This window comes from Microcebus murinus, chromosome 8 (genome assembly GCF_040939455.1).
Source record: "Microcebus murinus isolate Inina chromosome 8, M.murinus_Inina_mat1.0, whole genome shotgun sequence".
Classification (NCBI taxonomy): Eukaryota; Metazoa; Chordata; class Mammalia; order Primates; family Cheirogaleidae; genus Microcebus; species Microcebus murinus.
In genome coordinates, this window is record NC_134111.1 from 98,948,595 (window position 1) to 99,001,874 (window position 53,280).

At 44.1% G+C, this 53,280-nt stretch overlaps 1 protein-coding gene and 1 pseudogene across 1 annotated transcript; one reads left to right on the forward strand and one right to left on the reverse strand.

Annotated features, from left to right (window-relative positions):
• The first annotated feature begins 3,659 nt into the window (after nt 1-3,659).
• Nucleotides 3,660-4,340, forward strand: LOC142872309 (small acidic protein pseudogene; annotated as a pseudogene).
• A 3,590-nt stretch (nt 4,341-7,930) lies between these two features.
• On the reverse strand, nt 7,931-33,839 carry LOC105862866 (nuclear autoantigen Sp-100-like). Its single transcript, XM_076006029.1, has 13 exons — nt 33,603-33,839; nt 27,251-27,409; nt 25,932-26,100; nt 24,760-24,843; nt 23,421-23,483; nt 22,862-23,011; nt 19,527-19,673; nt 16,873-16,956; nt 16,058-16,153; nt 15,456-15,545; nt 12,380-12,463; nt 9,188-9,304; nt 7,931-8,255 (listed from the first exon to the last, which is right to left on the reverse strand). Exons 2-13 carry the CDS (start codon nt 27,407-27,409, stop codon nt 8,188-8,190), a joined length of 1,311 nt encoding a protein of 436 aa, XP_075862144.1. The 5' UTR covers nt 33,603-33,839; the 3' UTR covers nt 7,931-8,187.
• Between the last annotated feature and the right edge of the window lie 19,441 nt (nt 33,840-53,280).

Here is a 53,280-nt window from a genome sequence, read left to right on the forward strand (position 1 = left end):
CTGCTTCTAGACTGTTAAATGAAAGACAAATGAATTATTTAGTTGAAAAGACAGTATTTGGGGATCTTTTCATTGCAAAGTCTTAGTCTTGTACTCTAAATAATCCATTAATTATGAAGCTACCATGGCCCATAGGAGATTTGGTGGCTACAGCAAGCATGGGGTCTGGCAGGAAGGTCTGGACCACAGCAAGCTCAAAGGAATGAACACTCACATATTTTCTTACCTCCTTGTAGGCTATTTACATTATATATATGTGTTTTCTTTTCCCCTTCAACAGAAAAGAAAGAACATAATCCTTTAGAACTATAAATGAAGATTTACAATCTTTATTTATCAGTAGTTGTCAAGTATTTTATTTTTAAGGCTTCTTCCCACTTTCGTAGGGTTAAATCCCCAGTTACCAACATCACATGGAAAACAATAACCACAAAACAATATTTACACAGTTCTAGCCATTTACACTATGGTTTCACATATCCACATGAGGTCCTATGATTCACAATACAGAAAATTCAAAAAGCGGCTGAAATCAGGCAGAAGCTGACAGCAGAAAAAGGATAGTGTCAAGAGGGGTGAGCAACAGTAGATCTCAGAAATCACCGGTAAAGTAAACCTTCTGGAATTCAGAGGCAGGCCTTGAAAAGCTAAAACTGTAACCCATGTTTAGGACAGCCAGAAGTTACAAAAGAATTAGAAGGGGAAAAAAAAAAAACTTCAGAGAAATAAAGACAAATTTAGGAGGAGAACAAAGGAAATCAGACATTTTGGAAATTAAAGCAAAGGGTATAGATTAAAGAAATATGAAAAGAAAATAAGGAATTTTAAGAACAATTAGGAAAAATTAGACAGAAAATAATCCATGGAAGACAATGAACAAATCATTGAAATTCCTGAAGAAAATCAAGGCAATAGAAGAAATATTTACAGATAAATTCAAGATAAAAGTTTGTGAAATTATAACATAAAATGGAACGTACATATGAACAGTTCATACATTTTCACCCTGAAGTAGAAAAATTGACTCTGAACTGTCAACACTGAGCTATATTCCAGTAAATTAACTGGACGTTAAAGATACAGAAAGAGGGCCGGGCGTGGCTCACGCCTATAATCCTAGAACTCTGAGAGGCCGAGGCAGGCGGATTGCTTGAGCTCAGGAGTTAGAAACCAGCCTGAGCAAGGGCAAGACCCCGTCTCTACTATAAATAGAAAAAAATTAATTGGCCAACTAATATATATAGAAAAAATTAGCTGGGCATGGTGGTGCATGCCTGTAGTCCCAGCTACTCGGGAGGCTGAGGCAGGAGGATTGCTTGAGCCCTAGAGTTTGAGGTTGCTGTGAGCTAGGCTGACACCATGGCACTCACTCTAGCCTGGGCAACAAAGTGAGACTCTGTCTCAAAAAATAAAAAAATAAAGATACAGAAAGAATTGAACGGGCAAAAAGATAAAGTCATTTTCAAAAGAGGAGATTTTATTGATGATAAAATTTTCTACACTTTTTAATTTTTTCTTTTTTAGAGAAAGTGTCTCATTCTGTCTCCCTGGCTAGAGTGCAGTGGTGTCATCATAGCTCACTGCAGCCTGGAACTCCTGGAATCAAATGATCCTTATGCCTCAGCCTCCTGATTGCTAGGACTACAGGCACACACCATTATGCCTCATTAATTTTTCTATTTATTGTAGAGACAGGCTTTTGCTATGTTGATCTTGAACTCCTGGGCTCAAGTGATCCTCCTGCCTTGACTTCCCAAAGTGCTAGCATTACAGGTGTGAGCCACCGCATCCAGTCTCAATTTTTCTTCTTTTAGCCCATGAGAGATCAGTGAACAAAATACAAAAGGATGGAAGACCCAAATGATGCATTTAACAAGGTTAATATGATTGATACATTTTGAACCCCAAAGCCAGAAAAGAGTATTTTCCCCACCCTCTCTTAACTCTCCCATAAGTTAGTTCCAATTTAATAGAGAATACATGTGGTGTTTCTTTTTCCATGCTTTAGATACTTCACTTATGATAATGGTCTCCAGTTCCATCCAAATTGTAGCAAAAGACATTAAATCATCCTTTTTCATGGCTGAGTAATATTCCATGGTACACATATTCCACATTTTGTTAATCCACTCATGAACTGATGGGTACCTGGGTGGATTCCACATCTTTGCAATTGTGGATTGTGCTGCAATAAACATTTGATCATGGGTGTCTATAATGAATTCCTTTTCCTTGGGTAAATACCCAGTAGTGGAATTGCTGAATTGAATGGTAGGTCTACTTTTAATTCTTTGAGGTATCGCCACACTCTTTTCCATAGAGGTTGTACTAATTTGCAGTCCCACCAACAGTGAATAGCATTCCTTTCTCTCTGCATTGATGCCAGTATCGGTTGTTATGGAGGTTTTTAATAAAAGTCATTCTAACAGGGATAAGGTAATAGCTGTTACAGTTTTAATTTGCATTTTCCTGATGATTAGCAATGTTGAGCATTTTTTCATATGTTTATTGACCATTTGTCAATCTTCTTTTAAGAAACTTCTGTGCATGTCCTTTGCCCACTTTTTGATGAGGGTTGATTTTTCTCGCTGATTTGCTTGACTTCTTTGCAGATTCTGGCTATTAGTCCTTTATAGGATGTATATAGCTTGTGAATATTTTCTCCCATTTGATTGTCTTGACACTCGATAATTTCTGAGCCTGGCTGTAATATTTTAAGAGACATTTGGATCCCTATACTATGTAAATACTGGAATAATTTTATATTAAATCATTGGCATCCTGATTCCCTTACATACAAATAGATAATAAAATGGCTACAGAATTTCCACTTAAATATTACTGAAAACTTTGAGAGTCTTGTCTCATCAAAATTTACTCCAGTTATTATGTAATGAAAAAAAACCAGATATTCATAGTGACACAAATAGCATATAAAACTTTAAAATTGTAAGAGTTGTACAAAGAGAATTCTTAGTGGAAGAACATTAAATAAGACATGAATAAAAGGGTAAAAGTCTCTGTTCTCCCTAAATTAATCTGGAAATTCAATGCATTTCTAATCAAACGTTCCAATGGACTTAGGAAAGAAGTAAGGGGAGATCTTCCTGAGTTCATCCTAAAATTTACCCCCAGTGAATCATCAGGATGATTCTGAGCTCTCCTTTCTCTTCTATAGCCGCTTTGGTTACAAAGCAAACACAGAATACAGACAGGTAAAGATACTGTGTGATCAAACTGGTGATTCAAATCATGATGCAACAGTGTAGAGAATATTTTTAAAATTCCCACCTCATATACACAAAGAGGCAAATCCCATGTGGATTGTACATCTAAACATTAAAAATAATCAGGTACTTCAAACATTCCAGAATCAAATATAGAACAATATTTTTTAAAACTTGAGGAAGAAATGGCTGTTGTAAATATGATATGAACTCCAGGCACCAGTGAGCAAAGGCCTGACAAATTTAACTGCCTAAAAATTTAGAACTTCTCTAGGACAAAAGATTCCTTTAACAAACCTAAAACAAAAACAACAGAAGGTCTGCGTTCTGGAGTAGAGCTGCTTAGGCCGGTGGCAGATTTCAGGCTGCTGGTGTCGCGGCTGAGAAGAACCGCGAGTGGGTTTAGTATTTCCCGTCGGGATGCCTACAATGATGAGCGCTGCCCCAGCGCGTCACCCCCATGGGGTGAAGCGACCAGCCTCCCCAGATGACGATCTTGGATCTAGCAATTGGGAGGCAGCAGACTTGGATAATGGAGAGAAAAAACAAAAATTCTTGAGACTGATGGGTGCAGGAAAGAAAGAATATACTGGGCGTCTTGTTATAGGAAATCACAAAACAGCATCGCACTTCTGAACAGGGGAAGAAGACAAGAAAATTCATGAAGAACTGCAGTCTCAATATCAGCAAAGTAGGGACAGTAAATTATCAGGAAGATATCGGCGACATCATGGACTTGGCTTCAGTGAGATAGACAATCATGATGAAGAAGGTGATGTGGCTGGAGATGTGATGATGATGATGATGATGATGTTGATGATGATGATTATGATGATGATTCACCTGATCCTGAAAGTCCAGATGACTCTGAGAGTGATTCAGAGTCAGAGAAAGAAGAATCTGCTAAAGAACTCCAAGCTATTGAGCACCCTGACCAGGTGGAGGATCCCCCCCAAAAAAGATGCAAAAAGTAACTATAAGATGACGTTTGTTAAATCCAGTGGTTCATTGTTGGAGACTAAGACCCTCCACATTCCAACGACTTGTCCTGACTTGTCCTACGCACGGAAAATAGCCTAAAATAAAAATAGCACCCAGCCCTCCAGCTATAGTTCCGAGAAGAATGCATTACAGCTTCCGGTGCCATTGAGATGCTGATTGGGGCTGATTAGCCCACACCCAAGCCTCATCATCCCCCCACTCTATTTTTCTGTTTCTACTTCCTTGTTTTCTGTATATAAAACCTACTAAAAATCCAAGTAAAGTAGACCTTGACAATCATTCGCTTGGTCTCGTTTCTTTCTCTCGCTCATCTCTTTCAGGCACGGTCCCCCTCGCCCCCCCTAGTAACAAAAAGTCCCGCGGGTCAAGACAGTTCATAACTCCCGAACAGTCTTTGCATTAAAGTAAGCCTTATCGTTATAATGCATGCTGGTGGACTGCTTATAGAGCACAGACCTTTTTATTATAATTTTTAAAAAGGCCCTTTTAAGGCCGGGCGCGGTGGCTCACGCCTGTAATCCTAGCTCTCTGGGAGGCCGAGGCGGGCGGATTGCTCGAGGTCAGGAGTTCGAAACCAGCCTGAGCAAGAGCGAGACCCCGTCTCTACTATAAAATAGAAGGAAATTAATTGGCCAACTAATATATATACAAAAAATTAGCCGGGCATGGTGGCGCATGCCTGTAGTCCCAGCTACTTGGGAGGCTGAGGCAGGAGGATTGCTTGAGCCAGGAGTTTGAGGTTGCTGTGAGCTAGGCTGACGCCACGGCACTCACTCTAGCCTGGGCAACAAAGCGAGACTCTGTCTCAAAAAAAAAAAAAAAAAAAAAAAAAAAAAAAAAAAAAAAAAAAAAAAAAAAAAGGCCCTTTTAAATAATTACAAAGAGGGTTTGCTTTCAAATGCCATTGGTTACACTTTTATGGGCATGACTATCACCTTTTTGTAAAGAGTAAGAGTTGCATAAAATAAGAAATAAATACGGTATTCAGTTTCCTTTCATATTAGGAATCATATTCTCTAATCTCACCTTTTTATCCCTTCAGATGCAGTTATGGAGGAGACCCTTCTTTTTGTTTGTGGTAGCTATTTTATCATTTGTGTTCCTTCATATTTTTCTTTTATAAAAATTTGATACTGTGTTATGTTCATGAGAAATATTCTTTAATTATCCTTTATTATAGTAGAACTATTCATCATGGATATTTCTGCTACCAATCACAATTAATGTTAGCAAAAGATTAGATAGTTTCCTCTTTATCAGCTCTTCTCTTTGGGCCAAAGCAACAAGAGAGCAAGTACTTTCACACCTATTAGGATGGAGTAACCACTGTCATACATTTGGAATGTTATGAACCCAACCAGTCTTTATACAATTTGAATTGCATTTTGTTAGGTTTCTGATAAAATTTAGCCAGTTTTTATAGAAAAAAGTTAATTCTGTAGTCATTTAGTCCTATCTATTTAAAAATATGTAAAACTGGTTTTGTTTTTTTTTTTAGATAATATGTGACCAAAGTTAATTTTGTCCCGAAAGTCTAAATAAACAGAAAGCAGATTCCCATGTTTGATTGTGATACCTTTATTCTCATCTAAAAATGAGGAACAAGTTTATTGAACAAGAAGCTGAAATAAGAAATTCTCTTTGCTTTATCCCAGGGCTGTCATATTGATTATCTAATTACTAAAAAGAAATATTACTTTCTAATTTTATTGCTGGTTCTGTTGGACTGAGATTAGAATCATCTGACTGCTGTTATGTGGTTGATTTGTACAGCCGGTTAACACAAATTGCATTATGGGTTAGTTAGTGGATCTTTGAATAACTGGGTCCAGAATCTTAATCTTTCTAAGTAATAAGTTCAAAGTCTTGAGTCAAGCCTGTGAGCTGAACTGTTATAGATCTAGATACTTAGGTATTTGCTGTGTTGGATTTTTAAAACATTATTCCTTAGAACTGAGAAGTACTGGTGAGAATAAAAGTTAATAATTTTAGTAAAAAAAAAAAAAAAAAAAAAAAAAAAAACATTATTCCTATATTTTGAAATTAAGAATGTATTAGGAGTGTAGCAACTAGAACAAGTGGTTTCTGGTTGATAGACTCCATCTTGCAATATTTTCACATCAAACCCTCAAGTTTCGTTTTTCTTTTGTTTGTTTGTTTTTTAGTTTCTCACATTGTTTTAAAATAGGTGCTACTCTCTGTAGTTAAATATTGAGTCAGTGGGTGGTTGACAATACGTGTGACGTTTAAGGAATAACTTGGTTTAAAGGAGTTTGGATTTACTCAACAATTTTAGTTTGCCCGCTGATTTTCAAATACCTAGTTTGTGGGGTTGCTCATTGCAATTTAAGTAGAAAGTAAAGACTGATTTGGTTTAAGAGTGGAAGAGGGAGAGAGAGAGAATAGTATTATGTTTTAAAAGTATTTTCATCAGTTCCTTGTTTAAATATGCTGGGTTGTTAAGTCTTGGTTCCAATAATATAAACAGAAACACCTTCTTCCAAAATAACTATACTAGAAGACTTTTTTCTTCATCTCTAAATAGAGAAATTCTGATTTCAATTGTTATAATTCATGTATTGGACAGTAACAAAGTTCAGGGTTGTAATAAATTTAGACCTGTTGATCCATGTGGCCTAGTGTCCCGGTACCACATTAAACATCACGGTGTCTTTTAAACACACAAAAGAAGAAAAACAACAAATGAGACAAAATATTGGCAACATATATGACCAAGATTTAATATATATAACAAATAAGTATTTCTTTTGCTTTTTCTTTTTTTAGAGACAGTATCTCATTCTGTTGCCCAGGCTGGAGTGCAGTGATCTTATCATAGCTCATTGCAACCTCAAATTCCTGGGTTCAAGCAATCCTCCTGCCTCATCCTCCCCAGTAGGTAGGACTAGAGGCCTGTGCCACCATGCCCAGGCAATTTTTAAAATTTTTTTTTATAGAGACAGAGTCTCACTATGTTGGCCAGGCTGGTCTTGAACTCCTGGCCTCAAGCAATCCTCCCATCTTGGCCTCTCAAAGTGCTGGGATTACAGGCATGAGCCACCATGCCCAGCCCATATAAATATTTCTACCGTCATTCAGCGGAGTAAGAAAAAGATAAACACCACAACAGAAAACACTGACTGCATTCTATAACAAAGAATTCTATGAAGAAGAAAAACAAATGACCAAGAACAAATAAAAAATTCCTGACCCCAATAAAAATAGAAACAGTGCACATTAAACCAGCACTGAAATAAGCCTTTTTATATTTCAATTAAAAATGTTAGCCGGGCACGGTGGCTCACGCCTGTAATCCTAGCTCTCTGGGAGGCTGAGGCAGGCGGATTGCTCAAGGTCAGGAGTTCAAAACCAGCCTGAGCAAGAGCGAGACCCCGTCTCTACTATAAATAGAAAGAAATTAATTGGCCAACTGATATGTATATAAAAAAATTAGCCAGGCATGGTGGCACATGCCTGTAGTCCCAGCTACTCGGGAGGCTGAGGCAGAAGGATCTCTCGAGCCCAGGAGTTTGAGGTTGCTGTGAGCTAGGCTGACGCCACGGCACTCACTCTAGCCTGGACAACAAAGCGAGACTTTGTCTCAAAAAAAAAAAAAAAAAAAAAAAAATGTTAAATGTTTTTACTAAGTATGGTATATTAGCTTTAAAGAGCAAGAAAATAAAAAGTATGTATAAAATAACTTCATTTAAATAAATGAAGTTGTATTCCAAAACACATTAATACATGCATAGAAAAATTCTGGAAAGATATACACCAATGTTTACAAGAATCATATCTTGAAATCAGAATACAAAGCAAAATGAAGATATTACCATTTTGAAAAAACTAGTTATTTTAAAAGGCATTTATTTTATCTCATTAAAGATATAGAAAATAATGATAATAAACCTTAGCATTTAAAATTAGTTCATTTGTCACATAAAAATCAAATAAATTCCTATTTGTTCTTACTTCTTTTTCCACTGTGTTTTTCCAAAGCAGAATTGTTTCCAGCATCCGTGGTATCTAGAAAGTGACAGATAGTGGTCAGAGAACTGTAATTTGTAAACAAAAGTTACAAATCTTATGACAATTCACACTGTGTGAAAGGCTTGAGTTTACAATGATGTTCTGAGTATCACTTCCTGCCTTCCTTCTAAAGGAAACAAACAGGTACTGAACTGATATATAAGGTCTTCCTTTAGTTCTCTAAGACTTTGAAAAAGTTCTTAATTACTTACATGAACCAATTTCCTCATTTACAAAACAGAGAGAGCAACAGTTATTCTGTTCAGATTTTCAATATTTCGTGAAGATTAAATAAGTTAATAGGAAATCACCATATAAATCAATAGCATGCTGGAGGACATCCTTCAAAACTATGCATTTTTAGTTTAAGAATAGTTATCTGAGGCCTTCTTCCTGACAGGTAACAGGCTTTTTAGGCCTTTTCAAGGTTATGACAAAGTGACACTATTATCTGTGAATGGAAGAACATGGCTTTCTATGTTCTGCAAACAACTGTAAAAGTCACTGTATCCAACACTTTACTATTGATATGCTAATATAGTAAATGAAATGCCATTTTTACCCTGTATTTCTACATCATCCCTACATAACCACGAGAGCCCATCCTGTTAAACATGGCTCTATATTGATCTCCTGCCTCCCTGCAGTTCCCAAAAGGGTCAGGCCAAGCAAAGGCAGAGACCAGGACTCTGGCCTGGACCAGGCCTGTTCCTTGTCACAGGGTGTTCACAGTCAATCGTGCAGGAATCAGGAGCTCTGATTTCAGACTTTTGAACTTCTGACACTTGGGGTCTGTGGGCCCACTTCCTGCTGGTGAGCCAGAGGCTGCTTCATCTTCTCCTTGAACTCTGATCACCTGTCACAGCCCTCCCTAGTGTCTGTGGTGTCCGCTCAGCCGTGTCCATCCCAAGACCCTTGGGCAGGCTTACCCATCATGTCAGGTGTTTGGCTACTTTCTGCTGTTGCTTCTTGAATTCTTGGCACTCCACTTGAAAAACACATGACACAGGAACACTTCTCCTTTTCAGGTCTTTGTAGCTCTGCTCCTGGATTGTGATTTGTAAATAGTTTCATTTGTGCCCTACCCCCTCCAGACATTAGTAACTACCCACTTCTATATTAAAGCATAGATCTACCTCTGAAATCTCTTTCAATTTCTTTGTTCCTCACTGTATTTGTCTCTTCCTAGCATGGATTACCCCAAGAATTTCAATTTGAAAGAAAGAATCAATTAATAGTGTGTTTCACTGATGGAGAACACTGGAGAAGCGAAGGCTGGCATTAGGGAAAAAGATGAAATGCTCAGTTATGCAAGAGTTGAGTTTAAAATTTGAACATCTTGAGAGACATTCAAGTGGAGAAGGCTATGGCCTTCAGGACCTTGGACAGAGGCTTTTGCCACTTGGATGAATGAGTTTAGAAGACAGGGCTGGCTGGAGACACATGTTTAGGAATCGTTAGGATGTGGGTGGTGACTGAAGTGATAGAAATGCATGAAATGCCTGGGTGAGGTCTTTTGTATACTGGGTGAGTTACAGGGGCCACTTTGATATCTGGGGGCAACCTACTCTGAAAACTCACTGCTACTGCAAACCAAGCCTTGTGCCACAGTTGCTTTTGTCTTGTGATCATCTCAGACCCCACAATTTATCTCTCTCCTCTCTCCATTTTATACTACATCTTGTCTTTTCCATTTTCCCTCATCTTTTAACTCATTCTCTACATAATTCTCATAATGCCTCGTCGTATACACCTCTCAATTCATTACTCCCTGCATGTACATCATTCCACCTAGCTTTCTGTTTCTATCTCTGAATCTAGCTTTATTATTAAGATGATCCTCTTTCTACCATCACTTCCCTTTCTGTTCTCTCCTCCAGCTCTGTTTCTGTCAATCTTATCTTGATCCTATGGCTTCTTTTATAATTTCCATCTTTGTCTTTATCTGTATTTTTTCTTTGTTGTTGTTCTTTTTTGTCTTTTTGTTTTGTTTTGTTTTGTTTTGTTTTGTTTTGAGATGGGGTCTAGCTCTGTTACCTGGGCTGGAATGCAGTGGCATGATCATAGCTCACTATAGCTTTGAACTCCTGGGCTCACCTGATCCTCCTGCCTCAGTCTCCCAAGTGGCCGTGACTATAGGTGTGGTAACCATGCCCTGTTCAATTTTTTCCAACTTTTTGGTAGTCTCACTCTGTTTCCCAGGGTGATATCCATATTTTCTTCACTTGTATTCAGGTTTGCCTCACAGACTACTTCCATCATCACCAAATGCCTCTCTTTTGACACTGACCACATCGCCAGTTCTATTACCTCTGCCAGTTTCCTATAAGCTTCCTACATTGCAACTCTGTCAATCAGTCTTCAACTTTATTCCCATGTTCCTGGTATAACTTCTGAGAGCTATCTTGAAAATTATCCCTCTTACCCCACAAATCTCCTTAACTACTGGTACATTTAAATGTTATGTCCATGCAGAAAAACTTGAAGCTTACTCTGATATCTTTTCATTTAATGATCCCAGCCTACTATTTCCCATTCTTTCTCCTTATATTATCCACTCAGTGTTTACTGTTTTCATTCAGAGGCCCAACTCTCCTTTCTCTTTTGCCTGCCTCAAACCTTCTGAAAGCCGTCAGAGCCTGTGCACAAGTCTGTGTGTGGTGTCTGTGTGTATATTTGTGTCTGCAAATGTTTTGGGGGAGAGGTGAGGACAAGAATAAAGAATACATGGGAATACAAAGATAACTGGTAAATAATATCATAATTGACTTTTCCATCACAGGCTAATGGGCCGCATCTCTTCTGACTCTTTCTGTATTCATCTGAAGGGCTTTGGATTCATAGGACATTGAAGACAAATAAGGAAATGATAAAGCATAGAGAGTGGCCAGAGAACCAGGGAACACAGCTCAATGTGGTCCTGCTAAACTATTTTCAGAGCTCAGATGAGCAGAGAAAGAAATACACTTACTCCAGTGACTACACCTCACATCCAACAGAGATTTGCTCTCTTTTCCTGTCTGGCCACTCCTCATTCTCACCCTCACTTCTCATTTCTGCCCATTGTTCTGCCTCTGTACATTTCTAACTCTACCTCTTTCATTCTGTGGGCTTCTCTCTCTCTGAATTTTCTTGTCTCCTGTATTTCTTTTTCTCTTCTCATCACGATGCTCTTAATCTCTGTTCCCCTTTATTTCTATGTTCATCCTTTTTGGCTCTATCTTTCTAGGTATTTTGTACACCACATGGCTGACTCCATCCCTAAATCTGTCTCTTTGTGATTTTTATTTTTCCCTCTCCATTGATATCAACGAATATGGCTTGACACACACACACACTATATACACAAACGGTTGTTGTTGTTAAACAAGCCTTCTTGCATCAAGCGCTGATATAGTCCCCTGTGAATACTCTGGGTTCCTTGTGCTTCTTCTTTGGACTTCGATTCCCATGACACGGCTGTCAGCCTCCTGTCCATTACACACAACAGTTCCCCACCATGAGGCACTTAGTCCCTGTTGCTCTTTTTGTTTTCTGGCCCTCATACCTTTGTACATCTATTTTCTCACCCCAAAATGGGGATACCAAGAGTTAGGCTGCCTGAGTCTTAAAGATTTTGTGATGACAAAAAGGAATCTTATTTGCCAAAGTATACTGAAATAACACAACATATTTCTGTCAAAAGGTATATTAAAGTTTGAGAGTGATCTGAAGTTTTTATTTCTGTCTATAATTACATAGTAGGAACAGTTGTCTTTTGAGGCTTTTACAACTACAACCAACATTAATGTCAACCAATATGTTGCTATAAAAATCTAAGATCTTAGTATCAGTAGGCATGACAGTAAGTATTAAAAAGATTCCATCATTTTGCGATTTATTTCTTCTATAGCAACAATATATAATTACATACACTTAGTCACTGAGATCCATCCTGTTAAGCATGAGTTTACAATAATCTCCTGCCTCCTTCCATTTTCTAAAATGCTGAAAAGAAGTTCCCAGGATTAACTGGATACAAGGGAGGCAAAGTGCTCAGAATAAAATGCATCTGGAAGCAGTAGCTTTTAATTTAGATTTCTAACATTTGGCAGGCCAAGGCTTGGCATCCTAATCTTTACCTGACGCACTTCTCAGGGCTGAGCTGCAGGTTTCCTCAGGGTCTTCTCCATGACTTGGCTCTGAAGAGTCACTACTGTTGATCCCTGCAGAAACAAACACAATTCCTTAACAGTCTTAGTGTCTGTGTCTAGGAGTCAATCCTACAGGGAATCCTTTAAGAGGGAAATTGGTAAAGGAAGTTCATGTAGGAGGGGTAGAAATATTCCTACCACTGGGCCACCTTTGCCTTCATCTGCCCTGTTGGTCACAGTTGGTCCAGGAGCCGTCCCCAAGACTGGGGCTGGGGACAGCTTTGCCAAGGCAGGGATTCCCTTTTGTCACCAATTCTTACACTTCTTGCCCTTTCTACTTATTTGTACACACTTCTGCTTCCACATCAGTTTCTCATCCAGCTAAACCATGGAAGCAACATTTTAAAGATGCCAGAGCCTCCATCTGCTGGGCCGTAAATGACTGTGTGGAATAGGACACTGCCTCCGGCCCCAGAAATCTTTCATCCTATTTATGTGAGTGAAAAGTAAACCTGTATTGCACTGGTGCCATCGAACGCTTTGAGGTCTACATTGTCTTTTCCTTTAGAGTATCCTCCAAATATTAAGACACTAAATATGAAATGTCCGATTTTGAATCAAAAGTGTAGTTAATTATATCCCAAACAAGAAGCAGCGCAATTAATCAAAGTATGTGCCTAAACTATTGACACAGATTTGCCATCTTAACAGTGGCTGTTTATGCCAGCAGCAAAGAATCTTGGAGAGCAAGTGATGATGAAATCACAAAAGGTGTTTTCCACAGCTTGTTGAGAATTGAATATGTTTCCTTGAAAGAAGTGATTCAAAGCCTGGACGAAGTGGTAGCCGGTTGGTGCTAGGGCTGGTGAATATGCTGGATGACAGAGAGTTTCCAAGTCCAGCTTCTGTAGTTTGGGCAGTGTTGTTTGTGTGACATGTGGTGGCGTGCTGTCTTGCAAGAGGATTGGCCTGACTCTATCAACCAACCTCAACAGCTCAAGTGCAACCATCCTCATCATTTTACCCAGCTGCTTGCAGTAGACATCTGCTGTAATTGATTGACCAGGTTTCTTGAAGCTGTAATGGATGCCAGCACTGGACCACCAAACAGACATCATTAGCTTTTTTGGATGAGTATTTGGTTTTGGACTGTGTTTTAGTACTTCATCTTTATCCAACCATTGGACCAAACACTTACGATTGTCAGAAAGAATCCATTTTTCATCACATGTCACAATATGGTGTAGACACGGCTCGCCTTTATTTTGTGGCAGCAAAGAAAGGCAAGTTTCAAGAGGATTTCTCTTTTGATGCTCATTTAATTCATGCAGAGCCCATCTATCCAGCTGCTTTATCTTGCTGATTTGTTTCAAATGGCCCAGTACTGTTGAAATAGTAATGCCAAACCTTGCTGCTAATTCACACCTAGGTTGAAAGGGATTCACTTCCACTGCAGCTTTTAGCTCATCCTTACCCACCGCGGTCTCAGGTCACCCACATAGCTCATTTTCACAATTAAAATCACCAGAACAGAACTTCAAAGCATTGACATATGGTGCCTTCATTAGCCACATCCTTCCCAAACACTTCGTTGGCATTTTGAGCTGTCTGCACCGCAGTGGTTCCACAACAGAACTGATATTCAAGGATAACTTGAATTTTTGACTTATCCATGGTTTCACAAAAATTGCTGTAAAAAAAAAATTTGAAGGATAATCACAAGCCAAACCATGTGTTTTAAAGAATGAGGATGTACTTTCACAATAAAAATAAAACAAGAAGTGTCAAAGTGAAACATCAGAGATATCAACTATCAAACTTAGCACTTAAGAAAAGCAGACGTTTCATACTTAATAACCTAATAGCTGTGTTTCCAATATTCACAGGATCTAGAAAGGAAAGGAAAACAAAACCGGTAATCCATAACTAAAACATTATAAATCTTATGACTACTTACGCTGTAGACTAGATTTGGACAATGAAGACGCTGTGATGATCATTTCTGTCTCTCCCCATCTAAAGTAAAGGGATCACTACCAAACGGAGTAGGGATCCACAGTCCTTTAGCTCTAATTGCAAAATCAAACATGTTTTGAAAACCAATATTTTTTCATATGTGTGCAGCTAGCCAATTTGGCAGTAAATCTGGACTTGAGCTGCCATGAGTCCCTGTAAAGTCCTATCACATTTGGAGGGAATATTTATACAAGTTGCTGCTGAAACATTAATATAGTATATTTTAGAATAGGACTCTGCCCAGACTCTGTTGAGGTATTTTGTAATATGTAAAATATAAATCACATTGTCTTTCAAAAATAATAAAAATATTTTTAAATTCTGAAATATATGTCACTTCAAGGACTTTGAGTAAAAGTTTATGGATGTTTGGTAGTCCAGGCTATTACTTCTGCCTCTTCCCATAACTTTCCATATATCATGTGCAAAAAAAAAAAAAAAAAAAAAAAAATCCTTAAGTGTTTGTGTGCTGGAGTTTCCCCATTTGTGAAATGGTGGAAATAGGCATTATCTTGCCCACCTTCAAGGTTGCTGTAAAGATAAAAGGAGATCTTATCTGAGAAGATCTTTCAAATATCACATTTGGCCAATGTCATGTTGGGGTCATCTGTCAAAAGCTATGAATTGAATTTGACAGTAATAACCAGAAGGATTTCTTTCTGTCAATAGTTAGAGAGTGTGACCAGGGTCTTTTGAGTTTTTAACAGGTTTGTGACAAAGTCAAGCAACAGCAGACCACCCACTTTCTCTTCTCTACAAAATAGGGGATGGGCAGAAGCAGATATCACTACACGAATCCAATACTTAGGGGTTAGTTGGTCTGGCAGTCAGTAGTAAAAAGGGCACTGCCGCTCAACTACAGCCACCGTCTTGAATTTATAATGACTCCTAAATTTATAACGACTTCTTTCCTCCCATTTTGTAAAATGGCCAGATGAGGCAGCTGCAGAGAATGGGCTCCCGGTGTACACACAGAGGAAAATGCACCAGGAAACAGGAGCTGGGAAGTCAGACTCCTGCGTCCTGGAGAGGCAGGTGAGGTCCTTACCCTTCTCACCACACCCACGTCTCAGTGCTGAGCTCCGGGCTTCCGGGGGTGACTCATCCTCACTGGATTCTGAAAAGTCACAGTCATGCCCTATTAAGGCAGAAAAGAGCAAACGTCCCTTGGAGGTCTCAGTGTGTGATGAGGGTACCAAGACAAAAGAACATTTAAAAAAAAAAAAAGAAAGAAAGAAACTAAGAAAAAATTGGGAAACTCTGATTCCAGGGAAAGAATTTCCCTGCCTTCATATCTCCATCACATGACTTTTGAATTCATGTGGACTGAAGGTTAGTTAGTATTTTAGCCTCACTGTCACTTGAACCAAGGCTGAGAAAATTTCACCCCCAGTGGGCATCTGTGCTTTGTCTTGGCTCTCTGTCTTCTTATACCAAATTATCTTTCTTCTATGAAAAATCACCATGTAAGTCAACTATTTAACTACAATATATTTTTGGGTGTATTTGCTCTGAAGTCAGTTTTTCCTACTAATAAGTAAATAGCAGAACAAATTATTCTTTGAAGACATTCTAAGCTTGTGACACACCCCCCCCCAAAAAAAAAATAAATAAAATCTTTTATCCCATTTATGTGAGCAAGGAATAAACCTGTATTGCACTTGGGACATGGAACACCTTGAGGCCTATGTGGTCTTTTCCTTTTAAGTATCCAACAAGTAAGTGTGTTTCCAATATTCACAGGATCTAAAAAGGAAAGAAAAGAAAACCAGTAAGCTATAACTAAAAGGATTATAAACTTTCTGACTATATACACTGTTAGTACACAGGATTTGCGATTTTACAAGGACTCATGGCAGCTCAAGTCCAGATTTACTGCCAAATTGGTTAGCTGCACACATATGAAAAAATATTGGCTTTCAAAACATGTTTGATTTTGCAATTAGAGCTAAAGGATTGTAGATCCCTACTTCATTTGGTAGTGATCCCTTTCCTTTAGATGGGGAGAGATAGACATGACCACCACAGATGGACTACATCAGATGCTTTTGGACTACAAAGATGCTCTGAGGATAGACAGAGACAGACAGAGGAATGCTCTGCCAACAGTGCTCCATCAGATATAAATGGCAGTGGAGAGTCAGTTCATTACTCCAACTCTGTAGCCTCAATATATATGATAGTGTGTAGTAAAATGACTATCATTTTACTAGCGTATTTTTGCTACATCTTCAATATATGATTGGACTGGACCCATCAAATAAAAGAGCAGTTTATAATGCCTTCCTGACACCTTCCATTTCCCAATAAGGCCAGGGAGGTTAAATGCAGAGAATGACGTCCTAGAAGTTACAGAATCAAGGCATATGGAGAATGTTCAGAATAAAATTCATCAGGAAAACAGAGCTCTGGATTTGGACTCTAGATGTTCTATAGTTCAGGAATTGCAACTGCAATATCCTTACCTGGTGCAATCTGGGGTCGTGAGCAAGTGGCTTCTTGGGCCTCCTCTGTCTCGCTTGATTCTGAAGATCCATATTCCTTGATCACTGCACAAAAGAATAGGATTCCTTAAGGGGTCTCAGTGTGCAGCCAACGACATTCCCTAATAAGAAAACTTGGAAAAACCTTGCAAATCCATGCAAGTCCTGGAATGCACCTAGGCCAAGCGGGTCTTCCCTTCTAAGTTACCTGCCTTATAGGTGAGTGATGCTCCATTCCTGTCCCCACAGGGAGAGACAATTCATTGGCAAGGAGCAACTTTGCTGACCTTTGCTTTCCTGCACTGCTCTCTGTTACTTCTCACCCCTTCTCCTGTCATTCCACATTTCCTTCATCTCTGCCTCTGTTTTCCACACAAGGAGACCTTGAAGACCTTGTGTTGAAGGTGTTGACCCTCCTGTATCCCCACCAACTAGGTACCTCCTTGAACTGTTTACAAGGCTGAGAAATCACCTTCTTTTGTGTTTGAGCCACAGGTACATTTGAGGACTATTTTTTAGAGGAGTTTTCTTACACTAGGATAAAAGTTAGAGTGTGCACTGTCTAAAAAATGAAGCAAATTTACAGTTTACTTTGAAAGATACAGTGAGCAATTAGAATGAATGTATTTAACACATTGTTTTTTTGTAACATCAAGATGAGGCAAGATTTGTGTTTGTTCCTATGTTTTTTCCTAGTGTGCTTTCCCTAAAGTGGCATGTTTCTAATATTCTCTGGATCTAGAAAGTAAAAAGGGAAAACAAATCACCAATTTGTACACTAATTATAAATGATATGACAACTCATGCTGCAAATAGGAGAGAGATAATACAACATTTTGATATTTCTTCCTATCTCTCATTTTACAAAGGAAAAAACTCATAATCCAGGATGCTAGTCTTGTCTTTCCTTTAATTTCCCAAGAGTCTTTGTAGATGACCTTGAAACATTTAGGTGATTGTGTTTTCTTATCTAAGCAATGAGGACAACACTGTCTATCCTGCTTACCCTTCCAGGTTATTGCAAAGAAAAAATACTATTAGCAAAAGTCTTGAAAAATCACTATATATGGGATGACATGCAAAAGAACCCTATCAAAAACAATACTTCAGGTTTCACAATACTTTATCTCAAGTCTATTTCTGCTAACACTAGATATCTAGATGAATTATCTCTTGACACTATTTACAGTTTGTGATAGATGACAACATGATCTTCAAATAAAGGAATATTTACATTTCTGCTCTCTACAGAAATCATGGCATAAATCTAACACTTTCTGGGAATGGTAATTAGTCAGATTGAGAAACAAACTCATCACTTTGCTAGCCTATGTCTACTATATAATCAATGCATGGGTACATACATTGATTAATAGAATCCACCAATTAATAAGCCTAATTCTCAAAAATAAATTTAGAACAATTTTTTTATCTCCTTGCATTTCCCAAATGGGTCAAGTTAAGTAAGTGCAGAGAATGAGATTCCAGGATAAACTGGATCATTGTACCGAAACGGTCAGAATAAAGTGCATCAGGAAATAGTAACTCATCGCTCAGATTCCCAGAGCCCAAGCCTTGCTCCCCTGACCTTCCCCATGTGTGTCACATTCCAGTGCTGAGAGGGGGGCTCCTGGGGGTTTGTCTCCATCACTGGATTCTTTAGAGTCCTCGCTGCTGATAACTGTGCAAAGGAGCAAAACCCATTGAAAGTCTCAGTATGTGACCAAGAAGTACACATGCAGAAAATCCCATAAAAGTGCACTAGGGGCTTCCCAGCACTTTAGCAGGCCCAGGCAGAAGGATCCCTTGAGGCCAGGAGTGTGAGACCAGCCTGGGCAACCTAGGAAGATCCTGACTCCACAAAAAGTGTAAAAGTTAGCCGGGCATGGTGGCACTCGCCTGTGCTCCCAGCTACTGCAGAGGCTGAGGTGAGCAGATCATCTGAGCCCAGAAGTTTGACGTTACAGTGAGTTATGTTCAGGCCACTGCACTCCAGCCTGGGGGATACAGGGAGACCCAGTGTCAACGACAACACAAAAGGAGCGCTAGGAAGACCTGGGAAGCAAAGTGACCCTCTTTCTGGAATGAATGTGATCTGCAGCTTATCCAGGTCTTAAACCAAAAGCTGATAAAATTTGCACATGGAGGGCAGCTTTGCCCATCCACTGGCACTGGTCTCACTTCCACTCGTCTTCCACTTTTAACTCTCATTTTACTTCTGAACTTTCTCTCGGTTCTGCGCATCTCCCCTGCTTCTGCCTCTGTCTCTGGCAGTGGCTCTCTATATACCTCTTGTTGTCTTGTTGAGTTTCTTTCTCCATCTCCTCTTGTGAATATCTTAGCTCCCTGATTTTTTCCCTTTTCTTTGACTCCTACCCTGTGCCAACCCCTCTTCCTACAGAAACAGCCTCTCCAACATCAATGCTTATTACCTCCATTTCTGTCTTTTGCAATTTTCACAATTCCTAGGGACTTTCTTCTGTTAAGCTGAGGCTCACTGCTTGAGCTGCTGGCCCCTCCCCTTCCTGTCTCCATCCTAGGCTACCTGGACTGCCTCAGTGGGCCCTGATGAAGTGCCCGAGCCCTTACCTGGTAACCTGTGATTCACAGCTACAAACTCGTCCAGTCAGCCTTACCTATTGTGTCAGATGCCTGGTTATGGTTAGCTCCTGCTTGGGCTTGCTGCTCATCTTCTGAGTTAAAAAGTTGCGCCTCTTTCTTTATATCCACCAGATGCACAGAACAGGAATTCATTTGGATTCCTGGGTTGTGTAGCTCTAACCCTGGGCCAAATTGTAAGAAACAAAGCATTTTCATTTGTCTCCCCAGTGGGCCCCTCACTGCCATTGATAACTCCTCCCTCAATTTCACTGCTGGGGAGAAAGCTTCCCCCAACTCTCACCATCCTTCTTTTTTTCCTGTTGCTCAACTCTGTTCCTTTCTTCATGCTCTCTTGACTCTTTTTTTTTCTTTTTTTTTTTTTTTTTTTTTTTTTTTTTTGAGACAGAGTCTCACTTTGTTGCCCAGGCTAGAGTGAGTGCCATGGCGTTACCCTGGCTCACAGCAACCTCAAACTCCGGGGCTCAGCGATCCTACTGCCTCAGCCTCCCGAGTAGCTGGGACTACAGGCATGCACCACCAGGCCCGGCTAATTTTTTGTATATATATTTTTAGTTGGTCAATTAATTTATTTCTATTTTTGGTAGAGACGGGGTCTCGCTCAGGCTGGTTTCGAACTCCTGACCTTGAGCAATCCGCCCGCCTCGGCCTCCCAAAGTGCTAGGATTACAGGCGTGAGCCACCACGCCCGGCCTCTTTTTTTTTCTTAACCTTTCCCTTTACCTATTCATCTCATCCACTGATGACTAATTTTTTTTGCCTTTTTAAAAATAAAAATTATAGGCCGGGCACAATGGCTCATGCCTGTAATCCTAGCACTCTGGGAAGCTGAGATGGAAGGATTGTTTGAGCTCAGGAGTTCGAGACCAGCCTGAGCAAGAGCGAGACACCGTCTGTATTTTTTTTAATAAATAAATAAAAATTATAGGATTACTTGAGGCCAGAAGTTCGAGACCAGTCTGGGCAACATAGTGAGACCCAATCTCTATAAAAATAAGAAGAATTAGCGAGGCATGGTGGTGCATGCCTGCAGTCCCAGCTCCCTGGGAGGCTGAGGTGGGAGGATCACTTGAGCCCAGGAATTCAAGGCTGCAGTGAGCTATGATTGTGCCACTGCACTCCAGCCTAGGCAATAGAGCAAGACCGTGTCTCTAAATAAACAAATAAAATAATAAAATAAAATTTATAATGGTAGAATAACATACAGAGATAAAAGTGGATTTTCAGTGGTCACAAAGTGAGCATATCACTTTGCTCAAGAAACAGGATTCCCCCAATACCTCAGAAGCCTCCTAGTGACACCTCCCACTAACTGTCCCTACCATTATGGAAAAAAAGTATGGAGTTGCTTTAAAGAATTAAAAATAGAATTACCATATATATGATCCAGGAATCCCCCTACTTGGGGATTATCCTATTATATCTGAAGGATATGAAATTAGTACAGATGCTTCTAGACTTACAATGGGACTACATCTCCATAAGCCCATTGTAAATCAAAACTACTGTTAAGTCAAAAATGCATTTAGGCTGGGCGAGCTGGCTCGCATCTGTAATCCTAGCACTCTGGGAGGCCAAGGTGGGCAGATTGCTCGAGGTCAGGAGTTCAAAACCAGCCTGAGCAAGAGTGAGACCCCGTCTCTACTATAAATACAAAGAAATTAATTGGCCAACTGATATAGATATATAAAAAATTAGCCGGGCATCGTGGCACATGCCTGTAGTCCCAGCTACTCGGGAGGCTGAGGCAGTAGGATCGCTTGAGCCCAGGAGTTTGAGGTTGCTGTGAGCTAGGCTGACACCACGGCACTCACTCTAGCCTGGGCAACAAAGCGAGACTCTGTCTCAAAAAAAAAAAAAAAAAAAAAGCATTTAATACTTTGATAAACCCATCAAAAGTTGAAGAATTACAAGTAGAACAGTCATAATTGAGGGACTGTGAGAATGTTGAGGAGATGTCTGCACTCCTATGTTCATTGCAGCATTATCCACAACAGCCGAGATTTGGAATCAACCCATGTATCCATCAAGGATGAATGGATGAAGAAATGTGATACATATATATACTGTGGAATACTATTCGTCCTTAAAAAAGATAGAAATCCTGTTTCGTAGCAACATGGGTGAACCTGGAGGACACTGTGTTAAGTGAAATAAGCCAAACACAGAAGATAAATACAGTATATACAGAGTGTAGAAAAGTTGAACTCATAGAAGTTGAGGGTATATAGTGGTAAACGGGCAGGGGTTGGGGAAAGACGGGAATAGCAGAGATGTTGGTCAAAGGATACAAAGTTTCAGTTAGGTAGGAGGAATATGTTCAGGAGATCTATTACCAGCAGTTCCAAATTTTTTTTGGCACCAGGGCCTGCTTTCATTGAAGACTGTTTTTCCTTGGACCAGAGCAGGGGAACGGGGTGTCGTGGGGCAGGGGGTGCAGAGCTCAGCAGTGATGCGTGGCCCATGTCCTGATACGCCACAGACCAGTACCAGGCTGCAGCTCAGGGCTTGGGTATCACGGTATTAAACAACATGGTGACGACAGTTAATAATGCATTGTATTCTGTAAAATCACTAAGAGAATAGACTTTAAGTGTTCTCACCACAAAAATGATAAGTACGTAGTGAGGTAATGTATATGTTAATTAGCTCCATTTAGCTTTTTCACAATATAAACATTTCAAAACAACATACATGATAAATATATATAACTTTAAATTTGTCAATTTAAAGAAATCGTTAACATGGTATAAAATAAACAAATGACAAAAAAATAGAGCATCTAAGAAAAAGAAAATGTATAGGTAAGTAATAATTATTTTGTTCATCACAGGGCAATGGGCTGGGTGTCTCCTTTCTTGCATCTCCATTAGTCACTACTGGCCCACAGGAGGCTGAAGACAATAGAGAGCACAGCTGAGATACAGTCGAGCCTTGCTCTGTCCTATTTCCATTCTGTTACACTTCACCCTGCCTCTCTTTCCTTCTCAAGTTTCTACCTAATAGCCCTGTCTGCATCTCTTGCTGCCCCACCCTGTGAAGGTGTCTGTGCTTCACTGAGCCCATGGCCAGCCTCTCTCTAACTCCTCCTTTTGCCTTTTGTTTCTGATTCTCTTCCCTGGTGAGTTCTGCAACTCTTTCCCCCTTGCCTCCCAGTTTTCTTTTATAACTTTCTTCCTCCAGGTCTGTTCATCAGGATATCAGGCTCCATTCCTGCACTCTCTGTGTCTGTGTGATTTTCCCCTTTGTTAAATAACTGTCTCCCTGCACCCTGCATTAGTCCACTCCCTGCCCTCAGCCTGGGCACCCCCAGCCCCTCCACACTCATGCAAACCCAGTGAGTCAGTCCTACCTGCTGGCTCAGGCTCTTGGGCACATGGTTGATTTGCTTCTTGGCTTCCTAGTGCATCACTTTTGTCTCTGGTTGTATCTTTTCCTTTTGTATTTGCTTGTTCTGTTTCACGGAGGTGCTCCAAGAGTCCGCTCTCAGGTGGGGTTGTACCTAAACCATGTTTTGATTCATGGATATTTCATTTTTCCCCTGCAGCTCATCTCTCCTTGTCCCCTCCACCACCACAGCATGGGCCACCACTGGATGGAGGTCACAGCACTAAGTCAGCAGCCACAGTCAAGCAGACACAGGCAGAAAACTGTGAAGCAGGCTCATGAGTAAAACACCCAGGCCCAGAGCCAGCAGGAACTGGCAGCAGGTGTGTCCAAGGAGTATGGGAAGAGGAAACCCTCCCAGGCAACCCAGAGGATAAAAGACCTGTTATTTAAATCCTGAACTTGAAGCACTGCAGATGCAAAGATTGAAAACTATGGGCAATCCGTTACACGAGAGGCAGCCCCACAGCACACTCCAGAACAGGATGAGGCAACAAAGGACAGAACAGTCAACAGGAACAGACCAGTGGAAAAGGAGGAATCCGAGTGTGGTCCAGGCAGGCTTGGCAAGGAGTTTTCACCAGTTCCTGGGGGAAGATATTAGAAGTTTATTTCAGAAATTAAAGTATGGGTTTTGCTATTTTCCCCTAGTCCCTTTTTAATCTTTATAGTGTAAGAGTTAAAGACCCGTCTAAGTCTCAGTGCAGAGCCCGTTGGGAACTGGCAGATCAAGGAGGTCAGACACACCCCAAGCTGAGAGGCCTCAGCCAGGCCACCTCGCACTCTGGTAAGTGGCCATGACTTGTCTTAACATCCCTGGCCCAAATGAACCTGCCTTTGTCCCAGAACTGCCCCTGTCTCAGTTCCTGCCAAGTCATGGTCACCTTGGCCCCACCACCTTTCGTACCCTGCCCATCCCCATCTGTTCACTCTTTCCTGTGGACCTTTCCATGGGCTTTTAGCATCTGATGTGCCTCCACTTCCTGCAGCTCTTGCTATTCTTTTCTCTGTATTTTTATCTCTTCATAAATGAACCCATTTGTGTTCCATGTTTCTGCTCTTTCTGTTAGATTACTTGGGTAGCAGCACAGGGTTAAGACACAGCTCTGGGCTCAGAACGCCTGGGTTCATCTTTGCTCATCTGACCCTAGGCAAAATCCACATGTGGTCTCCCTAGATTTCAGTTTCCTTATCTGCAAGACTGGCACATAAGTAATACCAATACTAATAGGTGTGAGCACTCCACCTGCAACTGCCACAGAGCAGATGTTCATTCAAAGTGAGCTGTTGGTAATATGGTTCTATTTGTTGCCCTTTACCCCTTTCTACTCTTTCATTTCCCCTCCTTTCTCCTCTCTCTCTCTCTCTTTCACTCTCTCTCTCTCACTTTTTCTCAGAGTTTCCACATCCTCTTCATATCTGCTTCCCGTCTGCCCGGTCTCTCTCTACATGGCTGCCTTTCTCTGTGAATATTCTTGTCTTGAACACCATCCCCTATACTTAAATCAGCTCCTTCTGCCATCACCAAGGATCTCTCCTTTGACGTTGTTGGCCACAGGCCCACCATTCCTAGCCCATCACAGCTCCACACTGAAGGTCTCCTAACTCACTCTCAGATTCTGATTCCACCCTCCAGGTTATTGGGCAGAAAGTCTCTCTTTGCCACCTCCCCAAAGTGCTCTCGGATTCCACTTGGAGGCAGGTCACTTTGGAATCAGTGCAAAGTGACCCTCGTCTACCTTCCCCACACCCCTCCAGCACGCTCCCCAGCAGGGAGGGCAGTCTCCCCTCCAGAGTGCAGGTCTCTGTCTCCTTTTCCTCTTAGTAGACCAGAGAACAAAGCTTTTGTCCAGTCATAATTACCTCTTTCACAGTTTGGCTGAATGCTGTGCATTTTTTGTGTCTCTTTTCCACCACTTTTCTGGGGAGAATATTTGTCTTGGAGCACTGAACACATAAAAATATTAATTAGAGTCTTCAGGCAAGTGATCAGGGACACCACCTCATGATTACACAGAAGGAGCATGTATGTATTCTTATAATTCAATGGGGAACTCCTAGCCCTTGAGTCAGTCTGAATCTCAGTAGCTTATGGGTTGGTCCCTTCCCCTGGGACAACCAAGAACGGGGCTAAAAAAAAAAAAAAAAAAGCCGGGCGCGGTGGCTCACGCCTGTAATCCTAGCTCTCTGGGAGGCTGAGGCAGGCGGATTGCTCAAGGTCAGGAGTTCGAAACCAGCCTGAGCAAGAGTGAGACCTCGTCTCTACTATAAATAGAAAGAAATTAATTGGCCAACTAATATATATACAAAAAATTAGCCGGGCATGGTGGCGCATGCCTGTAGTCCCAGCTACTTGGGAGGCTGAGGCAGCAGGATTGCTTGAGCCAGGAGTTTGAGGTTGCTGTGAGCTAGGCTGACGCCATGGCACTCACTCTAGCCTGGGCAACAAAGCGAGACTCTGTCTCTTGGTTTTTAAGGATGATAGATCAGTGGAAAAATTGTAAATAATAATTAATCATCCAAGAAGATGATCAGAGAGGAATGAAAGCTTATCTCAATATAAGTTCTGTAAGTGGCATGTCTCTGTGAACTGCACAAACTTTAGGGAAGAAACAGAGAATCCTAGAAAGATCCATGTAGGTAAAAGAGAAAGCCCAACAATCTTAAAGGTGGGGCTAGAAAAGAGAGTTTTCGCTTAATTGGATCAGGAAGGGTGAGAGGTCCCCAAAGACAGAGGATACCATGGAGGAGCTAGGCAGACTTCCCCAGATCCAAGGAACAAAGGAAGGACTATCAGGAAGCTCCAAGCAAGTCGTATTGTGATACTGAGGGGTGTTCCCAGATGCCTGGAGCAGGGACCCAGGGGGCTGCCAGTGAGGGGAGGCCAAGGCACCAGCTCAGTTATATTCACACTGCCTAGCTCAGGGCCTGGGCCACATAAGCATTTCATGAATACTTGTTAAGTGAGGGGCTGAGCCAATGAATGAATGAAAAGTAGACCTGGACCCCAAAAGAGAGGGGAGAGAATTGATTACCATTTTCGAAGCTTTTGTGAATCTCAATTAAATCAGGATATTCCTTCAGGTTAACCCTGCTGAACAGGACTTCTAGAAGTGAACAATCAAATCTCTTCTCGAGGTGGCAGAGAACGTTGTACACCACCCTCGGCACAGGAACCAAGTTTATGCAGGCTTCGTGAGAATCCTTTTTGAAAGTTCAATGGAAAAAGAGTACAAAATAACAGTTTCAAAGTTAAACAGAGATCCAGGAAGTAATTGCATAGAATACTTGCTCCGTTTTCTCCGTGCAGGTGGACTACTATTTTTCATGTAACATTTTAGAACTTCTAATATATTTGATCCACTGCTTAAAAAAACAAGGAAACCCTTCCTTTTGACTTTTGAACTTTCATCCCACCTAGGCTGCTTCAGGAATGGATAGGACAGATATTCTGTTGACTGCACAGCAATTGCTGCCCCCATTGCCCCCTTCCCCCTAGGGTATGAGAAGTCCTGTATGGGCTGCAGGAATTGGGGAAATGGTTCTGCCCTTGCTGTAAAGAACATAAAGGATGAGCACAGCCACACACCGAGGAGCCGGGTTGCTTGTCTCCAGGAGTGTCTGTTGATCAAATTTACTTGAATTCCACAGCTCCAGAGTCATCTAACGAAATGTAAACACTTTGGAGGAGACAACAGGGAGGCAGAAATTCATTTTATAATGGCATGAATTCCCCCAGGGATTGCACCTGACATAAGTGGACATTATAATAAAATACTGCTCCGGTCCTCCTAATTCTCTTAATTTTACTTTGTGATGTTGTATAAATCACTATGCATTTGCAGAGCATACCAGTTTCAATACAGCCACCTCACCGTCACCATCCACTCCACCCCAACACTTGCTACAAAAGAGAAGGGCTTCAGTTAGAAACAGGAGTATCTAGCCGGTGCGGTGGCTCACATCTGTAATCCTAGCACTCTGGAAGGCTGTGGCGGGCAGTAGTCCCAGCTACTCGGGAGGCTGAGGCAGGAGGATTGCTTAAGCCCAGGAGTTTGAGATTGCTGTGAGCTAGGCTGATGCCACGGCACTCTAGCCCGCCCGGGCAACAGAGTGAGACTCTGTCTCAAAAAAAAAAAAAAAAGAAAGAAATAGAAATATCTTCAATGATATCTGTTTGCCCTGTCACTTTGCACCTTACAGGATGATTACCTAACAGAAAAGAGTCTTCCCGTGAAAGGCATAAAAGGCCATTTAGGCAGTTTGCGACATACTAAACTTTGAATCCAAGAGGCTAAACATAAATTACTAGGGGGCTGGATTACCATGGGGCAATGCAATAAACTTCACTTACAGTATAGATTTTATTGGTGATAAAAGAGCGGTCTCTGAGGCTTTCGAGAAAAGGAAACAGCTTTGTTATTGCACTTGCTATCTTCGCCTTATTTTCCTTGAAGTGATTGAAAAAGATCTCATTGTTGAGAGCTGTCTTCTTCTGGAGGACTGCAAACATCTTAAGGAAAAAAATACAATGAGAAAATAAAAATCAAGATTTCAAGATGCTTTTTCTCAGTCGAAAAAAAAAAAATCCAGGTCCAGATGACTTCACTTGTAAATTCTTCAAAACATACATTTAAGAAAGGACATTACCAATGCTACATAAACTCTTTCAGTGAATAAAGAAAAGAGGAACATGCCCCAGCTTACTAAAGGACAGCATAATCCTGATATAAAAACCTGACAAAGACATTTCAAAAATGAAAAGTACAGGTCAATATCTCTCATGGACATAGATGGGAAAAACCACAACAAAACATTAACAAATCAAATTCAGCAATAAGTAAGAAGAATAATACATCAGGACTAAGTAGGACTTATTCCAGGAATGCAAGAATTTTTTAACATTTAAAAATCAAGGAATGTAATCCACCACATTGACTAAATAAAGGAGAAAAACATAAGATAATTTCAATCGATCCAGAAAAAGCATTTGATAAAATCCAACATCTGTTCACAATTTTTTTAACTCTCAGAAAATTAAGACTAGAAAGTAACTTTGTCAATCTAATAAAGTATATAAACAAACAAACAAAACTTTATGGCTAACATTATACTTAAATGTGAAATATTAAATACTTTCCTACTCGATTTGAGAACATGACAAAGATGTCTACTGTCACCATTTCCATCTAACATCTACTAGAAATCCTAGCCAATGCAATAAGGTGAGAAAAAGAAATAGAAAATATAAATCTAAAAAGGAAGAAATATAACTATCATTATTTGTAGATGACTATATACTTAGAAAACCTAAAAGAATCAATAAACAATTATAATTAATTAGTAATTTTAGTAAATCAATGGGATTCAAAGTTAATATGCAAAAATCAATTATATTTCTATATACAATTATATTTCTAGCAAATGAGAAGTTGAAATAAAAATAGAAAAATATTATTTTCAAAAGCATCAAAAACCATCAACAATAAACATAACTCTAACAAAGGATATGCATGAACACTACACTGAAAATCACAAAATATTTGCTGATGGAAATTAAAGAAAGCCAAAATAAATGGAAAGAGATACCATGTTTGTGGATTGAAGACTAAATATTAAAATATAAATTATCCCTGATAAATCTATAAATACAATATAATTTTAATAAAATCCAAGTTGGATTTTTTGTGAAAATTTACCAACTGATTCTAAAACATAAATGGAAATGCAAGGGGGCCAAGATTAACCAAGACAATCTTGAAAAAGAATAATAATGTTTAACTTCAATATAAAGTTATAGTAATTGACACAATGTGATGGGCACACAAAGGTAGGCATATAAATCAATAGAATAGAGAGCACAGAAACAGATACCCACACATATAGTCACCCGATTTACAACAAAGACAGTGCTTCCTTTCAGTGGGAAAGGGTGGTCATTTCATGAAATGGTGTTGGAACAACTGAACATCCTACCTCATGCCATACAAAAAAAATTAATTTCAAGTGAATCACAGACCTACATATAAAAGATAAAACAATAAAGCTTCCAGAATATGTTGGATAACATCTCCTTAGCTTGAGGTAGGTAAATATTTCTTACACGAGATCCAAAAAACACTAACACTACAAAAGAAATCATTGATAAATTAGACTTAACTTAAAATTAAGAGCTTTTCTTCACCAAAAGACACTATTAAGACAGTGAAAAGAAAAGCCACAGAATGTGCGAAGATACACACCACACATATGTCCCACAGAAGATTCATATGTAGAACATCTGGAGAACATACAGAAAGAACTCCTAATAATTAGAAAGAATAACACAATCCTCAATTTTTAAAAAATAGGCAAAATAGCAGGCATTTTATAAAAGAGGATATCTATTTATAATTACCAGTAAGCATAGGAAAAGATGATCAAAAGCATTACTTATCAGGGAAATGCAAAGTAAAACCTCAGTGAGAGACCCTGAGTGGTGGCCCCCATAAACCCAAGAATTTTGGGAGGCAGAGGCAACAGGATCACTTGAGGCCAAGAGTTTGAGACCAGCCTGGGTAACATAGAGAGACACCGGCTCTACAAAACAATTTTTTTAAGTTAGTTGGCCATAGTGGTGTGCCTATAGTCCTAGCTACTCAGGGGGCTGAGGCAGGAGGATTGCTTGAGCCCAGGAGTTCAAGGCTGCAGCGAGCTCTGATCATGCCATTGCCCTCCATCCTGGGTGACAGACCGAGACCCTGTCTCTAAAATTAAAATTAAAAAAAAAAAACAACCCTCAATGAGATACCACTATATATGGATCAAAATGGCTAAAACGGGGGGGGGGGGGGGGGGGGAACTCACAACAGCAAATGTTGAAAAGAATATAGTGATTGGAAAGCTCGTACATCGCTGGTGGGGTGAAAATTAGCCTCACCACTTTAAAAACTGGTGATGTCTACTAAAGCTACTCTGTGACCTATCAATTGTACTCTTACGTCTATACCAAGAAAACAAAGCAAAGCTAATGAAAGAGACTTCATGGTTCAAATGGCTTTGACACACCATATTTGCAAGTTAACAAGTCAGGCTAGGCCGCGTCTCACCAGTAGCTATCACTTGCCACTTTTTACCTGATTTCTCATAGCTTAACTTTTCCTGCCTTACGATATATCATTGGTTTTATAAGCCAGTTCAAAAAAGTGTCTGGATGAAGCTGGGTATAAGTAAGTAGCAAATGAAAACCTACCTTGACAAAGATGATGAAGAAAGGGAGATAAAGACCAATCTCTGCCCGCCTGCCGCCTCCACCTGCCGGCCTCCTGGCCTGCTACTTTCTGGGCCGAAGAGCCGGAGCGGGGCTGACTCAACGTCAGCGACCATCTGTGCTCTCTCAGGCCCAGATTGGGCTTCCCACCATGGCTCCCAGGGACCAGAACAGAGTCTGAACTGACTCGCCGAGAAAGCAGAAAAGAGAAGTGAAAGCATTTGTGCAAATGATAATAGATGGCAGATATTTTGGGTCGCCTATTCCAATCTCCAAGCTTCTCGACTCTCGTGGGGGAGCGGCAGTAGAGAACTGAGGAGAAGGACGTATGGAGTCAGGACGTGGAGGACCAGAGGGAGGCACAGCCCAGGGGCAGGCGCAGGAGGCCAGCTCCAGGGAGCCCGTGGGAGACTGGGGCCACGTGCTTGTGCCAAGGAAAGAGGCGGAAGAGTCGACTTGGCCAAAATTGACTGAAGCTGTTTCCAGGTGAAGTTAATGTAGGAGAGCAGTAAACCTCTACGTTTGCCTCCTCTCCTCGCAGAGGTCACCGTGGCAGGGAAAGAGAAAGACAGAAACTTCCAGCTCCTCTCCGGCCTGTGGGTTGGCCGAGCACACGGTGACCTCGACTGGACAAGTTAGACCCCAGGCGTGTAGACACAAGGCTGGAGGGAGCTGAAATGCTCTGCCTTATAAAGTGGGGGCAATGTTCTCAGCGTTTCTGGAAAGCAGCCAGGGAGGAAAGAAAGAAACCTCTGGACCACGAGAGCCAGAGGCAGGAGCCAAGTTGGTAAAAATAGCCAACCTTTCAAAGGCAGGGCAGGCACAAGGCTTTTTAAACATGCACTCAGAATTCTTTGACTCTCCCCCCATCGAGAGGTGGGGTCTAGGCCCCCTTTTCTTGAATCTGGTCTCTGTGACTGCTTGACCAATACGACATGGCGGAAGTGACGCTGTGCTGGGGTCCAGGCCCAGACCCCGAGACCCAGGCAGCAGCCCCAGCCAACGACCGGGTGGGACTGCGTACTGCAAGCAGATCCTCCGGGCGCAGTAGGGCCGCCAGGAGATACCCACCTACGGCAGAGACAAGCCATCCCCACTGAGCTCTGCCCAAGCTCGGACACATAGCAAAATAAAACGTGATTTTTGTTGTTTTCAATCACTGCATTCGGGGCAGTTTTTTTCATAGTATTATAACGGGAACAGACTTTGAGGTGGATGTTATCGTAACAAACACCAAACAGGTGGCACTGGCTGTGGGCCACGGAGCAATGGGTGGAAGCCTAAAGTGCCCGCGAAGCTGTCGGGGACACTTACGGGAAGGTGAGAAACGCTGGTAGAGGCTGAAGGGAAGGAGACCCTCGCTGCGCCGGGGCGGGAAGCTTTATAAAGCTCTCACCTGCAGTAACGTGGAAATAGAAAATGTCCCTAACAAACTCAATGACCTAGTTAAGGAGATTTCTAGGCAGAGGGCTGAGAAGGCCAAGAAGGCTTCTCGTGGGATGGGCCAGAGGGATCGGAACCGAGACCGCCTACGGCAGTGGCCCACAACCCTCTGGGCACCAGGGACTGGTTTCGTGGGACACAATTTTTCCGTGGAGGGAGCAGGAGATGAGAGTCTCGTAAGGAGCAGACAACCTAGACCCCTTGCATGTGCGTTTTACAGTAAGGCTCACCCTCCTGTGAGAATCTAACGCCGATCTGAGGGGGGGCGGAGCTTAGGCAGTGATGCCGGTGATGGGGAGCGGCTCTAAATACAGATGAAGCTTCACTCGCCCACCGCTCACCTCCTGCTGTGCGGCCAGTTCCTAACAGGCCACGGCCCGGGGATCGGGGACCACAGGCCTAGAGCGTAAGGGGCGAGATCAACAGACAACTACATCTACGTCTGCACACAAGGATTTTTCTCTCATACTCTGCCATCACTCAACAAAGAACATAAAGTGACTTTTTTAAATACTGAAAATGTATCAGCATGACGATATATTGGAACAAAGAGAAACGGAGAATAGGACATGAACCCAAACCAGAGATGAGAACTATAGGCAGAACCATGGAGGCAGCTGAGAGCCCCAGGGGTGCTGGAACCCAGGGCCAGAGGGCGGCTGCAGTGAGGGTTCAGGGGCCAGAGCAGGTGGTGCTTTGGAACAGTATCTTCTGAGTCATGTTCCCCTGGATTCACCTTCTTCAGGACAGAGGGGTCCGTGCCCAAACACTGGAGAGCGTGGAGAGAAGAGTTTGCTTCCTGGCTGGCTTTCTGTCCACGCAGATTTGACTGGGACAGAGCCCAGGACACGGGTGAGGACACCTTCACCAGCAGGAAGGCTCGCTGCGCCCACCAGACGATGCACACGCCTGGCTCCCTCTGTCTCTCTGCCCTCGGTATCTCTCTCTCTTTGCTTCTGCTATGTCTCTCGTGTGCCACAAAGTGAAGCTGAGGCAGGATGTGCTCCCTCCGAGCAGCCCCGTCTCTCCCAAGCTCTGCTCTTTCACTCCTGTCCACCTTGTGGCTAGGTGACCTCAACAAGACCCTGCTGCTGGACACCCTTGCTCCTCCTGCTGCTCCCTCCCCTCCCTCCCCTCCCCTCTCTCTCCTCCTCCTCTCCTCCTCCCTTTCCGTCCCCTCCTCCCCCTCCTCTCTATCTTTCTCCTCCCCTTCTTCCCCTCTTCCCTCTCCTCTCCTTCCTCCTCCCCTTCCTCCTCCTCCGTCCACCTCCCCTCCAGCATCCAGACTCAGCTCCTGCCCTGGCCCTGTTTCAGGCCACTCTGAGCAGAGAGTGGCCCAGAGGTGCTGACTTCTCTGACCCCTTGGCATGAACAAAGCACTTTGGTATTCTTCAGATGCGGAATGTCAGGGTTAGGACTCGTGGTTCAGAAAGAACCCCCAAGCCCCAGTCTGGCCAATAGTGCTGCAGCATCACACAATGGCCTGCTCACAATACACTGCAACTGAGTCCCCAACTCCCTAAGTCTTTTTTTTTAATAATTCCGATTCACTGTGGAGCCTCACTGGAGAAGGGCTGTCTGTGACCAGATGAGATTTGGGCATTCCTGACGCTCCTTCCTATCATCACCCATGACAACAAGGGACTCTGTAGTTCCTGACACATGAGAGCAGCTTCTGCTCCCTCCCCAGCCACGGGAACAGGGAGAGGACACAGCAGCCTTAGGGGCAAAGCACACTGCCCACCACCAGGGGCAGACTCCCCCCCCCCCCCCCCCCCCGCCCTTTGAGTGCCTGTGACCCGTCACTTGTCACTTGGAGTTAGGAGATGGCCTAGGCAGAGTCCCCGTCACAACCCCTGGGTAAGGGCCTAGCCAGCTGGCTGGGTGGGCAGACACACAGAAGCCTGGCTTGCACGGGGCAGGGCCCCAGTGGGGATGGAGTCCCTGTGACTCAGGCCACCCATGGCCCCAAAGAAGAAAGATCCATTTAGGGCCCAGCTTGCCCGCACCTCACCCTGCAAGGGCAGTGACGGTTCAAGCGGCATCCACGGGCCTCCCCGAAGGAAGGAAGCTGACCTCCCTCTGTACGGCAAACGCCTTGCCATAAAGGGCACAGGCTTCTCAGCCACTGGGTGAGCGGAGGAAGGAATTTTCCATCGTAGCTTGTTTTGCCTCTTGATTCTGCTTCTCACCAGAGCTCCACACGAGGCCACAGCAGAAAGTCCCAGCGCACTGGAGGCTTTCCGGGACTTCGGGAGCTAAAGGAACACGGGTGCTGCGGGAGGAAAGCACTCCAGGGGCCCCGCCCAACACGCTGCAGCTCAGCACGTCTGGGGCTAGAAGCCAGGTGGCCCGGAGTCTCGGTGTCTATGCCAGCACCTCCGACTCCAGGGCAGTGGTCAGTGGACCCACCTTGGGAAACCTCCCCTGCGCTCGGCCATGGCGCCGCGGAAGCTGGGAATAGGTGCACCCTCCCGCGTGAACGGTCCCCGCTTCCGATCGTCTTCTCCACTTTGGAATCCCACCCAGGCCTGGCGGGGAACCGCGGCAGGTCTCTCGTGGGTGAAGCTTATCTCGGCCCTCCTCTCCCTCCCCCTCTGATGAAAGCACCCCCCCTCCATTAGAAGAGGGCTGGCTATGGCACTGAGCTGCGGGGAGCTGACTTGTGCGACGCGAGGAGAATTTGTGTTGGGAATGAAGGAAACGGTTTTGGAAATTAGCGGTGGTGATGCACGCGCCACATCGCGAATGTATTTAACGCCACTGAACTGCACACCTACAAATGGTTAGGTGACAAGTTGACAGTGATGAATGATGAAATATCATTTAAATGATAAAATGATAAACATTATGCTGTGCGTATTTTGCCACAGTCAGTGACGACGATAGCGATGAGAGGGGCTCATATTATTTGCATTTCGAGCCGCGTGTGCATCGCTGCAACCAAGCCGACACGTGGCGCTCTCTGCAGAGCCCGGGCGGACGGCAGGTCTGAGAGCAACTGGGGACAGAAAAGAAAACGGGGGAGGCTTCTCAGGTTGCTGGGGGCGACAGGCTGCAGAGAACGGACTTCATGACCAACATCCTCGGAAGTTTCTCAGAACCAGGCTGGGCTGCCCCTGCTGGTTCGAGCGTCTACCAGGCAGCAGCAGAGCCGGGGCTGTCACTAAGCGAGCCTTCCGGAGTCCCCTCCTCCCCAGTTTCAGCCACGCCCCAGTGCCGGCTGGGTTTGGCCGCCAAGTTAACAGTTTATCAGAAAAGGAAAGGGAAGTGAAGGAATTAAGAAGGAGGGGGGTGGCTGGCGCCAGTCCTCGCTCGTCCCCGAGAGGAAGGAATTCCGAGCAGCGCCAGTGCCTTTCCCGGACCGGTCGCCAAAGCCGGCTGCGGCGCCCCTGCCAAGCCCCGGGTCTGGCTTCCCCGCACCCCCCAGCAGACCCGGCAGGAAGCAGGGCGGAGGCCCCGGCCTCCCTCCTTGCACAAGCCCTCTTGCTGCAAGGCCCCTGCTGGCACAACTTCCCCCCCTGGGAGCCCCATTTCTCAGAACACCCCGCCCCCGCCGGGTGGGGACCTGTCCTCCCCTAACCCGGATGCTGCACTGAAGCCATACACAGGAGTCCAGTGTGAACACGCTTTTGACCCAGTTGGTAAACAGCCATTTCCCTGAACCCGTCAAGGAGCTCAGGAAATGCCACCCCAAAACAGGCCACTTCGGTATACTGGCTACTTTGAGTTGAAGACACATGAAAAACAGCAAATGCAGAGAGAGGCCTTCTCTCAACTCCCCTTTCCTGCCCAAAGAGAGACCCTCAGTCCCCTCCCGGGGAGTCTGACCTGCCAGGAGGGGAGGCTGGAAGCCCCCACACCTGGCAAAGCATGTCTTCTTCCGGGGCCCATTGATCTCGCCCAGAATCATCTACTCCCCCGAGTGGCCTCCACCCCCACTCCCCTCTGTCTTGTGCGGAGGGTATATAACAAGCTCCCAGCCCTCCCTGATTGCACGCACTTGCCCCTGAGCAGGTAAGAAATTAGCATACCTTACCTGCTGTTACTGTGCCTGCAATTAGTTTACTTCGTAGTTATGGAACCCACAGAGAGTAGAAAGAGAGTCTTCGCCCCCCTGCAGCCCTGAAGACCCTCCCTCCACCCTCCCAGACCACCCGATCAGCAGCAGCCTGGCCCCCGGGATCCTCCTGGAACCCGCTCCAGACCGCATCAGGTGTCAGTTCTGAGCGGCAGGAGCACACAGAGCACAGAGACAGGCAGGGCCCTCGTGCTGGGGGTGGTTTTTAATTCTCATTTAGGAAGTAAAACTTTATTTGAAATTTGCCTTTTACTGCCAGTTCTCTCCCCTAGAATTTCAGAACCGGTTTCCGCCCCCCCCCTTCAGATTCTCCAGAAAGGCTGCGCTGCCCTCTAGTGACGTAATGTAGCTGTTGCACAGTCCCCTGTGCAAGGCTCTTCTAACTTTTCCTCTGGTAATTCATCCTGTTGTCTGTCCCTCCTGGGAAATGTAGAAGTCTTTTTTCGACCCTCTAACGAAACATCAGAAAATCAAGGTTATAAGTGCCATTATTTCTTCTAAATAAAGGAATAATGGTGGAATAACGTAAGGAAGGGATGCATGCGCTAGTTTTCATATTTGGCAGTTCATGCCCCTGTACGTGCGTTTACGACCTAAACAGAGACATCTTACTTCACATTGTGAGGAAGGTGCTGTATCTTTGACTCTTTCCCATCCCCTTTATGATCATTCCATCGTCCTAGGTCCCTCAGGGCTTCTCTGTGCCTAGGCGTCCCTGCGGACAATGATCCCTGCCCACCCTGGGTTTCCCCCTAGGGTGCAACTCTCTGAAGTGAAGCTCCCCACGAAGCAACTTGGGTTCCCAGGGGCACACAGCAGTAAGCCAGGGGATAGTGAAGTCCCAGAGGACTGAGGTAGCACCCGGACACCCATCTGGACAGCGGCCACCCCAGCACAGGGCCTGTCGGCTGCCACTGGCTTCCCCTGTAGGTCCTTCCTTCAGGTGGGGTCTCCAGGGTGGCTTCAGCAGAGAAGGGAAAACCGGGCTTATGAGGTGAGTTTAATACAGCAGACAGTTGTCCACCAGGGGAGACAAGAAGTGGGTTGTTGTAAGTGGATGCCGTTACGGCCAGGGCATTTGTCCCGCAGCGTGGATGAGTGCACAGCGTCTGGCCGTTGCTCTGGACCTGATGTGTGGTGAAGTGGACCCAAAAGAGGTGACTTTGTAGCAACTACTCAGCCCCGCCATTGTAACACAAAAGCAGCCTCAGACAACATATAAACAAATGGGGGTGTCTTTGTCCAATAAAACTTTATATACAAAACAGACAGCGGGCTGGATTTCACACACGGGCCATAATTTGTCAACACCTGGTATAGAAGATAAAAGCTTTAATTTATTCTCTCAATAAATATTAACTGTGTTGCTAAGCGAGCTGTTCCTAACCAGACCCCGTCTCTGCCCTCGACAAACTGCTGGCATGGCAGCGAAGGCACAGTTTAAACAAGAAGTTTTACAAAAGTGTAGGCAATGGCAGAGATGGCAGAACAGACAAATGAGAAAATGCCACTTACGCTGAAACATGAATATTTATAAAGATGCTGGATTTGAGGTCCCTGTGACATATGCAGCAGAGACATAATTTAGACAGGTATATTTATTGAGTCCAGAGCTCAGAAAGCCAGTCTAGACTGTAGGTCGAATCTGGAAGTCACTGAAGCCTTGGGAGAGGAGAGTGAGTGGCGGAGAGGAGCCACGTGATTGTCCACACCTGAACTTCTCAGGCACCTGGGAGGCTGCTTAAGACGCAGGTTGCTGGGCCCCTACCCCTGAGTCTCTGATTAAGTACCTCTGCTTTGGAGCCAAAGAATTTGCATTTCTATCAAGTTCCCAAAGAAGAAGGTATATTTGGACTATAGTTAGGTTTTGAGAAAAGGCCTTTTAATTACAAGCCAAGGGTAACCAGGAAAGATAGCTCCTTGTATCCTCCAGGGGAATAATAGTATCTTGTGAGAAAGTCCAAGATTCTGTCAATTTGGTTAAGAGGTCAAACAAGAAGCTCAAACTAAAAAAAAAAAAAGCATCATCCGTGGGATGGACCCAGAGTCCATTTCACTAACCTCAGTCATCTTGGACTATCTAATGCAGAGCAACAAATGCCTTCCATGATGCTGGGTATCTCATGGACTTCCTTATGAACAGTTTTTAAAGAAGCAACCTTGGTGGCCATTGATCAATGAAACAGAAATTGCTACGACACGATAACTCTAAAGATGGAAATCTGCCCTCCATTGGGCAGTGCTAGCCCTTGACTTAATTTCCTTAGAACTGAAGTGAATGTGGCTTTTGTCACCATGGCTCCAGCCCATAAAATAATCTGGTTGCAATGGGCCCCAGGAGAGACAGATCTCAAGACTTAGCGAAAAGATTAGGAGCAAAGATTTTGGAGTCAGGCAGGCACAGGTTTGCTTTCTAGATCTGTCATTTACTTTGAGTGACCTGGAGCACAAGAGTGCTAGGATTACACGCGTGAGCCGCCACGCCCGGCCGGGATATCATTTGGATTAGCGGGGTGGGATAGATGATTCAAAAAATGGTCTCAGGGAGACCAGCTACCTTTTGTCCTTACCCCCAAATAAACTTAAGATAGATTTTTTAATGTAATGCAAAAATTAAATCATAAAAGAAGAAAAAAAAGAAAACATGTGAATTTAGTTATATTCTTGGCATAGAAAAGGCCTTTGTAGCATAATATATCCAGACACCATAAAAGGAAAAAAGATTTTTGACTGTTCCCTAAATAAAAACTTTAAACTTCTTTGAGAAAAACAAACCAGGAGAAATTTTTTGCAGACGTATGGCTATTTTCCTTAAACCCAATGAAGTCTTTATAGCCAACAATATGAAAAATAACCTAATAAAAAAAAATGGGCAAAGGAAATGAACAGGGAGGCTGTTCATAGGAAAATATGGAAACAACCATTAAGCATGAAAAAAATGCACAACTTTACATTTTAAAATAATTTTTAAAATTGACTATATGGTTAACAACAATGTATTGTATATTTCAAAATAACTAGAAGATTTGGAATGTTCCCAACACAAAAAATGATTAATATTTGAGATGATATATATGCTAGTTACCCTGATTTGATCATTACGTATTATATGCATGTATCAAAATATCACATGTACCCCATGAATCTGTACTATTATTATATATCAATTGTTATTACTAAAAAGAAAGAAAAAAAAGAGAGATGCAAATGAAAACAACTAGATACCATTTTTACTAACTCAGATTAAAGCCAGGCACAGTGGTGCACGCCTGTAGTCCCAGCTACTGGCGGGGTTGAGGTGGGAGGATCCCTCAAGCCAGAAGTTCCAGACCAGCCTTGGCAATATAGCGAGACCTCATCTCTAAAAACAATTACTAATGCAAATTAACAAAATTCAAGTATTGGTGAGGCAGTGGGAGATGTAAACAAGGCAAACTCTTTGGAGAGTAATTTTGCAATAGCTACAAAAAAATATAAAATGTAAGTACATATTCTTTGGTTCACCAATTCCAGTTCTTTGGGTTATAGGCACACAAGTCTGCAGATTGTTGTTGTGGAAATGACCACAAATCACTGGCTGTGACAGCAAAATTAGAAAGAGCCAACTATATATTGACAAGATAATAGGTAATGCTAGGCACCATCATAAAAACAGAGTGGGTCTATATTGTAGATATGGAAGTTGTCCAAAGATACATTATTAAGTAATGAAAGCAAAATATGCAACAGTGTTATAGCATAATCTAATTTGTGGGGTTTTTTAAGAATTCACATGTACTAAAGACACATAACCACTTATGAAAAAACATTTCCTATTTACCCACTTTTGCAATTCTTGTTTTTTTAACCACATGAATGGTTAAAAAACATGAAAAGTCTAGTTTTTTAAAATAATAAAAAATGATGTAGTATAAAACTACTCACTTGGAACAATATTATTAAGTGAAAAAGTCAGGTTATCAAACAGCACATATATGATAATCACATTTCTTTCTTTATACATTTGTAATGATTTCCATGTATTTTTGTACATAAAAAACTGGAAGAATTTAGTCAAATTGTTAATTGTGGAAATCCCCAGCAGTAATTATTTTTCCATTTGCTTCTTTGAACTTTGTATTGTTCTACAGCAGGGTTTTTCACCCTCAGCACTATTGACATTTGGGAGCAGACTGTTATTTGTTGTGGGGGGCCATCCTGTCTTGTAGGATGTTTAGCACGTCTCTGGCCTTTCTCCACTAGATGCCAGCAGCACCCTCCTGAGCTGTGACAGCCAAACTATTTCCAGACATGCCCAAATGCTGCTCCTAGAGGGCAAAATTGCACTCCCCCGACCACTGTTGTACAGCAAACATGATTTCTTTATGTAATAAAGAAGTTAAACATAAACTGAATAGAAATACAGATGATTGATAGATAAATAGACAGAATGTATAATATAAGAGAGAAAGAATGGAAAATACACAAGACATACAGAGTAACCTCTGGGAGACAGAGAAGTCAAGAAGCAGTTGAGACCACGCCACTGAGATTTTTTCTGACCTTTTTCCAGGTTCTTCTAAAAGGGGAGTAAGGTGAGTGAAAAAAACAAAAGGAAAAACCAAGTAAGAAAGGCTACTGGGCTGTTGGAAACCAGCCACGCTGACATAGACCAGCCACCAGCCCCAGCCTCATGGGGGCTCAGGCCCCACGTGCAATCCGCCCCATTCCTCGGGCATCAGGGGAGGGAATGGAACGTTCAAGAGGCAGGAAGGAGTCAGGGGAGTTGTGTGATGAGCTCTCTCTAGCTTCAGTTTCAAGACGTGGTGAACATGCAGAGGAGAGTGGAAAACCCCGCCGCCTCCTGTCCCCAGGTTTTAGGCAGGAAACTTAATTATGAGTAAAACCAGCACCGTAGTGTGATTGATTCATTGAAAGGACAAGCGGCAAGAAGCCTCCAGAAAGATGCTCCTCTTTGAAATGTCTCTTCAGAATAGATAACAGACATTCTTGAATCACTGCAGAGAGGGTTGATAGTTCTTTTTTCTTTCTTTCTTTTAAGTGAAACTGCTTATAAGAAATAGACAAATTTAATTCTGGATTCAACTGTGATGAATAAGCTACATGATCAACTTACACAACATCGTGCAAAAGAAGCAGTGAGAATGATTTTAAGTAGATGTTTGTTGTTGTCTCGAGTTAAATTGTGTCCCCATCCCCCCATAAAAAGATATGTTAAAGCCTAAACCCCCACCACCCCATAATGTAACCTTGTTTGGAAATAGGGCATCGAAGATTAGTCGAGATGAGGTCACACTCAAGTAGGGAGGGCCCCTAATCCAATATGACAGATGTCCTCATAAGAGTAGTGAGCGGCATGTGGATACAGACATGCTCAGAGAGAGACTAACGCAAAGACACCCAGGGAGAAGATGGCCACGAGACCAACGAGATGCAGCTGCAAGACCAGAAATGCCAAGGGTTACCCCAACGCCAGAGCGGGAAGAGGCAAGAAAGGATCCTGCCCTTGGGAGAAAAAGCGTGCGTCAAAAGTTTATGACCTGGCGTGGTGGCTCACGCCTATAATCCTAGCACTCTGGGAGGCCGAGGTGGGTGGATTGCTCGAGGTCCGGAGTTCGAAACCAGCCTGAGCAAGAGCGAGACCCAGTCTCTACTATAAATAGAAAGAAATTAATTGGCCAACTAATATATATATAGAAAAAAATTAGCGGGGCATGGTGGCACATGCCTGTAGTCCCAGCTACTCGGGAGGCTGAGGCAGGAGGATTGCTTGAGCCCAGGAGTTTGAGGTTGCTGTGAGCTAGGCTGATGCCACGGCACTCACTCTAGCCTGGGCAACAAAGTGAGACTCTGTCTCAAAAAAAAAAAACGGTTTATGTTACCTATTCTGAAAAAAAAAATTCAGAGTATCAGAAACATTTTGTATCTTGGCAGCATCATTAGAATATAGGCAAAGTCTCCAAATGATAGCACATGGGTGCCCCCTCATTTGGATGAATGTCTTTTGGTGAGTTGGGGAACAGTCACTCACCTTACTCCCCTTTTAGAAGAACCTAGGAAAAGGTCAGGAAAAAAAATCTCAGTGGAGTGGCCTCAACTGTTTTTTGTTTGTTTGTTTTAAGGTAGAGTGCAGTGGCGTCATCATAGCTCACTGTAACCTCAAAATCCTGAGCTCAAGGGACCCTAAAGCCTCAGCCTCCCAAGTAGCTGCAACTACAGGCGCACACAACACCTGACTAATTTTCCTATTTGTAGTGGTGATGGAGTCTCTTGCTCAGGCTGGTCTCCAACTCCTGAACTCAAGCAATCCTCCTGCCTGAGCCTCTCCCAGTGCTAGGGTTACAGGTGTGAGCCACTGCGCCCTCAACCGTTTCTTGACTGCTCTGCCCCCTGGTGGTTATTCTGTGCATCTTGTATGTCTTCAGAAAGATCGCCACCTTGCAGACACTTTGATTTTAGACTTTCTAGCTTCTGTCATTTTTAAATTTCTGTCATTTTAAGCCAACCAGTTTTTGGTACAGTCATGTGCCAAATAAAGACATTGAGATCAACAATGGATTGTATATACAACCGTGGCCCCATAAGATTATAATGAATTAGCCATGTGTGGTGGCGTGAGCCTGTAGTCCCAGCTACTCGGGAGGCTGAGGCAGGAGGATTGCTTGAGCCCAACAGTTTGAGGTTGCTGTGAACTAGGCTGGTGCATGACAATCTAGCTTGAGCAACTGAGTGAGACTCTCAAAAAAAAAAAAAAGATTATGATGGAGCTGAACAATTCCTATCGCATAGTGACATCATAGCCATTGTAACATTGTAGGGCAATTACTTTATTGTTTTATAAGTTTAGTGTAGCCTAAGTATACAGCATTTATAAAGTCTGCAGCAGTGTAAAGCAATGTCCTAGGCCTTCACATTCACTCACCACTCACTCGCTGACTCACCCAGAGCAACTTCCACTCCTGCAAGCCCCATTCATGTTAAGTGCCCTATACAGGTGTACCATTTTTTTTATTTTTCATACCATATTTTTACTGTCTCTTTTCTATGTTTAGATATATTAAGATATATAAATACTTGCCATTGTGTTACAATTGCTCACAGCAGTCAGTACAGTAATGTGCTATACAGGTTGGTAGCCTAGGAGCAATAGGCTATACTGTACAGCCAAGTGTGTAGTAGGCTACACCATCTAGGTTGGTATAAATACACTCTATGATGTTTGCACAATGATGAAAATGCCTAAGATGTATTTCTCAGAATGTATCCTATTGTGAGGCAATGCATGAATGTACTTTGTTGTATATGGCAACCCTAGGAAACTAAGAGAGTTGTCTACTTGGTATCCATCCCCTCTTCTTAACAGTGCCCAAATTTCCATCTGTGTATTTACCCCTTGTGCACACAGGAAGTGACCTATCCCCAGTGCCAGGCTGGACCCTGACCAGCTTAGCTAATCTGCATCTTTAATTCCCTCACCCTTCATCATTGGTTCCAGGGTGAATGTTTGCCTTAAACTGGACCAATCAGAGTGACTCTCATGACTCTCAGAATGATGGGACAGAGGGATCACAGAGAAGGATATGAGCCAGAAAGCACGAATCCTGCATTGCATCTGGCAACAACCATCTTTAGGTGCAGCCAAAGGGGTGGGCAAAAGAGCTGAGAGACTCAAAGACCCTGGGTCCCTGGAGATGTCTTCAAACCACTAGATCAGTTTGCCTTGAAACACTGAATGCCTGACAGTTAAAGGCTTTATGGTTTAAGACAGTTTGACTGGGATTTTGCATTCCTTGCAACCCAAAGCTTCCTAGCTGACAAGCTGGCATCACAGGGCAGTAAGCACCATCTCAACCCAAGCAAGAGATGCTTTAAGAGAACCCCTTGGAGAGCTAGACATGAAGGACACAGGGCTGGAACCATCCTGAGAGGCCAAAGCCCAAAGGCTGTGGCCAGAACCCACCCTGCCTGGCAGCCAGACATGACTGATAGGAACGGATGGAAGTGCATCTCCCAGAGGCTGGGTGTGGGCTTGAGGAAGGGAGCCAGGCCAGGTCTGCTACGGAGAGACTCTGCCCAAGAGAACATACAGCAGGAGAACGAACCAGAAAGCAGGAGGAGCCTTGTGTTGGTAATCGATTGGCCAGCAGGAGGAGGCATCTCCCACTTTGAGGGAACCGTTTGGTTGCAAGATACTCAGCGATGCTTAGGATCCCTGAAGAGTGCAGAAAAATGCTGCCTGAGAAAATGCTGCGGCAACTGGGCCTCTGCCCCATCCAGAGAGCCCCAGGGCCAAATTACAACGGAGCAGGTCAAGCCAGGCCTCCCCTGCCCCTCACCTTTCCTCCCTGCCCACTCCAGTCCTGCAGAGAACAAAAAGAGCAGGTAGGTGGTGAAGGAGGCAAGAGGTCAAATCAGAAAGAAGCGGGCCACTCCCCAAGGGGCCCAGCCTAAGACAGGCCTCTGCTCGAGTAGGGTAGAGGATGTTAGTAGAACACAATATGGAATATTAGCACAGACTGGGACTTTTTTCATTATTAAAAGGAGTCTTCTTCTATGACTAAAAGGAACACTCTGGCCCTGCCCAGACTTTAACCAGGTCTAGCGTGCACTGTGGTGCCCACGTCCCCGCGCACTCACCCTATGCAGGAGGGCCATGCATTGCCAATACCCTTGACTCTGCCTGAGAGCTGTTTTCTGGCAAAGGAGAGCGCTCGACCCTCAAGCCAGGCAAACCGGAAGCGCTGGAGTCTGCAAGAACCTGGAAGCCATCCTCAAGGAGACGGGCAGGAAGTCCTTAGGTAAGTCCCACAGCTTCCTGGCCTCTTCAGTAGGAATACCTCTGTGATCCCAGGCCTGAAAGCCCCCTCGTTATTGCTTCATTCCCTTCCCTATCTCAGTTCCTCACTATTTGCACTCAAATTCATGTCTCAGGGTCTGTTTTGGGGGAGACCCAAACAAGACTCCAGGAATAGACCAAGTGTCTTCGAGCAGCAGGTTTGAATTGGCGTTGTAGGGGAGGAGGGTCAGGTCCGGAGGTTTCTTACTGCTTGTCTTTTCAATGAATCAATCACACTACAGTGCTGGTTTTACTCATAATTAAGTTTCCTGCCTAAAACCTGGGGACAGGAGGCGGCGGGGTTTTCCACTCTCCTCTGCAAGTTCACCACATCTTGAAACTGAAGCTAAAGAGAGCTCATCACACAACTGCCCTGACTCCTTCCTGCCTCTTGAACGTTCCATTGCCTCCCCTGATGCCCGAGGAATGGGGCAGATTGCACGTGGGGCCTGAGCCCCCATGAGCCTGGGGCTGGTGGCTGATCTGTGTCAGCATGACTGGTTTCCAACAGCCCAGTAGCCTTTCTTACTTGGTTTTTCCTTTTCTTCTTTTTTCTTGTAATTAACATGTAATTTACATAGAGTAAAATTCAATCATTTTTATGTATAATTCTGACACATTTTTGGTTTAAAAAAATTGTATTGGGAAGTGTAATTTATTGATTAAAAGAGCATAAAACATAAATATGTACCAAGATGAATTGTCACTAAGTAGATAAACTTTTAACTAGCTCATATAAGTACCATCACAATCAAGATAGAATTCTAATGTGGTACAGGAAAGGCTACCCCAAAACATGGCACTGTGGCATACTGAGTATTTTAAGCTGAAAGAAGTTGAGAAATCACAGAAGCAGGTAGGTTACTCTTTTTGAACTCCTGCCTTTCTTTCCTGAAACATGTCCATAGGGAAATTCTCTGACCTATCTTCCCGAACATAGGTTTAAGACCCTCAGGTTACAGGTATCTTGCTTTATGCCCTGAAGCCAAAAAGGATCTGAACAAACAGGCCTTGCTAAATTCCGCCCCGCCCCCCTGCAGTCTATTGCCATTAAGTCATACCCCTTTTTGTCTGATCATACCTCTACACGCCTGTGCATTCTTCATCAAATCTAAGCATAAAAATACACAGTTTTCCCTGAGTCTTCAAGCATTCATTCTTGAAGCTTCACATATCGTGTAAAAATTTGGTCAAATAAATTTAATTACACTTTTCTCTTGTTAATCTGTCTTATGGGGTGTCAGCCATAAATCTTGCAATGGGTGAGGAAAAGAAATCGTTTCTCCCCAACAATTCCATCATGCTTGTTGCTTTAACTTTCATAGTTAGGACTTATAATCCATCTCAAATTAATTGTTACATATTCTGTGAGGTAGGGGTCAAGGGTAACTTTTTCATATGCATGTTCAATTGACCCAGCATCATTTATTTTCAAAAACAACTTTTCTTCACTAGTTTGCCAGGGAGCTTATGCCATACATCCAGGTGACCATGTATGTGAGGATAGTTTCTTAACTCTCTTTTTTGTTCCATCAGTCTTTTTGTCTATTCTTGAACTGCTACAAGACTGTCATAATTACTGTAGCTTTTTTTTTTTTTTTTTTTTGAGATAAGCTCTTTCTCTGTCACCTGGGCTAGAGTACAGTGACATCATCATGGCTCACTGCAACCTCAAAGTCCTGGGCTCAAGCGGTCCTCCTGCCTCTGCCCCCCAACTACCTGGTACTACAGGCATTTGCCACCACACTCAGCTAATTTTTCTATTTTTTGTAGAGACTGGGGTCTTGCTCTTGCTCAGCATGATCTGGAACTGCTGGCCTTAAGCAACCCTCCAGACTCAGCCTCCCAAAGGGCTAGTATTACAAGCATAAACTACCACACCCAGCCTGGCTATTATAAGCATTTGAATTTCCATATAAATGTCAGAATCATCTTCTCAATTTCTCACAAGGTAACTAGCTAGGACTTTTACTGGGTTTGCCCTGAATCTATAGGTTAATTTAGGAGGAACTGACATCTAACAATATTTAGTCTTTCACTCCATGTCACGGTATAGACAAGGTAAAAATGTTCACTTATTTTGGCCTCCTTTAAATTCTGTCAGTAATGTTTATTGTTTTCACTGTAGAAATCTCTATCATCTTGCATTATATTTATTTCTGGCTGTGTGATATTTTCTGGTGCTGTCTCAAGTCTAGGACTAGGATGAAGCAAGAAAGCAGGAGAGTGAATACCTCCCCAAATTTTGTGTCTTAAATGCCTATCTTGTCTCATCCTAGTCCCAGCCTTGGCTGCTCTACATGCTACTTCCTTCATTTTATTTCTACTAGTTTGTTCCTGGTGTGCAGAAATTCAGTTGATTCTTATATATAGACTTTGTATCTGGCAACCATCATAGCCCTGACTCTGAACTCCCAGAGTGGAGGGTAGGACATCCCTGGCTTGCTTTATGCCTAGGAAAGCTCAGTGACAGGCGGATTCAGAAGGTGGTGTCCCAAACAGGAAAAGAATGGGACGCCTGGGTTTTCAGGGATCTGTGGGCCGTTCCCCAGAGCTTTCTACTGCATCCCTCCACTGCCAAGTCACTAACCAGGCTCCCAGTGTATCACAGGCAACTGGGAATCCAGGAAATGGGTTTTTTGTTTTTTGGAGACAAGATTTCACTCTCTTGCCCAGGCTGAACAGCCATGGTGCAATCATGGCTCACTGCAACCTTGAATGCCTGGACTCGAACAGTCCTCCTGCCTCGGCCTCCTGAATAGCTAAGACCACAGGCACAGGCTAGTTCCTGGCTAGTTTAGGAAATGGAACTTTAAATCAGCGCTAGACTAGCCCGGAGCAGGGCGAGCGCAAGAGGAGGAGGAGCAGCCCAGTCTCCGGGTGTCCATGAGGCCATGAGGCCATCCCCAGCTCCCTGACTACCCCTCTTTATTTTCTCATGCTTTATGCTCATTTCTTAGGACATGTGAGGTGACTCACAAAACTGCCTACAACTTGGCAAGATGAAATTAATATATAAGGAAATTGGAGGGAAAATGGGGACATGGACATAAACTGGAATCAGGCAGGGGTGAGCAAAACTGTGGGTAGAAAAACAGGTCAGAGCTGAGGAGTATGGAGAAGGCAAGGTCAAAGGCAGTGTCAGGGCCAGAACCCAAGGCTCTGCCTTACACCTCGGAGGGTCAGAATTTGTTCTGACCACCATCATCTCTGGTCTGGATGATGCATTAGCTCCTCTCTGTTCCCCCAGCTTCCAGCTCTGCTCCCTCCACACAATCTACTGACATAGTAGTATGGAGAGTGATCTTTTAAAAACACAAGTCAGCCCCAGTATGGGAGAAAATATCTGCAAATAACATGCGATAATGTTCTAGCATCCAGAATAGTTAAAGAACTACTACAACTTGTCAATAAAAAAGAGACAAGTAACTCAATTTTAAAATGGGCAAAGAACTTGAGCAGACAATTCTCCAAAGAAGACATACAAATGTCCAAAAAAGCACATGAGAAGATGCTCGACATCATTACTCATTAGGGAAATGTGGTTCAAAACCACACCCAGTAGAATGACAATACAGTATTCAAAGACAGTAACAAGGACTGGCGTGGATGTGGAAGAACAGGGGCCCTTAAAATCATACAACTGCTTTGGGAAACAGTGTGGCAGTTCCTCAAAATGTTCACATGGAGTTACCATGTGACCCAACAAATTCTACTTATGGATATATACTCAAGATAATTGAAATACTATGAAGCAGTTAAAATGAAAACACTACTACTATGTGCAACAATGCTGACAAATCTCATTCCATAACTGCTGAGTGGAAAAGGCTAGGGTGAGTAAGTATAAATTGTATGATTCCATTCCAGGAAAGTCAAAAACAGGCAGAACCAATTTATCTACACATATCAAAAGTATGGGAAGGAACTAGAAGCCTTCGGCCGTGGAGATGGCAAGAATTAGGCTCTGGGCTCTGGAACTTTCTCTACGCTCTTTCTCAGCTTCTATTTAGAGGTCAGCTTCAGTCTCTCCAAATGTCTTTTTCTGCAGTGCAGACTCCATGGCCCCTGGAAGACTCTGGACATAAGTATATCCAGCTCCTTCACCTGGAGCAAGACCTCTCTCCACTTACTTCCCATTCAAAAAATGCTGAGGAAGGCTTCTAATTAGCCAGCGATTATGTCTACTGAGCCCTGGCTAGTCTGGTCAGTAGAACCGGCAGTAGAACAGTAGAACAGGCAGCTCCTACTAGACCCCATGGTTGGAGCTGGGGAAGGAAGAGGTCTCCCAAAGTTGTTATCTCCAAAGAGATGTGCTGTTTCCAAAAGACAGATGGGTGAGAGACAGTCTCATAGATATCCACTCCATTCAGGCCCCAGCTTTCCTGGAATTCACTCAGCTGATGCGTTCTGTCCTTCCCAGAGCAACAGCTCGTGCCTCTGTCCTCTCCTGCATTGGTCCTCACACGCCAAGTCTTGCAAACAGCTGGGGAAACACAGCCAGGTGTACCCAAGACGAACCACCGCTACTTCTCGTTGCTGGTACAGGCCCCTCCTCTAGGAAATGCCCAGTGGCACTTTCAACCTTCAAGGAATCTGCAAACTGAACCACAGCAAAGCATGCCTTGTCAATCTGGCAATGCTTACTGAAATTTAAATATTTATACCTGTGACCCAGCATTTCTGCTTCTACAAATGTGTCCTATCCTCATAGAAACACTCTCACAAGTATACAAATGTATGTTCAGGGATATCCATGGCAGTATTGCTTATATAAAGGAAAAACTGGGAGGGGAGACATACCATTCCAAATACCTATCAATAGGGAACTCATTAAATAAATGTTTATTCATACACACAATGGCACATTTTACAACTGCTAAAAGAATGATATCCTAATACTGAAAGAAGTTCAAGACCTGTTGTCAAAAAGCAAGTTGCAAAACAATATCTATGGAAACATGATAATAAGAGTGATGATTATGATAACAATACTATCTATGTTAATAGGTGCAGAAAAAAAAATCTAAGCAACACACACCAAATTGTTAACAATAGTTAATAGGTGCTGGGAGCAGGTGTCCAATCGGGAGATTTATGAGGGACTTTCATCTTCCCAAGTGTGTGTTTCTGAAATATTTGAATATTTAAAAGAAAATGTATTTCTTTAGGATCTTAAACATAAAATAATGGCCTGTTTTTTAAGGAAGGGTCTTGAAAGTTGGGGACAGTGTGACAGATGTTGTTTGATTTCCTTCAGACAGATGTCTTGCCTGCACAAGGTTGTTTAAGAATTCAGACTTATCTCCTTGCTCACTGACCCATAACACAGCAGACTAAATGTTTGACATGGGAAAATTCCCTGGGACAAAAGGGCTTATTCAAGCAGACCTAACAGCCATGAGCTAGCTCATAACCAGCAGGGAGACAGACATGGGGCTGGTGCTGGGGGTGGGGAGAGGCTGGGGAGAGGCTGCCAAGGGCCTTGGAGGGAACAGCAGCTCCTGTGGCCTTGGCTTTGCCAAAAACGCTACAGCAGTGGCCTCACTGGTGGAGACCCTGGGTGGGAGACCACAGTGAGCAGAGTCACTGTGGGCTTCAAAGCCGGATCAGACACGGTTAACAGGAAATGCAGAGGGCCAGACCCACGAGTCTTGAAGGAGGGTGATCAGGGAATCACATGCTGTTGAAATGTAGGCCTGTTTTAGGAGATCACTGTAGGACCTGCATCCTGAGCTTTTCTTTTCTTTTTACTTTTTTTGTTTATTTGTTTTTTCTTTTTTTTATTTAATTTTAATATTTTTCTTTTATTTTTTCTTTCCCACGGAATGCTGAGGCAGCAACGAGGCAGAAGGTGCGGGCCGGGGAGGTCCGGGGTTGCGGGTGCGGGTTGCATGTATGGCTAGGAAGTCACCGGGCAGGCGAGGAGGAGATGAATAACTGAGTAGGTGGCGGGCCACGTCTCCAGATAGGAAGCAGGACTGGAGCACAGAGGTCATTTGAATCACGCCTCTGCCTTCCCTGGCCTGGGGTTGGGTGGAGTTTCCTCCTCCGGTTTCTGGAGCATTCTCTAAAGTGCCTTGAGGCTGCCCCAAAGGAACTAAAGGACACCCAGGTGCCCCCTCCAGGACGGTGAAGGTCTCTCTCCAGAGGCCTCCGCAGACCCCCATGTTGAGAGGGAGCCTGTGGCCCCTGACCTTCTCCTGGTATCAAAGCCAGTTCCAAACTCACGAAGCGTCCCCCGGTAGGAACAGCCGGGCGCGTGTCAAAGAGCAGAGCATCTTGATCCTCTGCGCAGCCTGGTGGCACTGAGGACGGCGCCACCCCAGGCGCAGGGCTGCCCCGCTGTCACGCAGGGTCCCAGCTGAGGCACCAAGCTGTGGGGGGCTGGGTCCAGATGGGGCCACACGGAGGGGGCAGGGAAGGCAGGAAGGGCACCCAGGCCGACTCCAAAACAGGCTGACGCTCCACACTGTCGGTGTGCTCGGGCCACCTCAGCCACCGTTTAGGGAAGGGCGCTCTTGCCCAGCCCTGTGCCAGCGTGTCTCAGCGTCTCATTTTATGCCCAGAGTGAAGGGGGTACAAGTCTCAACCCCTGGTGACTATTGTCTTTGTCATTTCTTTTTTTTTTTTTTTTTTTTTTTTTTTTTTTTTTTTTTTTAAGAGTCTTTGTCATTTCTACCACGGCTCAGCCCGGGTCACCCCCTGCCCTCCCGGGACACCCACCTCCACCTCCACATCTGTGGCCCACCGAGCCTTCAGGCCTGACTCAAGGCCCAGGTCCATGTCCCCAGACTGGTGACACCCCGTCTCCCAGATGCCCCCATTCTGAGTCCTTGCTTCTCTGGGGACGTGGGCCTTTCTGCTCTGCGTTGGGACAATCGTGGGGGTCTGCCTTTCTCTCCTGAGGTGTGAGGCGCATGTCAGGTTCTCACGTGTGGCCGGGAGGAACTGCCTCACCGTGGGAAGAAACCAGCCCTTTGGCACTGTGGGGCTCTCCTCTGGGGACCCCTCCTTTCTGGGGGAACAGCAGCCTCTGCACCCTAAACGGGGGCAACGGTCCCTTCAGTGGCCTGTCCTAGACCTCAGGTCTCCGACACAGCCCTGCAGCAGCCAGATGGCCGAATGTCCTCAGAGACCCTTTCCTGGGTACGCTGCCTCCTCCAGCCGCCAGTCCCCACTGGCACAGCGCCCGCCACAGCCTCAGGAGGAGTCCGCAACAGGCTGCTCCAAAACAAAGTGCCTGGTCCTCCTGTCTCTGCCCCGCCCTGACCTGCCACAAGCCACCTGCTTCCTCCCAGGCCTCCCGTGATCCCTGGAACAGGCTTGACGAGGAGCCACCGGCACCTGCACTTCCCTTCCGCCAGAGCCCAGCCGGCCTCGCCCATGCCCCAGGCCCCTAGCCACAGGCCTGGTGGCCACATCCCCAGGACAGTTCCTGCTTTGGTAGCCGGCCTCACACTCCAGGTCCTGCTGGGCGCCACTCTGCCGCCATCCTGGACTGCACCCCGCCCACCTGCTGCCAGGTTCCTTCTCTCCCACCACCCACGACACCCAGGAGGAGAACACCAGTGCTCCCCTCCCGGCCCCCGCCCATGCCCCTCCGTGGCCCGCCTGCCCAGCTTTTCTCTGGGCACCCATAGTTGTCCTGGGACCCCCTGGGAGCCTAGTTCAGGCCCTGGGCCGTCTCTCGTCCTGCCTTAGGCAGAAGGGCCCCGTGGAGTCTCGAGGTGTGTGTTGGGGAAACAGGAAGCACCTTCTCAGAACACAGCAGGTTCTAATTTCTGGAACTGTGGAGTCATCCAGAAAATGAGAAACAGCGTGCTGGGTGTCTGATAAGTGGAGATAAAGGCTTGGAGGACTGCAGGTTATGGGGGGCCCGGAGGGAAGGAAGCAGCTCTGCTAATTTTTCTAAGGAGGCCCAGAAACCAGCCCGTGAGTAGGCTGAGCTGTGGTTGGGAGGTGACAGCCTTGCCAGGAAGCGCAGGAACACCTCCTCCCTGCGGCCTCCTCAGTCTGTGCCAGGCCGCTAGAGAGCCCCGGATGTGCAGGCCTGGGCCCGGCCGCGGTGGCTGGCGGGCACCTCGACCTGGGGCCCTGCCTCCTCTTCAGACTCAGGCAAACAGGTATGGCCTTGTGCCGCGTGACCTCCAGCTTCCCAACAAGGCTGCCCAGTCCACCTGTCTCTGCATCCCGGCCCGTTGACACCACTGCCCTCATTCTGTGCCAAGTGGCTTCCGGTCTGCTGCCAGGGACAGTGACAGGAGGCAGGCTCCTAACAGACACGGATCGTGCTCCCGGGCACATGTACCCCCAAGCCCCCACCCCCACCCTACACATGCCGAGGGCACCTCAGACACAGAGGACGATGTCCCCACCACTCAGCCGCAGACTCCCACCAGGAAGAGGCTGCAGGCTCACAGCCAGTCCCCTTAGCCTGGGGAGTGGGTGGAGAAGAGCCTGCCTCCCCCCAACCCCAGGGCTCTCAGATTCTGACTGTGCACCAGCAAGGAAGGAAGGGCTCCCAGACAGACTCTGGAAGCAGAGCTCAGGCGACCTCACACTGTACCCGATGAGCAAAGGACAAGACCCTGCACCAGCCCTCTGCAGGAGGTGTCCTGAGGCAGGCAGCGTCCCCACAGGCCCTGGCTTCAGGTTTGTCTCTGGCTGTCCTCGTTCCTCCAGGAAGGCCTGGGCAATTCCCCTCCCTCCTCTGGTGTGCACGGACAAGGGCATTTCACAACCAGCTACCAATGACATAGAGCCGGTAGCAGT

Coding starts and splice junctions, on each gene's coding strand:
- LOC105862866 (XM_076006029.1), bottom strand. CDS start 27,409: ATGTTTGCAGTCCTCCAGAAGAAGACAGCTCTCAACAATGAGATCTTT. Junction 16,154..16,872: donor ACGACCCCAGATTGCACCAG/GTAAGGATATTG, acceptor TTTCCTTTTTAG/ATCCTGTGAATATTGGAAAC. Junction 8,256..9,187: donor CCAAACACCTGACATGATGG/GTAAGCCTGCCC, acceptor GTCACTTTCTAG/ATACCACGGATGCTGGAAAC.